This window comes from Argopecten irradians, unplaced genomic scaffold (assembly GCF_041381155.1).
Source record: "Argopecten irradians isolate NY unplaced genomic scaffold, Ai_NY scaffold_0217, whole genome shotgun sequence".
Classification (NCBI taxonomy): Eukaryota; Metazoa; Mollusca; class Bivalvia; order Pectinida; family Pectinidae; genus Argopecten; species Argopecten irradians.
In genome coordinates this window covers 1-67,836 of record NW_027187684.1, presented here as the reverse complement: position 1 = coordinate 67,836, position 67,836 = coordinate 1, and the positions used below count along the sequence as shown (strand labels likewise).

General features: G+C 35.8%; 1 long non-coding RNA gene and 1 pseudogene across 2 annotated transcripts; one reads left to right on the top strand and one right to left on the bottom strand.

Moving 5' to 3' along the window:
- Window positions 1–17,529: 17,529 nt before the first annotated feature.
- On the top strand, window positions 17,530–64,707 carry LOC138312128 (uncharacterized). 2 transcript variants are annotated; one of them, XR_011206864.1, is made up of 3 exons: window positions 17,530–18,838; window positions 20,420–20,640; window positions 64,588–64,707. It is a non-coding gene; the product is annotated as an uncharacterized lncRNA (long non-coding RNA). The 2 variants fall into 2 exon arrangements; XR_011206865.1 differs by lacking the exon at window positions 17,530–18,838 and adding an exon at window positions 20,104–20,227.
- LOC138312129 (uncharacterized) lies at window positions 39,845–41,329 on the bottom strand (annotated as a pseudogene).
- Window positions 64,708–67,836: the final 3,129 nt, after the last annotated feature.

The following is a 67,836-nucleotide window of genomic DNA, read 5'->3' as shown; positions in this document are numbered from 1 at the left end:
GTCTTTTACCAGAGCTTTATGACGTTTTACCAGGTGTGGTTTTTGTCAGCTGTTCAGGTGAGCTCCTCATCTCTAACAGCACGGTTGTTATCACGGGGTAATGGTCTGATGTATTTGTTGCCAGATTAGATCATTAATCACACCGGTACCTAGCAAAAGTGTATAGTTGGTATATCTCTTCGGTTTGACAAATGTAACAGAATGCCCCCTGTGTCTGTACCAGACATATCGAGCTTGGAAAGTACATCGGCTTTGTATTTCTCAAACCTTGTCCAAGATCGGCAATATCCTCGTTAAAGTCACCACCCAAAATTTTAATAATGAGTTGCATGATATTTTCAAACGATTCCATGTAAATGTTCCTGTCTCTGATAACTTTTCATGGTCACATGTTGAATCAATTCATGTCATATATGCAGAGACCCTAACAGTACTAGGTTTCCCCTTGGTAATTAGTTCAACTATTTGTATTATGTTACCTCCACCATCCAGATTCTTAACACCCTGATCAAACTCTCTACGCCACAGGATGGTCATATGTATATAGGAGTTACTGGGTCACTACTAATTCCCTGCACCTGTTACAGAATCACACACCTTCAATGAATAGATGTAAATCAAGCAGCAAACGCTGTTGTATAAGAAGAACTGAGATCAGGAAAGTGCCAAAGTAAGGCTGATGTCTGTATATATTTTTTTATAATTGTAGCTTCCAAATGTTAGTTCCTTTACAGACGAGTTTACTGAGTGATGCCATACTGTATACCATACTGCTAAATCAGACTGTTTCCTCGCTTTCCACTCGCGTGCTGAGAGAGACGACAGTTGCAAGCATTGTGTCGAAGTCTCTGATAGCCATTCTGAAGTGATTTTAGTTTCTGATCTCTTCAGATCTTCTTTTACCAGAGCTTTATGACGTTTTACCAGGTGTGGTTTTTGTCAGCTGTTCAGGTGAGCTCCTCATCTCTAACAGCACGGTTGTTATCACGGGGTAATGGTCTGATGTATTTGTTGCCAGATTAGATCATTAATCACACCGGTACCTAGCAAAAGTGTATAGTTGGTATATCTCCTCGGTTTGACAAATATAACAGAATGCCCCCTGTGTCTGTACCAGACATATCGAGCTTGGAAAGTACATCGGCTTTGTATTTCTCAAACCTTGTCCAAGATCGGCAATATCCTCCTTAAAGTCACCACCTAAAATTTTAATAATGAGTTGCATGATATTTTCCCACGATTCCATGTAAATGTTCCTGTCTCTGATAACTTTTCATGGTCACATGTTGAATCAATTCATGTCATATATGCAGAGACCCTAACAGTACTAGGTTTCCCCTTGGTAATTAGTTCAACTATTTGTATTATGTTACCTCCACCATCCAGATTCTTAACACCCTGATCAAACTCTCTACGCCACAGGATGGTCATATGTATATAGGCGTTACTGGGTCACTACTAATTCCCTGTACCTGTTACAGAATCACACACCTTCAATGAATAGATGTAAATCAAGCAGCCAACGCTGTTGTATAAGAAGAACTGAGATCAGAAAAGTGCCAAAGTAAGGCTGATGTCTGTATATATTTTTTTTATAATTGTAGCTTCCAAATGTTAGTTCCTTTATAGTGATGTCCCCTTTCCATATTACTGTAAACCCAACTTATTTTCATAGCGATTTAATTTTGATATTTATAATCGCCTATTTCTGCCGTCACTCATAATGGAATCCTTTTCGCGGTGATGTTTTATCTAATCGCCCGCAAAATACCCCAAATTTAATCGCAAAAATAAAAGTGTTTACAGTACCACCGAAATTACGTGACAACTTATCTCCTTGATCCCCCTGATGAGGTATAGATGTTTCGGAAGATGTTGGAGTTGGCCTCTTCATAAAAGAGACTGTCTGAGTACCATGTCTGACATGCACGAGTAGAAAATATACTATCCTAGATGTAGCTATTCTTATTTCTTGTTATTAATGTGTGTAATCTTCTGATGCTACACAAGGGGCCGCGGTGGCCGAGTGGTTAAGATGTCTCGACATATTACCACAAGCCTTCCACCTCTGGGTCGCGAGTTCGAATCCCATGTGGGGCAGTTGCCAGGTACTGACCGCTGTTCGGTGGTTTTTCTCCGGGTACTCCGGCTTTCCTCCACCAACAAACCTGACACGTCCTTAAATGACCCTGGCTGTTAATAGGACGTGAAAATAATAACAATAATCTGATGCTACATTGCTGGTACGCTGGTAACATTTCTCGATTTACGTCGTGGTAAAAAGCGATGGGATGATATTTCATTAGGATTGGTTATTGTCACCTAAACTCCTATTATAGGAGTAGTAGTCAGCTACTTCATTATGAATGATATAATAATGACTTGAGTATCACCCTAGTTTTTCTTGATTTGGGGCTGTTGCCTCCATACAAGCAACATGTCTGCGTAAAATGCCGTTGGATTTCTCCTTCTCTGTTGACTATATCTAGCAATCTCTTTCGTCTTCAAGTTGTTATCCCATGTTTTCAGTTTACCTTTCCACTGCTTAAGATCTTTCTCTTTTTTGCACATCTACATCGACGGAATTTGGAATTGTCTCCTCACCTTTATATGTAGGGAATTTGACTTCTTTAGCCCCTCTTTCTGTTGTTACTCGGTGGCTAAACATTTCAAACAAATTAAACAGTGATTCTGTATGTACACTGTTGGTTGCAGCGGCGTAGCTAGGTTTGGAAAGACCTGCATGCTTGGGGGTGCAGGGGGCGATAGCTGAGGGTCCAGGAGCGAAGCCCCGGTATGGGGTATAGGGGGCGAAGCCCCCAAGAAGCTGACGGGAAATTGTTACAGTGTAATAACTATTTTACCTCTTTGGTAACTATAAACGTATATATGAATGGTTAAATGGAGGTAATGGGCCTTTAAGGTTGATAACCATGCGAAAATAATATACAAAAATAGAATAGTGGTGATTTTACGTGTATGGTTTGTTTACGACAGCAAGTCAAAGACTACTGCCAAATTGGTGGAAATTGCGTAAGACCAGTCCTCCGGGCTGGAAGTGAAACAAAATGAAAAAAAAACCAACACATTTTCATTACAAAGGCGAAAAAACATGTTGTAAGTGCTATTTTTGAGATGTTTTGCTCTAGTTTAACATAATTATTTGATTTTAGAGTCGGTCATATCACGTGTATTTTTACGTCATTTATATTCTGCAGCGTTACGTGTATACAAATGTTGTATTTTTTTCCTGACTGTACAAAAATGTTAGTCAGATTAGTTTTTGCATGCTCGAGCATGCAAGCATGCACGGGCGCTACGCCACTGTTGGTGGCATAAATGAAGACGAGTCTCACAGAAAGGTTTTGAGTCATAACCCAAATCATCATCACGAACTAAACAACATCACATTAAATCTAGTCTATAACATATAAAATCAGTATATCGGTTAGCCTCTTGCATGACTGTCAAAACCGGGATATAAGTCAAAACTGGGATATCTGACTTGAAAACAAAATTGCATTAAATGATAGGACAAAGCTGAAGTTTTAGCGAGGTTCTTCAGAAGCGTCTTCACACAAGAGCCCCTGGTATTGTACCAGACTTTAACAAAAGGATAATAACCCACCATTTCCAGGAAGTCGAATGCACTGAAAACACTGTTGAAAACCTCTCATCGAAATTGGATGAGAATAAATCTCAAGGTCCGGATCTGATGCACTCTTACGGTGGCTGGGAGCGGACATGAAATAAATAAAATTATTGCGTTCGAACGAAATATTATTGCGTGGGAACGAAATACTATTGCGTTCGAACGAAATATTATTGCGTGGGAACGAAATACTATTGCGTGGGAACGAAATACTATTGCGTTCGAACGAAATATTATTGCGTGGGAACGAAATATTATTGCGTGGGAACGAAATACTATTGCGTTCGAACGAAATATTATTGCGTGGGAACGAAATATTATTGCGTTCGAACGAAATAATTATTGCGTGCGAACGAAATAATTATTGCGTGCGAACGAAATAATTATTGCGTTCAAACGAAATAACTATTGAACTCATTATCATACATGGATGATATGACAGTAATCATGCCACCGTAGTAATATGATTAAGATATGGCCTACAACTTATGAAACGGCACCTTATCTAAAAAAGATGTTTTCCTTATTTTTAACGATTTAAAGTCTTGTTTATTGTATTATACTTTATATATCTAATGAAATACACGTACCTATGATGGCGTACAGGGGACACTATACATGTCTATAATTGTATCTATCTTGTACGTACAGCATATATATATATAGTATCTTGTACATATGAACAACTTAGTATATAAACTTGTACATACAAGATACTACGTTGTGCGTGCGAATGTACTATATCATAATTTGTACGTACAAGATAATGTAATAATTTTTCGCATATCTTGTAAAAATTTACAAGTTACACAAATTTTACTTGTCAACAGTGCTAGCTAGCAATGTCTAATGTTACCCCATGCATACACGATGCATGTTTTCTATTTCTTGGCTGATGCATTTTGTGCGAATTTTAAGTGGGGAGAGATTCACATCGTATTTTAAGAGCTGTATTTTAAAGTTTTAGACCCTGTTTAAACTATAGTGATATTTTGTATGCCTATATATAGTCCAGTAAAGATAGGGTGTTACTCCAAAATAATTGCAACAAAATTTTTTCTTTGTTTTTCAAACTTGATAAGACTTTGTTTTATACAAGAAAAAAAGTCGCCACAAATAAAAAAAAAATAAAAAAAATGGGAAAGTGTTTTTCTTGACCCTCAACAAAATCGGAAAAAATAAGGGATATTTGTATAAATATAAACTTAAATGGTTATCATGAGATACTAGAAAGTTACTGTATGGCAAGAACATTATAAGGCCAGCACAGATTGCCAAAAACATTAGTTGAAATCAACACAGGGAAAAAGTATGCCAACATGAAAATTGCATAATTATGTCCTTGTAATAATCAAATATGCTTTTGTTTCATTGTTAAGATAAGAAATTGTAATTATCAACAATACCATTGATACTCATTTTGATGGAATCTTTTTAAATAAAACTTGTTGATTAAAGGCTTTAAAAGTAAAACATTTTACTTTCACTAGCTGAGATAACATGGTTGCTCAAAGCAGGTTTGTCGGCCCTTTTCAAGGCTATTTTGAAGTCCAAATTGAATAATATGTCTTTTTTTATTCAAGAATTATTCAGTTGATACCTTCTCAAGTGTTTAGATAGTTATTAACTCATTTTCTGTAGACTATTCTCACCTAAAAGAGACAACTATATCAAGATATCCCCAAATATAAAAGACGTGAGGTCGGTCAAATCCTTATTTAGTGCCAATTTGACTAAACTTCCCCAATTGGCTAAGTCCTTAAGTTGAAATATCAAAACTGTAAATACATATTTTGTGACTAATCAGATTGCAAAATCCTTTGACAGATATTACCACCAAAATGGAGCGTTCTTCATAAAGTGAGATTGAAGTTTCTTTTCGATCAAATATTTGAATAGGTCAGTTTTTCATTTTTCCATAATGAAACCGAATGAGGGTTAAAGAATTTTCAATGAGATAATGGAATAAAATAAAAGTTAAATTTCTATTTTATCGCTGAAAATCATCACAGTTCTGATTGATTTATTGGCAAAATTTTATGACAATCAAATAAAGCATGTTCCAAAAATAATTTTTTTTGTATTGCAGATTTATGGACTTGGAAATACATTTTGTATTTCAGTATTCAGCCAAATTTACACAATAGGGAGTTTTTAATACTAAATAATATGTGCCTATTTATACCGTTTTAAAAAGTGATCAAAATAACAAGTACAAAATATACAAAAAAAGATATCACATATTTGGAAGCAATTGCTTTTCTGTTTTCCGACATATTAGCTACCAAAATGGGTGCTTTGCCCAAAATCGAAATATAAAACACTTCAAATTGGCAAAATTTGTCAAATTGACAGGTTAATATTTAGTTTTTTCTTGCTAATGTATTATCGGACATGCATTAATATCAAAGAAAAGGTTATCTTTTATGTTTTAAGACTTAAAACATAAACTGATATTGTTCAGGGTAAGATTTTATAAATGTTTGCATCTAAAAATTGCAAAAATGGTAATGCTGGCTAAATTCAAAAGGTTTTGAGCCGTTTTCATCCTTCATTATTTCTTGGATTGACTGAAAATATTGTATCATTTCAACTTATTTGTACTAACTTAAAGTTTGTCTTACTATAAACCGGATTTCATATTTCGAGTGTTGCAAAAATAGCAGATATTGTACTTTAAAAGTGGTCAAAAGTGTGATTCCTTAATATTTTCTTATTTTTCGGGTGTTGAAAAAATGACTTTCCGAACATATGGTTTTTGGCGACTTTTTTTCATGTCCTCCAACCGAAAGAGCAGAAAAACTAATTCTGTTACAATTATTTGGAGGTTAGGCCTCTATTTTCGTATTTTTACTGGACTAATATTGCTTCTTAAGCAGACACAGATAGGGTAATTTGGCTCTTTGACGTACAGCATAAAGGAATTATATATCGCACACTGTGGTTGACAGTGTTTTTTTTAAGTTGGGCGTCGCTCTCTGTAATCTTCAAAGGAAATCTCTACAGGACTGTGACTGGTCCGTTGTTTTCTCTTAAACTGCCTCCAGTTTGATATAGTAACTTTGACCAGTGATGGTGTAAAAGGCTATCGAAGATCCTGTAGAATGTTGTGTTGCTTGTAAATTTTGGCAAAATATGCAAAGATGTACAATTAAGTTTAGAAAGTATGATTAGAGTGAGGGTACGTAATTTCGCACAGTACGTAATTTCGCACACCTGACGATTTTTCGCAATCTTCCTTTAAATGTCAGACAGATTTGCTCTGTTGTTTATGTTGTGACTAAAGGAGGCCTCTCACTGTGATTTTGTCATATTTAGTTAATTTTTTCAGGATAAGTTTGTTTTGAAAAAACGAAATCGGAACAATACGGCCCATCTCAGTAAAGAAATTTATAGAAAATAAACCACTTGACATAAAATAATTCTGGGTGATAAATAACTGATTCACGTACAAATATGTAGAGAAACTATCCTTTTTTAGAATATATCTAAACCCGTATGAAAATCCATCAAATATAAGCGGAAAACAGATATTTTCTGCGGACACCCTATGACTTTCTTGACCTCGTTTACATTGTTTACTATAGGGAGCGGTCATTTTTCATATCGAAAATGGCGGCGAAATGTCACTTTTTCATTTAGAAATATAATTGTGTTTTGATGTCATTTCAAGATTGGAACTGTACTTAATCTTTGTTTATGATGTTGTTGGTCCATGAAATGTTTGAAAATGATTATTTTCTCCAAAAACAAGAAAGTTTGAGGGGTGTGCGAAATTACGTCCCCCAAACCCGTTCAACTACAGGTTAACATCAAGTTAATAACAGCTCCCGTGCGCAGTGATACGTCTGCGCATATCCGGTTACATACTCGTGTGTTGTGAAGCACTTGTACATCTGCCGATGTAAGTTCAGCCTTTTTGGTTCGGAATGAAAGTATTTGAAATTCATTAAAATCAATGCCAAAAGTGTGCGAAATTACGTACCCCCACTCTAAGCAAAGAGAGTACGTACATGTAAACGTCTCCTTACTCGTGCAGTGAAAAGTCTTTATTACACTTGTCATTTTGTTGTTTACAACATAATTGTACTATCAAAGTGACGTACTAGGTTTTATTTATATATGTTAGGTGATTTCCAAAATCTTTTTATTTATATGTTAGGTGATTTCCAAAATCTTTATTTAGAGAGCCTAACCTATGTATAGTGTGTATACTTATACACTGTGTTCCATCAATTTATTATCGACTACAAGCGCCTGCTCTAATGGCAAAGAGACTGTTTAGATACTTGTGTATAGTATTCACTTCAAAGTGATTATGTGTTTCAACACTAGCATACGAATGAGTTATATTAATTTAGTTGCACTCTTCATAACATAACTGAATACTCTTTAACGTGATATAGTCCGGCTAATATTAACGCATATTTTTAGTATGAAATTAGACTGGATTCCCATTTTACCGACTTAATTATAGCGTTCTTTGCCGATAAATTTCTATGGAGAAAGGACATTACCGGATTATGGAGACTAATATTGTCATAACATCAATGTTAACCTAGTTAACATAACATGTTTTAATTGCTGTTTACAATTTCAACTATTTAAGAGACACACAGCTCCAGGTCACGGTTTCTTTTACGTTTCAATGTAAACAGTACATTTACGGTATCCTTGTGAAATAACCAGAATTTCACCATGATTTCCTGTTCAGACACACACACACACACAATGGCACATTTCCCCCACTTGCTAACACTGTTACGCTCATGCGAAAAGTAGATATTTGCTGCTAGATAGTTATTCATACTTATTCTCCAGAGTAAACAAAAAACTCAATGAGAATCTCAAAAACAATCTTTCACCATTTACTTTATCTTTGGAGACAGTGCTTATTTGATATCATGCCATCCCAAGTTGGGGATTCAAATAAAGTTATCTTTTTTTTATCTCATGTACAAACATATTAATTAAATGACCAAAGTTAAAATTTTTTATCAGAAAGGATAATCTCTCTGCTGATATAGCATTAAGCGTATTTAACATTGGACCAATATAAATTGGTAGTTTTGTAATACCTGTACAACTATATGTCTCTCTACATAATATAAATGATATAAAAAGTCAATTTGTTTTGCTTTTCTTTGGGCACGTGCACAATCAGTACTTCATTCCATTTGGGGGCAAAGTGCCATGCTTTTTTGTCGGGACGCCAATTATTTCAATATTTTTATCTTGAAGTAAAATAATAACCTAAGCTTTTCAATGGCGGTAAAAATGTAAAATAAGTAGCCTTTGTTTCTGAAGAAAATTACTTAAAATAACTTTTGTCAGCGGAGTAGCACCTTAAATCAGTTACTTAACAATAAGGATTCCAGAAAGTACCATGTGACTGATCACTTTTATTTCGCGTGTTTCCCATAACTACATAATAAGGTTTCTGCGTTGAGTTATTCTTCTATTTTAAATCAAATTAAATTTACACCTATAAGTTGTTGATGTGCCTTATATTCACATCTTATCTTTATTACCACTCCATTTGAAAAAGGATCTGACAACATTTGGGTCACAATAAAAGCAAATGCTGACTTCGCCAACTTTGAAGTCAAAATATGAAACTGATGTATATATATAACATAATATTAGCAGCAATATTGTAGCCCAAAAGACTTTTTGACAGATAGTCCCCGTATATTCGTTTTAACATAAGATAGTAGAAAATCACTTTATGTCAAGAACACTTTATAAAAAACTCTGATTGACAAAAACACCTGTTGGAACAAAAACATATGAAAAAGTATGACGACACACCATTGAACCATTGCATAAAATGGTATTTTAACATGTACTTTTTGGGGTTCAGGCAAATATATATATATGTGTAACACACACTCTCGGTGTCACGGTGTAGAGCTCTACGCCCCGTAGGCTGAAAAATCCGAATAATGTACATGTGTATTATCTATTTCCCTGAAATTTCGGGTGTTGAAAAACTAACTTTTTAACCTATATTTTGTGATATCTCTCTCTTCCGTGCGTTAAAGGGAACTTTCAATGCAAAAGGACAAAAAAAGGACAATCTGTGTATTTATTCTGTAGGCAAATGCAAGTCGATAAATGTGGACACTTGTATTGTACTTATTTCTATTCATATAATTAAGATACTTTCTATAGATAAGACCAATTAAAATGAAGGAGCTGCATATATGAACTTGAACCTGGTAAGTCAATGTGATCACATTGGTTACAATGCTCAATAGGGGCATCGATGTCATATGTTAAATTGTTATACGAGCCTACATGTATGTCAATATTTAAAGATGCACCAGGGCATGACAAATGTAATCAATTTTTCACAGCAAAAATCTAGGGACCCCTGGGGACGATCGTTAGAAACTTTTCTTCAGACTACAACAGGTACATTTACGTTTTTTGATGTACATAAAAAAAACCGTATAACGGTACACTGTGGTTGACTATGTGGCTTTGAAGTTGGGCGTCGCTCTCTCTGTAGTCTGCAAAGGAAATCTTTGCTGGTCTGTGATTGGTCAAATATTTTCAGCTGAGCTGCCTTCAATTTCACTATGAGATAGTCCAGGGGTGTAGGGATCGTAAGTGATCGGAACCCCTGGAGTATCGAGGATGCATGTATGTGAATTATTTAAATACTTACGGTCAAAAGTCCTTTCGTAAAGCATTTTCCCTATATATAGTCTATATTTGTACAAATTTCGCCGGAAGATGCAAAAGCTAGTGAAGGCAGAAAGACTTTATAATTAAAATCTATATAAGATATCTTATATCTATATAAGATATCTTATCAAATATATAAGATATCTTATAAAGTATATAATATTTCTTAGATATCTCAAATAAAAATTAAATAAGATATGTTATATATGTATATACGATATCTCGTATAGAGCAATGGAGGGTATTATTGTCGGGTTAAGCATCTCCGGGTCATAGAAAGTCATGTCACACATGCAGTTGACTTAAAAATGTCATTTGGTTGTCTATACCATTATCCGTGTTCATAATAGGTACGCTCGTTTTCAGTGTTAATCTTGATAATAAGGGAGAATTCATTATTTGCACTACCGCGCCTGACAGCCCCTACTCCAACAGGGGCTTTCAGTTACATTCCTGACTGTACCCGTCCACGTACGTACCGGAAGGCTGTAATCGTACCGGATGTATATATAGCCTGTTATCTATAAATGATTCGGTCCGTTCGAACGTCAGAATAACAACGCACATAATGTATTTGATTTATTATCCGTCTCTAATACGCCTGCATCGTCGATCCTGTTTTAAAATAGAGCTTCTAGAAAGGGGTTAGCTCTTGCAGAATGTAACAAAACGCCTAACACTTATTTTTTCATCTACTTTCACGCGAATCTGACATAAATGTACTAGTCTACATGTACGATGAAAAAAAAAATTAGATTCTTCTACTTGGTAGGTATAGATATTCATCATTGTCGGTATCAGTCGCAGGAAAACTACATACATATAATAATGTTATAAAATATACAAAAAACTATCCTGGCTGTATCCGTCACTTAAAACATAATAATACAACTGATATCCCTGACTGTACCCGTCACATATAGCATGTACAACATATATAACTTACATCCCTGACTGTACCCGTGTTATACAACAAATATCATTTACATCCCTGACTGTACCCGTACTATACATCATCGATAACTTACATCCCTGACTGTACCCGTACTATACAACATCGATAACTTACATCCCTGACTGTACCCGTGCTATACAACGTACATGATAACTTACATCCCTGACTGTACCCGTGCTATACAACGTACATGTATATAACTGATATGCCTGATCGTTAATCGTTTGATAGTACGGGTACAGTCAGGGATGTAAGTTATATACGTCTGATAGTACGGGCACAGTCAGGGATGTTAGTTTTATATGTTGTGTAGCACGGGTATAGTCGGGGATGTAAGTTATATACGTTTGATAGTACGAGTACAGTCATGGATGTAAATGATTTATATTGTATAGTACGGGTATATTCAGGGATGTAAGTTACATATGTTGAATAGTACGGGTATAGTCAGGGATTTAAGTTATATACGTTTGTTAGTACAGGTACAGACAGGGATGTAAGTTATATATGTGGTTTAATACGGGTACAGTCAAGGATGTAAGTTATGTTGGTTTTATAGTACGGGTACAGTCAGGGATGTAAGTCATGTACGTTGTATAGTACATATTTAGACGGAGATTTAATTTATATATGTTGTATAGCATGGGTACACTCAAGCATGCTAGTTAAATATGTTGTAAAGTGCGGGTACAATCAGGGATGTAAATAATAAATATGTATGTTTATAGCACCGGTACAGTCAGGGATGCAAGTTATTTATGATGTATAGTACATATTTAGACAGAGATTTTATTGATATGTGTTGTCAAGGATTTATAAGTATACGTCCTTGGTGTTGTGTAGTATTCTTTTCAATAACAACAGCGCGCCATTCGAATGCACCGAAATAGTCTAGTAACTGACATCCGGTACGACCGCGGCCGTCCCGGTACCAGCAGTGATACAGTCCCCTACTCGTCTGAACTGTCAAAGGTAAGTTTGATACTATGTTAAAAAGGTGTCCTTATAATGGTTAGTTATGACATCGACATTCGGTGTATCAATGTAATCATACGGACTACGCCTAAGTGACATCATGGTATATTCGTTTGAAATTATCTAAAATATGTTTATTGTCTCTGTAATTATTAATGTTTGTGCAAGAAAAGTATTAGGTATCTAATCCAAGAAAAAAAAATCATTTTTGTTCCAGGGCTCCCGTTAGAAATGCAAGTTAAAAATAGACGTAATATATATTCTACTTCTATTTTTAGATATGGATTTTTGTTTGTGATAAAATAGCCTATAGGCTGTATAATGCATGCATTTATTGTATATCTTAGCTAGCCAAGGGCTTCTGATTTACGTGTTGTGGAGTGTAACATTGATGTAAAATCAGAGGCCTTGGCTAGCGGAAGATAGAACTTGATGGACTTAAATTCAAATTTATTTTATCTCTCTTTTTCGTCATAAATGCATAGAGAAACTAGAGAACTAGAGACTGATGTGTGTTTGGCCACACCGTTCCGTAGCCCGTGATACTCTGGCCCGGGACACCAGACTTAGAAAATTATGGACAGATAGATGTATGGTTTAGGGCCCCTAAACAGACATCTATCTGTCATAATGTCTACGTCTGGTGTCAGGGCCAGAGTATATCTCGGGCCTAACCGTTCCGTTATGATGTAATTAATATGAATTATTATATTTTACATTCGAAATTATGCGGTTTGGAAACGGAAAGCATTTGACAAAAAGATCCGGATCCCGAAGAAGGGTAAATCATGGATTAATATACGAGATTACAATACACTGTACAGCGTATAACACTGTACAACGTACATTGTATATTTTCGCACACATTTAATTATTGTATGGTGACATCTTGCTATGAAGAAGCCGAAAAGGAAAAATTTTGTGTTTACTCCGTAATGCCGTAGTCCAGGGTTTGCAGAACACAGGTAAGACACATCTTTGACATGTAGTTGCAGTGTCCGTTTCGGGGGTACCGTCCACACAAGCATTCGTGTGTTACTGTTTTACTTGTTTGTACATGTACCTCAGAACAGTTAGATTTATTTGTGGTGACAAAGGTTTGCACAGCTAATAAATCACGCACAGTGTGGAAACAACTGTAGACAAGTTTTGGCTTTTATCTAATGGTGGTGATAATATAATAATGTTTTGTTGGTTTGTTTATATAAACACAATCATATGAAAACTTCGCACGAGTGGATAAAGATAATGAACCAATAACGATTTATTGTTCATTAGGAAAAAAGGTAATAGTGCTGTCAGATTTAGTAGAAATGCTAAATACATTAGTGTATAAATTAATAGTACTAATGGACGGAGATCTTTACACTGGTATTTAAGTTTAAGTTTTTTTTTTTTTTTTTTTTTCTTGTGTTTTGTAGGTGATAACATTAATTGTTTTCACTTTCAGATCACAAAACAGCGACCATGACCGGACCCGTAACTTCCCAACGTCAAAAGGTGAGTGTTGAAGTTTCAACTTGGTTGTTTCTGCGACGTACAACTGTACCTTAAATCTAAATAGTAAACGAATTTCGTCCTCTCTTAAGTACAACTTATTATTTGGGTATGATCACTGATCATATGATTAGGCCAATTATTTGAAAGAATAACTCAACGCCATCAATATAAAATTCATAACAAATAATTTCTGGTTCTCCATGATACGGGGAGTGTCACGATGTGTAATCACACTCTCATGGAGGCGAGTACAAATGTAACAATTGTTTAAACTGATATACGAAAACTCCCTGTTATTATTTATGATACTGTCCTTAAAAGTTAATAGTAACTCAGTAGATTTAGTTCTTGGTATAGGTTGTAAAGAAATTGACCAATGTGCATCAATTTCACTATTAACAAAAATATATTGTAATAGGCATACAAGATGACACTCAATCTCTTGTATATTAACAATTATTTACGGAAATTTATCAATGCCTCAATGTCTCTATCACAAGATTCACAAATCCAAAATATCTTGTAATACAATTAACACAAGGCTTATGTATTGTAATTATATATAACACATATGTATTACCAGAAATTTAACAAGTTAATCAATTTCAACTATTTCAAGATTAAATCTAAAATATCTTGCAATAGAAAATAAAAGAGGGATATTAGACACTTGTATTACAGGATATGCTTGGTGTGGACAAGTTCAAATTTGCTGATGACTTTTTTTTTGCTAATGTATTTCTATATACTAAAACGTACATTCCTAGATTTTACGGTAGGTGATTATTTGCATTTTTAGTTACTGTGAATTGACAGTTTACTAGTTTAGTTGTCTAATAAAGTATGAAATGTATCGCAAAATTGATAAAAATGTTTCTTCAAGAAAATGAGTAATTTATCACAAAATCAACCAATACTTTCTGTTCAGATAGCTGTACTATGGTTACCTCAAAAGTCCTAATGACTAACATTTTCTTAAACGTTGCAGTTCTTTTTTTCAAAAAAAAAAAACGTTGCTTTTTCTGAAGCTAGCATAAAAATAGGGGGTCATATAGATCAGTGTGCTTGTTGTTTTTTGTCCCGTTACAAAATTTGACATTTTTCAATATTTTTTGCTAACAATTCAAAATTACTTAAATCTCACGATCGAAAAAGTAAAAGTAAAAGACCAATAGTTTATAATTTCACACTTAAATGCTTAACATGTTCATACCGGTGAACCATAATAGATTTACAGCAAAACTGAACTTGATATAGCTAAAAATATCGTCGCACAGGCGATTTAAGTGAAAACGAGGAAGTAAAAAAGGGTAAAAGGAGAGTATCATTTTGGGCTGTTTTTAACGGCCCACTTCAGTGATCAGAGGAATATTTTCCCATGAAGATAACATTAGGGCAGATGCATATAGTATGCTATTCAGAACATCCTATTTTTTTCCGGGCTCATGGTAATTTCAGAGATCAAAGGCCTTTTACCTCTGAAATTACCATGAGCCCAGAAAAAATCTGAAAAATATTTTCTGATTAGCATACAATATGCAGCTGACCCTGAGGTACATTTTATGCAAAATAGTTTTGCTTATCACTGAGTGACCCAAAGTGATACTCCTGCATTCCACCTCCCTGAAAGTGTAAGAAATTCCACTGTTTTTAGATTTGTGTATAAAAAAGTCTATAAACAAATAGATTTTCTATATGGCTACATTTACATATTTGAAAATCACGAGACGTCAACGAGACTTCGAATCTCAACTAGAAACCGATCACACTATCCGTTTTATTCTGATTTTTTCCAAGTTAAATGAAGAATTTTTTGTGAGACAAGGTTGCTCGAGAAATGGCTAACGAAAATGTGGTCACGTTACTACCTGCACTCTTAAGTTTCAAAAAACGTAAAAACTGAATCCCGATTATAAATATTCAAATCACATACAAGATATATATACACAAGGATGCAAGATTGGTGTAGTTAAGGCAAGTATGAGTTTATGAACTAGTCTTCATAGTATAGTATAGTAGAGAAAAAAATTAAATTAAAAATCAAATTATAAAAAGCCGCTCAATTAGACATTTTACTGTCTATGTTGTATATTAGTTTTCGAATATAAAATCGGGGCACTACTTTTTCTTTTTGTGATTTAAATTATTCAACATACAAAATGTAACAAACACGCATAAAGCAATATATATCATATTTAATTTAATAGGTTATCAAGGTGAGAATTTTACATTCAATTTACAATTTAAGTAGAGATTTAATTTTCAATATCGCAAAAGGAGAAAAGTAGTGTCATTTGAAAGGGAAAACTAGTAGTACTGTGCAGAGTTTCAAGAAAATTGGGCTGTGGGCAATTTCTATGGGATTTTTAACATTAGCTTGAATATACCTTTGACTGACGCGGAGAAGTACATTTCTTTCCCTATATGCTGTTTGAACGTTATAGACAAGTTCCTGTTTGTGGGGGCATCTCTAGACAAAGATCATGTCAAAGTCTGCAGACGATAAAGAAAAAGGTTCAGAACACGGCATAGCACTTTGGTCACTCCTAAAAATCATATACCCTTACGACTCTGTCAATGACCCTGTAGGGTTTTAGGAAACCATGCAGTCTCCCTCCAAAGGAAGTATTCTGGAGTAGATTGACATGCGAAACAAAGTGCGATATAAATATATGAAAACACGCTGTTAAAGTATGGGAAAACATTTGATGCAAGCGATCTCGGATAATATTCTGATCTCTATGTGCTAATTGATGTACTTACCGACGTGTTTAGAATCGTTTGGGTACGGCTCATTTTTACACTGCTCTTGGATTAACTTTGCAAGCAATATTTTACATGATTATATGACAAATGGGAAATTACTGAACATTTCTCTTAGACATGGGAAGAATTGCAAATGTCTTTTGATATTTTGATTGTATGCGATGACTTTAAGACAGAAAGATGTCAACTTCCGCACTAGTCCTGCATGGCTATCCATGATTTTGTAAATTAAATTACCACAGGCATAACCATTACTGTATTTTATCAATATATAATCTTCAAACTTGTCTATTGTGTGTTTATACTTATCTTTATCTGTTAGGCGAAATTCCAAGTGTTTTTTTTAGTTATCTTTAATTATTTCATTATATTAAATAACTTTTGATTTCTGATATCGGAAATTCTAATTCTGATATCGGATATTCTAATTCTGATATCGGAAATTCTAATTCTGATATCGGATATTCTATTTCTCATATCGGAAATTGAAACAAATTTCAATATCAGAAATTGTATTTCCGATATCAGGAATTCAATTTCCGATATCGGAAAGTCAAGTTATTTTACCATGCAAATAACGCAGCTACCAGGGAGCAGTTATTACAGCAGAAAGAAGGAGAATTTCGGATATCGGAAATAGAATTCCTGTTATCTGAAATATAATTTCCCATATCAGAATTGGAATTTCTGATATGGAAAATTGTTTTCTAATTTATGATATCGGAATAAGAATTAGGATTTCCGATATCGAAATAAGAATTTCCGATATCGGAATTAGAATTCCCGATATCCGATATCAGAAATTTAATTCCGATATCGGAATTAATAGAATAAAAAGTACCTTGGCTTGCCATAAATAAGTCTCCTCCTGTGAGAGGACAGATGAGTATTTTGTTGTTATGCTTTTTATAAATAAACAATTACTTTGAAAAAAAAAGATCATAAAATATACTTTTTGCTGCATATTAACTTAAATAGCGAATCGTGAAGCTTACATAGACAGATGGATAGCCTAATATGAATGTTGTCTGAAGATGGTCAGGTAGTCGGATACTCGCAAAGCGATAACTACATTATTATGTTTTGTTTGTTTGTTTGCTTGATTTTTTTTATAGAAATTAGACAATAAGAGAGGAGTATAATGCTGCTGTTCGTGTCGTGGGTTCATCTAGGTGCAGACATTTCTGTCTTTCTGTCGGAAATTACAGAAGAAATTTCAATAAATAGTTATAAAAAAAAGAAAAAAAGAAAAAGGTTAGCATGTTGGCAATTTTGTGCTGTCACTGCAAGAAAGCTCTGATTGAATATCGAATTTCATTAGCAGACTCATTCCCCCTTATCCTTTGTTCTAAAAGCCTCTTGGTGATATTTTGGCTTCTTGAATATTTATTACCATTCACACTTGTTTTTTCCAGTAAGGCTTTTTATTTTAGCTAATCCAATTTTTAAGCATACATTTTTTATATACATGTATCCTATTATTGAACCTGACGCAATGGCTTTGGAAGTGAGTTTTAATAACGTAGTAATTTATTATAGGAATCATAACTCCACTTTATCTCTTAGTCAATCTAATGGCCACATCACAGAACATTGTGTTAAACGTAACATTACATCACTTTTAAATAATCGATTAATTTCTTACTAAAATACTCTTTGCTTTAATATTGTTACTTTTGATCGTTTCAGATGCTGCAGCAAGGAACAGTCGAACGTGTTATTCCTGTTGGATAGTCAACTTATATAAATGTTTTAAGGCGAATTAAGCTCACAAGAGGAAAATAATTAGTATGAATGGAAAATATTATATCTGTCAGCTGCTGCATTTGTTAAAATACCTTCCATAGCCAGATGACATGTATTGTCTTTTGTTTCAGTGCCTTCCTTTTTTTGACAGAGCTTGAATATGAAATGAAATGGCTGACTTACTTTGAAAAAAAAAAAAAAAAACAAAAAAAAACTGAAAATTTACATCATGGTATTGTTTTGTTCTGAAAGCAACTTATTTTTGGTTACCGATGCAACATCTACCAATAACGCTTCAGCACTGATATTTGGAGATAAGTTTTATCTATTGGGACTAAGAAGCGGTAGTTAATTCCAGCCTTATTTTCATGGAAGCTGACCAATTAATACACGTTTCAAGTGATCCTTCACGGACTAAACTATACTCTTATGTGTAGTGGTTAGTTACAGATTTGTAATCTGTCATAAAGCAAGGATTTCATGGAAAAAAATCATCTCTCTTCCAGAGTATCAAGAGCATTTTTCAAAATGGACAGAAGACCCAGAAGTTGGTAAGTAGCTAATGTACTTTAATATTAAAAAAATTACCTATATATCTAAATGGTATGGAGATATACCACAAAACTCTGGGTGCACTCTTAATAAAGAGGAGTATGGCGGGTATGTACTCGGATTGTATTATTTCACACCAAAAGTAAAACAAACTATTCATTTGGGTGTGAATTTTGGCCCTCTTCATAGTGGCCGGCCATGGTCTATATGTTTTATGTTGTGTTTAAATATAAGTGTCAGATTTGTATGGTTTGACATGGCATTAAGGTCTGGTATGAGTTTATTTCTAGTAATGAAGGGAACTTGGAAGTGGGGCGTAAGGGAAGCAGTGGGGGTTTACCTTCAAACATTAAAAAGACCAGTAACTGTTTTGGTTATATAAAGAGGACAGATAGAATGGTTTTAACAATTTACTATACCAAATGTTCGAAATACAACAATGATTTTGTAATTATTTCAGTGTTTAGAAAAAAAAAAAAACATTTTCCCTAAGTTTTACATCACCATTAAAATTTCACCACAGTCTTAATTTTCCCTTTTTTTGATTTATTAAAAATACAATATCCTCACTAGATACGACTACTGTAGTGCAATAGCTTAAACTGATACATCAATATGATTACCTTGCGATATCCCTTCGAATATTTAAAAGACATTTTTGGTTCCGATAGGTCAGGAAGACCTAATATCATCATGTATCGTACGTCGTCGTTGCGCCGTCCGTTTATCTTTTCATTCAAATGACTTATTCTTAATAACCCAAAGGCCTACGGTACCGACATTGGACCTGTAGCATGAAAGACTACTAAAATTTTTTAAATGAATGACCTTGACCTTCATTCAAGGTCACAAGGGCAAAAAAGGTAATAAGATATTATCCATTTAAACAGTGATATTTGCAATGCCTGAAATTCAACAATTTGGTGCAGATGGACAGAGCTCAGTTGATCAAAGTGTCATGGCTTAGATATTACTGTTGATTGTTATCAATTTACGAGTTAACAGTAATACTTTAGGTTAGTAATTTTGTATTCTCACTTTTTATCAACTTAGGTCTTTACATCTACAACAAACTAGTGATTTAGAGACATGCACAATATCGCTAGATTTAATATCGGATAACACCTAAAATTATTTTTAAAACTCTTTTGCTTAGTTTACATAGCATGTCTCAGGTGTATATCATTTTGGAATAATACCGGATTACAAAATATTATTCGCGAAAGAATATTAATGTAATGAATATGTGTATGTTTCAGTATTGCAAAAAAAAAAAAAAAAAAAACCGATCTTATAGGAACACAAATCCTTTAAATATGTCTAAGGAAAAGGGATTTGGAATGTGGCAGATCGACGTTTTAGCTGCGAAAATAAAGACTGAAGTCACGGTTAGTGTTTATAAAATTGAGTTTTCGTACGGAGGCAAATTAAGCTCAACATAGAAAATAATTTGTATGACTGATCAAATTGTTTTTATCTGTCAGGTGCTGCATTTGTTAAAATACTTTGGACATTGTTCTATGAATGAATATCACCTTCCGTGTAGCCAGATGACATGTACTGATTTTTCTTTGTTTCAGTGCCTAACCTATTTTCACAGAGCTTTCTAATCCTTCACGGAAGCTGACCAATTAATACACGTTTCAAACTGATCCTTCACGGACTACACTATGCTCTTGTGTGTAGTGGTTAATTACAGATTAGTAATCTGCCATAAAGCAAGGATTTCATGAAAAAAAAATCATCTCTCTTCCAGAGTAACAAGTGCATTTTTCAAAATGGACAGAAGACCCAGAAGTTGGTAAGTAGCTTATATCATTTAATATAAATACATTGTATATACATAAAAGATATACCACAAAACTTTGGATGTACTTTAAATAAAGAGGAGTGTGACGGGTATGTACTCAGATTGTATAGTTTCACACCAAAAGTAAAACAAACTTTTCATTTAGGTGTGAATTTGGGCCCTCTACATAGTGACCATGGATGATATGTTTTATGTTATGGTTAATGTACCTGAGGGCTCGATAGTCATAGTATGACATGGCAAAAACGTCAGGTCCCTTTCCAGTAAAAATATGCATACTTTTTGCATTGACATATATGTTATAACACAAAAATTATGGAATTAGGTGAATGGCAAGTGGTGCGATCCAAAAAGTACTTTTCAGGTAGGTTAGGTTCAGGATGACCTATTGTCATCATGTGTCGTCCATACGCCGTCTGTTATACATAAACTTTTTTCATTCCAACAACTCGTCAATAACTAAGAACCCTTGCAACCTGATGTGGTGCATGTAGCATGCCAGAATGAAGGGCTACCAAGTTTTGTTCAAATTAATGACCTTGACATTTATTTAAGGTCACCAAGATCAAAAAGGTAATATTTCTTAAATGACATCTTGTCAATAACTAAGGGTCCTAGAAACCTGATATTAGCCTGTATACAGCTGGGATGAAGGGCTATCAAACTTTAAATGATTTAATTTGGTCATTTAAGGTCACAGGCTTCAAATGGGCTTAACTATTTAAACAACTTCTTTTCAATAATAATAACCCTAGAGACCTGATATTGCGCCTGTAACAGGCTAGGATGATGGACTACCACGTTTGGTTAAATTAATGACCTTGACCTTTATTCAAGGTCATCTGGATCAAATAGGCAAAATTACTTAAAAAGACCCCTAGAGACTTGATATTAGGCCTGTATAATGCTGGGAAGAAGGTCTTCCAAGTTTGTTCAAATGAATAACATTGACCTTCATTTATGTCACATTGTTTCAATATGCGATAAATCCTTAAACGACATCTCTTGTCAATAACTAAGAGTCATAGAGACCTGATATTAGGCCTGTATATTGCTGGGATAAAGGGCTATCAAGTTTGTGCTTATGCTGACATTAATGCAATGTCACAGGGGTCAAATAGACTACAATTTAACCGACGTACTATATATATTGTATTAATAGCCCTTTTGGCCTCTTGTTTCAAATTTATTTTAATGTTATCATACCAATGCAGAAGAATTAAGAAACAATGATCAAGAATACATTCTATATTTAAATTTTATCAACATTGGACCAAACAGAACATTGACCTCCCACATACACGTATTTCAAAAAGCTTTTTAAGGGTCTCTGACCTGACTTTTCATGTCATACCATCTAATCCCTAGCTACAGTTTATGTATCTATCAATCTAATTAAAATTAGACGTTATTTCTCCACTACGATGTTCTACGTTACGCTCCAATACAAGATCTAACAATGCCTCGTTTAGGGTCACCTCAGCATGACTTCTAGCTTAGAATCGGAACATTTCAGGAATACTCTTAGCCGTTTATACTTCCGAATGAATGAATCAATCATACCGAAGATTCCGTAGGCGAGACGCTGATTGGCTAACCACAGGGATCATGCTCAGGACTCCGAACAGGGTGTTGTTAGATCTTGTTTTGGAGTGTAACGCAGATCATCGTAGTGGAGCAGAATTACAATTCTAATTTTAATTAGATTGTGTATCTTTATACAAAAATAAAACGTTTGACCACCAGGGCGACTAATTTGACACCCTCCGAACTTCCCTTGTTATTCTGAATTACACAACTTATACGCTATAAATATAGTGTGTGTACGTGGTGTAAGAAATTATATTTTAATAAATTGCGTTGAAAGTGTGACCGCTATGAACCTTTTGAGTGCGCCGTGGTAGCCAATCGGAGGCGATATACCAAACGCCAAGGTCATCTTAGTTCATCGGCAATACACTTTCCTTTTTGAACGACTCCCGTTTAGATACCAAATGATCCAGGACTTGTATAAAGGACTCTCATTTGGAACACATCATCCGATTTGGAACCCTAATAATAAATTCAGTCGAAGAGTCTGATGTATGAAGCGGATAAATTAGATTGAATAGCCTGGCATATTTTTTCTACTCTCAAGTAGTTCCAAAACTAAGTATTTCTTAGAGCAAAAGCGCAACCTAGCGGAGAGAATTGATACAAAAGAAGATATAGTTCAGTCTATCGAATAAAGTGTATAACGGTGATGTTTTTGTTTAAATTAATTATTGAACAACTAAAAACGCTGAATTTAATTAAAAAAGGTCAAATTGATCACTTGTGTTAATTTTTGCTGTTAAAGCTGCATCATCAAATGAACAACCGTTCAACAGTCAATTGAAAACCTACTAGAGAACATTTAAATATATCGGGCTCAAACATAAAAATCATTACCTTAGGCTTTCCGGACCATCATTACCGGGTAGCAGGTGAGCGATTTATGCTTATTAAATTAAGCCAATTAAAATGCTCGTTACATGTACATACATATTAAATTGTATTTCTTAGCAGGTTATATCTTGTGCTTTCGTGCATGGTCATGAAATACATGCATTTTTTGACACCAAATTCAGTTTTATTTTCGACTATACTCTCTGCGATGCATACAATATCACATATTGACATAAGAGTATTCATAGCCATGTTTAGTTATTTTACCTTTATTTATTGTTGATACTCATGTTTTATATATGCATCAAGGATAGCGTATTCTAAATCGGAACAATATACCTCCATCTTTCTCCAGAGTTATGAACCTTTGCTACAAAACGATCAACCGACTTGTTTCAGCCATGAATAGGTGCAGTGAGTTATATTAATAGGCCCCACCTTATTAGATTACTTTCAACAAACACAATACTGGTACAAAATGATGGTATGGTTAATGGTAATGAAAGACCCATTGTGTTCGCTTCGGGCACGCTCGCGCCCAGTTAGAAAAACATCGCTCAATTAGAGAAAGAGGCTCTAACCCACATCTTTGGAGTAAAACAGTTTCACAAGTATCACATCACACTAGCAACTGATTATAAGCCGTTCACGATCATTATGGGACCAAAGACTGGAGTACCATCTTTGGCAGCAGCCCGTATGCAGCGCTGGTTCTTGATCTTGTCGGCATAGCAAAACGACATAGAATGCCGCAAGGCCATATAACACGGTAACGCCGACGCGTTCTCGAGGTTACCGCTTCGAGGAAAAGTAAAGCCAGAAAGCGGCTGACAACTTCAAATTTTCAGAAATTGATAAGCTTTCGGTGTTATTCGAGGATATTGGCCAAGCGACACGGAATGATCCGGTTCTTTCACACGTGTTGGACTACACAGTAATAAAAGAATGGCCCAAACACGTCAACGATGAGGAGCTTAAACCCTATTTCCTGAGGAAAGAGCAGTTATATTCCGAACAAGGATGTGTACTGTGGGGCCTTCGTATTATCATACCCATTCCATACAGAGAACGATTACTTAACTCAGATCTTCATGATCAACACATATGCATGTGCCGAAAAAAAAACTGGTTCGAAACTACTTATGGTGGGTAGGAATCAATAAAGAAATCGAACAAGTTAGTTCGTGTGGAGTGTGTCAATCAGTTCTTAATCAACCGGTGTCCGCGCCTCTCCATCCTTAGAGTTGGTCTACCCGCGTATGGTAGAGACTCCATATTGATTTCGCAAAACGACAAACACTATTTCTTCGTCCTTATTGACAGTCGTTTTAAGTGGTTGGAATGCGTAAATACGGCAACCACGATATTGCCAAAGACTATTGGAGTTATACGTTCTATGATCGCTTCATATGGTCTCCCCGAAGAGATCGTGTCAGACAATAGACTACAGTTTGTGTCGGAAGAGTTTTTGGAGAAAGATGGGGTAAAACCCATCTTAGAACATCCTTAACATCCGTCTTCAAACGGAGCCGCAGAGAGAATTCGCAAAAACCATCATGACAAAGGACCCGTTTGCGTTAGGATATTTTCGCGTAACCAATCGGTTCGTGTTAGTAACCAATCGGTTCGTGTTAGGAAAAGTGGATCGTCGGATCCGTGGTATAACAACTTGGACCCTTGACGTACTTGATTAGTGTAGGTAGAACTTTGAAGTACTTTAATGTAGATCACATACTGGCAATTTGAGAGCAATCTGTTCGAACAACCAATCGAACGTTTCCAGGGAACAACCTGTCATGAGTGAACCAGATTTTCCAGTAACAACTTAAAATCCAACTAGTTCTGTAGAGGTTCTGTGTTCAGTTTCCATGAGTTGTGATTTGTTAGTTAACGGTCCGAGGTTTAAACTTTCTAATTTTACCACTTTTTATTAAGTTGCAGCACTGGAAGTATTTTAATTATAAAAGTGAAAAAATCTGTTTAACGTGTACACGTAAAAATAGGTTCGAAAGATGCCGAATCATTCCGAACTCTTCCGAACATCGTCGCGATAATCTCGAAGTAACACGAGGGTTGTGAAACCAAGAGAAATATCAACAATTTTTCGTTCACGTGGTCGACCTCAGCAGACTGGATCTACAAAGAAATTAATGCTCGCACATTGCAACTTTTGATACACACAATGTAGAATTGCGGCAATGTGTGAATAAGATGTTTCAAATACTCGCTCTGTGGACATAAGGCATGATTTGCTCATATAAGCCAGAAGGAAAACGTAAACAAACACATGTGCGCTTACGCTAGTTACCTGGATCAACACGTGCAGGACGTGTGGACGTCAGTCACGTGATACGATTCGGAATTCCGACAAAACCCGAAAGTACTGAATATGGCGGAGATTGAAGGCGTTTTATTCAAAGCCAGGAATATATGATCCCTAGATTTCGGCTATTTTACAGACTGACATATGGTTTTGGGGAGCTCAATCATCAAGTTACATGTCCACATTCAAATATCAAATGTTAAAACGACATATCCTTACAGTGAAAATTACAAGAAATACAACTTTAAACAAACTGACATCGGCCAAGTAACAACAAATAATATGGCGGATCGCGGGCATATTCATAATGGAATGAAACCTGTTTTCCCAAAACATTCAGTAATTTGACCGATCTGCTAATGTTATACCTGTGTAAAACTGAAAACAATTTGCAGTTTTAAGATGAAGGCCATTGAGTGGAAAGTATTCAGAGAAGGGGACTTCCGGCAAGGTAAAAGACTTCCAAAGCTAACTGAAAAGTATGGTTCAATATGTTTTAAATATGTGGATGGGGACATGAGAGCTAAAAATGTCACCGAATCAGAGGACAGTGCTGATGGCATAAACACGCAGGAAGACTTGATAGTACAAGAAGTAGCTAAACACAATAACTGTATTATGATATTGGAATTTCCTGTTTACTCAATTGTCAGATGGAACGGACACAAAGACCATAAAGATTCTACAGTTTTTCATGACCAGAAAATGGCATTGCATAAACATCAAGTTCTATCCCTGAATCATCAATAACTGTCTTCATAGCCATAGTCATCCATTAATTTTTTTGACTTATACAAGAACTGTAAGACTAGACAATTTAACAACCTTATAGCCACAACCTCTACATAGACAGTGTACATTCGCTATACCTCAGAAAATTGCATTTGTAGGTTCCAATTGGATAAATATTGAGGTTAATGATTTTTTCGAAGCGATTAAATAAATATCGGCTGGTGGCCACTTGGAATTTTAACAATGATTGAAATTGGCTATTTCTTATGAAATGCTTAAGGATATCCCATGTTTATGTCCACCTTTGCCCCTATTTGTACATACTAGTAAGGGTATGGAAATCAGACATCCATATTGGATTTTGACAAAACTGGTTATGTCACTTTAGGGTAGTGTCGTCATGCTATCCATGGTGCAAATGCCTTCATGAGATAATCATAGAAAAGGTGATCCGTCTTTCCTTTAATGATATAGACGTTCCATGGTGGACGTCATGATCCTTCTAAGATCTTCTAAGAAATTGTCATTTTGCATAAGGGCGTTTAGCATTTTGCATCAAGCATGCTGTACCCGCAAGATATTATAATGGTTTGTTTTAATCATATATATATATATATATATATATGTATACATGCATGTTTATTGCATGAGGGGGAGATACCGTTTTTGTTGTTATCTTAAATGACACATTCAAATTTCACATTGTTTAGAAACGATTTTGTCGATATATACACATTTATGTTTCAGTAATGTATCGGTAGGTCTTCATACTTTTTATCTCTGAGAATTCGATTATTTGGACATAGTAAAATACACGCACCGTACGTTCATTTTGCAGATTCGTACCACTTGCACTTAATTGATACGACACCGTCTCATAGAACGTGTTAGGGTTTTCCCAATATAGCGACGCCTATATGAAAGATACGCTTTGAATTCAAAACTGGTTATTTTCTATCTTGATAGCATTATGAATATAAAAAACAACACCTAAGCACGTTCAAAATGCATTTGAAAACCCAGTTAATCATATTTTAACGAATATGTATTTTTATGTTCTGTTTTCATCAGAAAGAAAATTTCAATGTCAAATGAAATACATCATGTCAACCATCTTGGAACCAGGTGGTGAGTTTCAAGAAAAAATAATGAAAAGGAACGAAACGAACCACTTGTACCAGTTTCGGTTCGGTCTGGTATAATGCGTTACAGCAGAACAATTTGTACGAAAACCGCAAATGGTAACGCTCGGGTATAAGTTCGCTGTTTATGAAGTCATGTTACCGTTATAGCCGCTTATTTACGCGGGGGTCATAAATTTGTCTCGGTTTTAACCTTCAAAAGAAAAACATCAAATTTGAACGGTTTCTAGCACACCTGGTTCGACGTTTCCGTCTTCGTCACGTCCAGCTCAAATCGACTTCTTCAAAGCTGCTGGGTCGGAATTGAACAAAATTGAAATGGTAGCACCTTATGGTGATACTGACTAAACATCGGGGGTCTGAGTGGCAGAGTCAAAAGTTGTTCCTTTGGTTATTTCCGTATAAACGTACTTCTTATATTTACAAGGTGGTGACATACTTATGGGGTGGGGATTCAAAGTTGTAAAAATGATAAGACTGACCTACTGGAGGCTTGTACAAATGGTGTGGCTGACTCCTGGTGGTGGGGCCAAAAAGATCATTTTGGTTATTTCCAAAATGATGATTTCTTCGAAACTAAGCATTTGATAACACTCTTATTGTATATGTAGCTTCTAAATGGAGTTGTGATTCAAAATTGTACAAAAGTTGGGATTGCCCCACCGGAGACCTGAGAGGCGGGACCAATAGTGTCGATTTGGCTATTTCCATATAAACGTCATCTTCTCTGAAACTGAGCATTGGAAAACACTTATATTGCAAAAGTAGCATCCTTATTGGATTGGCATTCAAAATTGTACAAAAGCTGCTGTTGACCCTTGAGGTCCTGTGGGCGGGACCAAAAGGGTAAATTTAGTTAATTTCATATAAATGACTTCTTCTATGAAATGAAGCATTATATACTCATATTGCATTGGTTTCACCTTTATGGGGTGGTAATTTAAAATTTTACAAGTGGTGGGACTGATCTCAGGGGGCCAGAGGGGCGGGGCCAAAAGTTTAAGTTTGGCTATTGCCTTATTTACGACTTCTTCTCTGAAACTAAGAATGGGATAACACTCATATTGCAGTAGTATCATCCGTATGTGGCTTGCATTCAAAATTGTACAAATGGTGTGGCTGACCCCTGATGGTGGGGCCAAAAAGATCATTTTGGTTATTTCCAAAATGATGATTTCTTCGAAACTAAGCATTTGATAACACTCTTATTGTATATTTAGCTTCTCAATGGGGTTGGGATTCAAAATTGTACAAAAGTTAAGGTTGCCCCACCGGAAACCTGAGGGGCGGGATCAATAGTGTCAATTTGGCTATTTCCATAATATGACTGAAGGCAAGGCCTTAAAGGGCGCAGCCAGATGTTTTAATATGAATCATGCACGGCATAGGAAGAGCGAAGCTCTGCTTGATTATTTTATTTTCTATTTCATGTAGAAGACATAATTTAGAAATAAAAGGACGCACTTTAAACTATAGAAGTATCTGATATTATAATTGTCTAGCATAAACTCAAAGAAATGAACTCAAAGATTCGGATTTCTCTGTGTCAATTCAAGGCCAGGAGTGCCGCGTATGCGAATCCTATGATTTCGCGCCATTTGTTGACGTTATGTGACGTCATGATTCCTTGTGCTCATCTTCGCCTTGGTGGATATTTTGACTGCATTCTTTAGCTTTTAATTTTCAAAGTGTTATTATCATTATTTAAAAAAATAATAAAAAAAAATAATGTTAAATTACCCCTGTTATGCATTTGCATTAGTTAAATATATATTTACTGGGGAGAGCAGTACCGGAGCAAGGCACAACCTCCACAAAATGGCGGCCGCAAACTGAAGCTGTCAGTGTGTTGGATTGGATTTTGAAGATAATGTTTTTCTTATATTTTTGTGTATCCGTTACATTAGAAGTGCTTTGCACTTCGTGCCCTTTGGGAACGAAGGGCTGCGCCCTTATAAACGTCATCTTCTCTGAAACTGAGCATTGGAAAATACTTATATTGCAAAAGTAGCATCCTTATTGGGTTGACATTCAAAATTGTACAAAGGCTGTTGTTGACCCTCGAGGTCCTGTGGGCGGGGCCAAAAAGGTAAATTTAGTTAATTCCATATAAATGACTTCTTCTGTGAAATGAAGCATTAGATACTCATATTGCATTGGTTTCACCTTTATTTAAAATTTTACAAGTGGTGGGACTGATCTCAGGGGGCCACAGGGGTGGGGCTAAAAGTTTTAGTTTGGCTAAATTCCTTATGACTTATTCTCTGAAACTAAGAATGGGATAACACTCATATTGCAGTAGTAACATCCGTATGTGGCTTGCATTCAAAATTGTACAAATGGTGTGGCTGACCCATGGGGGTGGGACCAAAAAAATCAATTTGGTTATTTCCAAAATGATGATTTCTTCGAAACTAAGCATTTGATAACACCCGTATTGTATTTGTAGCTTCTTAATGGTGTTGGGACTAAAAATAGTACAAAAGTTTGGGTTGTCCCACCGGAGACCTGAGGGGCGGGACCAATAGTGTCGATTTGGCTATTTCTATATAAACGTCATCTTCTCTGAAACAAAGCATTGGAAAACACTTATATTGCAAAAGTAGCATCCTTATTGGATTGGCATTCAAAATTGTACAAAGGCTGCTGTTGACCCCCGAGGACACTCATATTGCAATGGTATCATCTTCATGGGGTGGTGATTCAAACTTGTACAAATATGGCAGTTTGGCTTTTTTCATATAACGACTTCTTCTCTGAAACTTAGCATTGAGTAAACACTCACATTTATTGAAAACATCATTATATGGTGTGGATTCAAAATTAAGCAAAGCGTGTGGTTACTTTGGCTTATTCTAAGATTTTTTGTGATAATTACTAAAAAAAACCCCAAAAACAGGTGGGCCTCATGTAAATTTTCGCTATCTGACTTTCAGGGTATATATGGTTCGTCCATTTTTTAATAATTCGTGTATCAAATTTCACGATCAAAGTATTATTCTGCTTAATCGCGAAAATAACTGTCTATACGGTATCATGTACATGTCAAACTATCTCAAGTAATGCAGTAAATGCCTACTTTCAGTTTGAGGAGGATAGAGAGGTGAAGCATTTGACTTTACGTATTCGCCAAACAAGTAGGTATAAGTAGCTTTAATAGACATTGATCACTGTATACAATATTTAAAGATGCTCCACTACTGATAAATGGTATTTTTTCACTATCAAAAACAGGAGGAGATGATTTAGTATTTTTTCAGTTACAAAAGTTACTTACTTTACACCATTACCACCATTGAAAAGTTTGAGCTTCTAGTTTTACTTCAAGTTAAAATTAAAAAAAAATCTAATTGCATCCCGAAAAAATGCCGAGGCACTATATCCAATATGGAATGAAGTACTGATTGTGCATGCACCAAAGGCAAAATAAATCATTTATATTATTTTTTGTCTTAATTAGACATATATATGCACGATTAAACAAAACTTGTTGTTCAAGTTATCATTTATGCTCTGTCGGCGATGGAGCATCTTTAACTTTATAATCAATAATTAATGTTTAATTAATATATAATATATGTTGTAATTAGGATATCGCGGGTAGATATTTCCTTAGTAACAGTACCGGGATAAAGATGCCGACAGGAGGATGCTATTTTTGGTCATCTGGTGGCTATCACAAACAGTACACCTATTGTAAATGCCTACTGTCCGTCATTGCGCAGGTTCAACTTCTTCTCAATAACAAGAAAAGCACAGATTTCTAATATTGTAATGCATTATGCTGAAAACTTTAAACACTTTTTTACACTGACTTGTGTTAACATAATAGCTTTTAAACATAGAATCCAGAAAAATCTCGAAAATGACATGTTTGCTGAGAATGAAAATTGAATTGCAAATAAGAGTGAACCCATAAATACTGTACTATACTATAATGACCCGTATTCCAGTCGAGAGGAAAGGACATATTTACTTATCCCTAGTGAATGGTAGAAAACACTAAAACATGTTCCAAGCATATCAGAACTCATGTTAACATCAAAATCATTGGCCTCTTGATTAAGTATCTTATGTCTATATACCAGATCTATTATAACAAAGATGAAAGCAGAATACTCGTTTGCCCCATTTTCACGAAACATTAGCTTTATGAAACTCGTTTTCATTTCTGATGCATTAGTTTTGTAGAATATATTGTAGAACATAGATAGAGTTTGGAAACTCCTTCTTTTGCTTTGTTGATAGGATGGTAAGTATGTAAGGTATTATGCAATGGTTTGTTCAAAGTTGTTTGGTCTAAACTCTGAGAGACAAAATCGCTCAATAAAGGTTCATATACATGTAACAGTACTCGCGAAATCTATAATTTCTTGCATGACTTTTTCTTCAGTTTGGAAAGTATGGTTCACGTAACATCTGCGATGTCGGTACATGGCAGATTTGCCCACATGGGATTCGAACTCGCACATACATTCGGAGATACTCACCATATTACCAAAAGTGTCTTTCATCTTTTAGTTGTCGTAAGGCGTTGTCTCTCGGAATTTGAAAGTTAAGAGGGAAATAAAAACAAAAAACCCTCACATATTGACGAATTATTCGCATCTTTTAAAGAATACAAAACAAAACCATAGTTATAGATATATAGTGCCCGCCCTAATAAACTATAACTATGTTAGAAGGATTTTTAAAATGAAATTATTTTCCTCAATATTCTAGGAAACATGGAAACAGTACTGAAACAATGAGAAGTCTTCAATAAAACCTTGGTGGACAGTGTTTTACAATTAACATGAATAAACATTGAAAGTGTTTTGCGAGATGTGAAGATGTATGTTTCCACAACACTATGCCAGACGATACGATGCTCTGAGAAAAGAATTTGAGAAATAAATATAGCACATTTTGGAGTGGAATGTGTGAAGGAACGTGTGTTGTTTTCATTTTAATCGGTTACACACAGTGAATACCGACGATATATAACAAACCCCAAAAATAAAATTACGAGAGAACAAGTTACTGCCATATGACAACATTTAACTAACTATATCGTCATTTGAATGCCGCAACGTTCAGATAATACCACAACTTGTTGTAATAATTGAGTCGTAAACAAGAAATGACAGGACGCAGAAAGTCGGTTAAGATGCGTGTCGATAAAGTTGATATTGTCTATTGATATAACAATTTATTGTAATATTTCATTCGTAAAATAAAATGTTTGAGATATAGAACTCATCGGGAATGTTATATCGATTTGGATATCGACTTATTGTAGTAAATGTGGTAACGCTGAAAAAAAATTATGCCCATAAACTGTAATGTGTTGTTTCTCACACTTTGGTTACGTAGCCGTGTATAGGAAACATATCCATGCGCGCGCGTATGTGTGTGTGTCCATCTAACGTTAGTAATCAGACATGATGCAATACGCATCAATTCTACATACTTTCAAATCACGGGAATAGTTGTACCTATAATACAAAACTATGGCAAGCCAATTTAACATTTATTGAAAGGGAAAGGCTTATCCCGTATATAAACATTTATATAAGATATGTCATAAACAATAAGATATCTTATATAAATAAAATATATGCAGTCGATATACAAATACGATATCTTCTATAGAATATTTTGTTTATATGTTATATAACACATCTGATATAGTATATAGCGGGTCACGTGGGGTACCGACGTCCAATGAGATTGGAGGAAAAACCAAGAAAATTAATAAAGGACATGTTACATCTTCCACTGAATTTTGCCCACGAACCAAATTTTACTAAACCCAGGTGGATTTTGTAATACTATGACAGAGAACCTTTAAGATACCTTTAAAGAATTTCAAAAGCCCCAGGGGCCTGTGCTAGGGATGATTTAATGTTGCCATCCCGTAGTGCACACCAGAGTTCCGTTTTAGATCCAAAACTATATCAAATTAATGTTCAATTTCGAAAACCGATATCACGTTCTCAAAAGTATACATTTCCGCAGATTTTGACTCAACGAATGCAACTTAAAAATTTGAAATATTTTTTTACCGGTCTTGAAAAAAAATAGCCAAATTTGGAGGTCTATATTTAGCAATATCAAAATTTCGCCAAAAGGGTACACCCACTTCCAGTTCTTGTACACCAAAAATATTTAGTAACTTTTTAGGACATAATGTTAGAAAACTATATTAAAAATTTCAAAAAAAATCCATGATCGGTAAAGTTGTCATCTAAAAGACTGTGGTAGTTTTTTCAAGAAAAATCATATATCCTTATATGGCTCGTGTAATGATAAATTAAAGGGTGCAAACTATTATATTTCTATTAAAATGATATAATTTCATTAATGGAATGATTTTCTGATTATATTTACCACTGAAATGTTATTATTTAGCGCATTAAGAAAAAACATTTAATCTTAAACCCCAAAAGATAGGGTACTTCTATAGAAGATTTGTAGCTGAACAGAGTTTTAACTGAAGTAGTTTACCTACTTCCGGTTCTTGTACACAAAAGTATTAAGCAACTCTTTAGAACATTATGTAAGAAACCTTTGTTCAAAATTAAAAAAAAATATGACCGGTAAAGTTGTTTACTGAATGGTAAATTAGCGTGGGATAGTTTTTCAAGAAAAATCATATATCCTTATATTGCTCATATAATGACAAATCAAAGGGTGTAAAGAATTTCTATTGACATTAATAGAATGAATTCTTGATAATTGTGGGCAGTGAAATGTTATTATTTAGTGCATTTACGAAAAAAAAGTAATTTAAAACCCCAAACGGTGGAGTTCTACTATAGAAGATTTTAAGCCAAACAGAAATGCTAATAAACTATGGTCAAAATAATAGGGAAAATCATCAAAGGAAAAGCTGTATATTTTTGAAAGCTTCTACGAATATTCTTCCCATAACAAAATCATGTTTTAGTATATTATTGAAATTAGAAACAAGAATCACCAAAAGTATAGGAAATGATAAATCCAGGAGCTAAAGAAGAAAAGTTAATGCTTCTGCATTAAAGTTACCAATTTTATGTCAACCGTTAGATGTCACATGACATTTTATCAAGCATTGAACTTCTTTCATTCGGCATTCATAGCCAACATGAATGGCAACTGGAGAGAGGCAAATTCCATAAACGCGCTAGCGCTTCATGTTGAATTAATCTCTGTCCAGTTGGCATTTATATTGGCTATTAATGCCAACTGAAAGACGTTAAATGCTTTAAAATTGTAACCATATCTAGATATATATTATTCCAATTTGGTTATAATTTTATGATGAAACCCCAAGGGGTTTTGCATCTATAATGAATAAATAATTCGTTATCGTCATGGATGGAACAGCCATTTGAACAGCCGTTTTCCGTGATCGCTGGCACGCAATTGCATGTGACGCCTCAATGATAATGATATCATAGTAAACACTTGAAGTTCATAGACTATATGAATGTAAACTGCGCTTGGTAAGGTGGGACTGCAGTGAAAATGTAAATACAGAACCATAAATTACTTCTTGTGACATGATAAGAATATTTCACCCTATCAGATCATAATGACCACAAAAGAACTTTCTCAAAGTTATTCTATTAAGTTGTATATTCTTTCTGGAGCAAAATGAATGTTAAATTCATTTCTGAATTTTAAATGTTGACGCATGTTTTCGGTGATTTTAAATCACAATATGCAGTAAGTGTTTTAGCATTTGTCAGATGGGCATACACAGATATGCCAGTAATATTGCCGTTAAGGGGGATTTTGAATCATATGAAATTTTGCTAGATTTAATAACACATTCATTCAAATTTTGGTTAAGATTTATAAATAATGAAGTTGATAAAAAACTCTTTTGTTTTTAAAAGTTACGAAGAAAACTTTAAATTGTTGAGAGTAAATCCAAATGTTCGGAACTGGGGTCATTATATGAGTAAAATATTAAATACTTTAGAGAGTTGCAATCAATTGGGAAAATGCTGTAAAAACAAATAGTGGAAAATTAAGATTATACAAACTTTTCAAAACCAACTTCGGACTAGAAAATTTTTTAATAAGCCAAAACTATAATGATAGGAAGAATTTTAATTTTTCTAAATTAAGAATAAGTGCACATTCTTAAAATATAGAGTCTGGACATCATAAAAGACCAATTATACCTAAAGAATTAAGATATTGCAATTTTTGTAATAATAATTGAAGATGAAAAACATTTTATTCAAACATGTACGCAATACGATTCTTTTCGTAGGACATTTTTGATTCAATTGATTACATAAACATACCAAAATGTAGTAAAGAAGAACTGTTTATTTTTATAATGTCATACAAGAATGGCCATACTGAAATTTGTAAAAATTTTGTAAATTTTGTGAATTCTGCATACAACTTGAGATTCCCCATCACTTGAGTTGCATCATTATCAAGTTAAATTTTTATCTAAAGTTCATTATTAATATAATATGTATTATTTCATGATTATATTACATTATTCTATGTATAATGTATTTGTATTTTAACTAAATTATATATTATCTTATTATAATACTACTTATTATGTTACCATTGTGTTACCTTGATTCGTTTTACCTATATAACATTGTATGTAGGGTTTTCGTATTCGTATTCGTATTTTCGATGGGCATAATAGCACAGTTAATACAGAATGAATGCCACATGGGCACGCTTTCCTGAGGTCCTTTTGTCAGCAGGACATATGCAATAGAAGGTCGTCACGGGGTTATCAATTGCATCATTATTAAAACTGGATCCAGACATTATACTTAGTTTGAGACTTATGGCGAGAGTAAATTTGACCTAAGTTGATTTTGTTTGCATGTTGGTATACCCATATCTGATAATCTCATAATCATCATTGTTTGTCTGGGGATCTGTAATGTAACCAGGTGCAAGTTTCAGCTGATAGGTTCTACAAGCCACAGTTTCTAGGTGATCTAAATCTAGCTTTTGATTTCTAGGTGATCCAAATCTAGCTTTGGAAAAGAAATTTCTGAAGCTTCAAGCTTCTGCTATTCGCTCTTTGCTTTTCGCGATATTTTGTATAATCTGCAACACGCTTGACCAATTCATTGTCACCATTTGACAATGATGTCTACATCTTCAACTTAGTAATGCATACATGAATCCTTTACCAATGTCAGATTTTTTCTATAATTTTGACCAAAGTTTATTTGTTATCTGTTCTAAAACATTATTATTGCTTTTCTGGTGTACAAGAAGAACCGGAAGTAAGTAAACTACTTCCGCTAAAAATTTGTTTCTTAAATTCACTAAATAATAACATTTCAATGCCCAAAATTATCAAGAATTAATTCTATTAATGAAAACATATGTCAATAGAAAGTAGCACATTACAACAAACATATTTGTGTTATCAACAGTTATCAACAGTGTATAACGACATGAATAAAAAAAAACAACTTTTACCAGGACGGGGGGCAAACATGTCATTTTGCCCCCCCCCCCCCCCCCCCCCCATTTTCGCCGAGTGAAATGTTCCAAAAATGCACATTTGAAAGAAGGGTCCTCATGCACATTTTTGTACTTAATTTTAGAAAATTTTCCGCTGCGCGACGCGTTTCCTAAAACGTTCAAGCACGTAATTAATGTTCAAACCTTTAATAATGAAAATTCAATACACATGAACTAGACTAAAAATGTCCATCAAGGGATTATACTATTTAACAAAAATGCTTCTTAAAAGATTAATTTGTGTATATATGTCTTCAATTCATTATTACTTTGAGTTACACAACAATGTGCCGATGGTGTGAATCCGGTATTTTCAGATCGAGCAGGGTTGTATAATGATACGACGAACTCGCAATTATCATTTCTAAATGCAGGTAACTATAAATCGAAAAATTACCGTGTTAAGAACGCTTTGAAATCAGCAAAATACATTGTAAAACTCATCTCAGCCATTCCAAATCGTAATATTTTTTCGCGGGGGGAGATCCCCGGAACCCCCAAACAACAAAATCTCGCACCTTCGGAGCTCGCAGATTCATCAAAATACATCGTAAAACTCATCTCAGCCATTCTAAATCTTAAACCCCCGGACCCCCCAACACCAAACACCAAAATCCTCAAATTCCATCGTAAAACTCATCTTAGTCGTTCTTTATCATAATATTTCCCAGGGGATACCCTTTATTTGCGTATTCATTAATGTCCTGTTAGCGACACCACTGTTTATAGAAATGTACAAGGATTATATGTAATGATATATGAAAAAGTATATCAATTACCTCCTGTGGGTACGGGGCGCCCGAGGGGGGGGGGGTTACGAAATATTGATGACCTATGCCCCCCCCCCCATTACGTTTCATCTTCCTACGCCACTGAAGGGCATTAGTCCGATTCTCTCTACTTCTACAATTGTAAAAGTACAGAGAATCGGCTAGACTAATACCCTTGGCTAGCGAAGTTGCAAAAGATAGAAACCAAAAGAAAATTTTAAAAATTGTATTAAAGTAGACAGTGTTGGTACATCAGAAAAGCACAAATGTCCTTGTCTCTGAATTTATGATTTGTTACTGTTATTATGGATTTCAACCTAGAATAAGTAATGTCCTTTCCATTTTCTTACAAGCCATGTACAACAAGAACAGCAATCTATTTAATCATGTGTAAGATACATTGAAGTGCCTGAAATTTAACACCAACGATGTACATACCACGGTAACTATCATGCAAAATGTATCTACGGAATTAAGAATTAAAATTCCCGTATGTGTTGTTAAGAGTGTGTGACAAATGACTAGGCCTACCTGTCTATATTCTTATCAGTATAGAACCATTTTTGAAACAGATTATGATTATCGTTGCGTCGTCCTAATCTCTCTCTTTGAGACTTACATGTGGTGATCAAACAGATATTAAGCAAAACCCAACATGGAACATTGGCAAATTTTATTGGTCCGGGAAGGACCCAACAAGTATACAAAAAATATGACATAAAATGACTAGAGTTTATAGAAAATAATAGTACAAAAAATAATCTCCACACACAAACAAAATTACAAATATACTGGTAAGAATGTAACATGTATTGTACATTTGAGACAATTATTTTAGCATTAATATTGCAGTGAGCTAATTACTGACCATCTAGTAATACTACTGAGCTATGACAGAGAGCAAGCATGTTGAAATGCTGTAGAAAGCAAATGACCCTACCCAAGTATTGAAAAAATGCAAAAACCATGGGAGGGTGTGGCGGGAGCAAAATTTAGAGCAAAAAAGGCACCTGGCCTGCAGCGCGCGTAGTCATAGCAAAACTAACTTACAGGATTAGAGAGTGCCAACCAAGGGCGGTAACTCGTAACAAATAAGACCCGAGGACGGCAACTCACAGTAGCACATTACAGAGGTGGCAGTGTACAGTAGATTTGAAAAATTCAGCAAAATTAAGTGCAGGCTTTAATTATGTACACATAGCTTTTTAACCTTAAATAACATCTATATAAAAGTATATATATTTTTAATCTACACAACATTTGCAATAGTTATGCAGAGTTCATTTTTGGACAGGTCCGCTTTTTGTGGTTTTGTGAGCCTGTAAAAACCATGGTAACCAAATTTGTTTTTTTGAAAAAATGCTAAAAATTGGGATTTTCAACCCAAAATTACACGCCCTCTAGGAGAATTTTTTTTCTTGAACACAGTTTAAAACCAAGCATCACTGCCGTGATAGCGGAACTGAGCCTATTTCGACATAGGTATATCATTAAACTTTTGAGCAATCTTACCTCGTACCCCAGCTATCAATTTCTGCTGCTACAGTATTGAGTTTTTCCCTCTTAGACGCACATTCGTATACCCTCTAAACCATTAATCTCGAACCCATTTTGGGGAATTTCTTTATGCAAATGTGAAGCCTGCATATAATTCTCTAGATTGAATTCACCAATTTTAGGACATATACATTTTTTAAATTTTTTATGCATATGATAAAACAGGGGCTTTCTGCTTAATAAAAATCTCACCCATGGCAATTCGGTCTTACTGTACACTGCTACCAGATCTCAAAATTCACTTTATCCTAAAATAATAAATGAAATCTTGAAATTTCGCTTGGCCGTTTGAAACGTGAAATAGACAGCTGGTTCCCTTCCCTTAGTTCTCTACTCTCCGCCAGGCTGCGCTCAGTGAAGCGTACGCAAGGGAGGTAACTGAGGTGGGAACCAGTCTAAAACGTGAAACGGCAACTCGCAGTAGCACATAACAGATCTCAAAATTCACTTTATCCTAAAATAATAATTTGAGACTTACATGTGGTGATCAAACAGATATTAAGCAAAACCCAACATGGAACATTGGAAAATTTTATTGGTCCGGGAAGGACCCAACAAGTACACAAAAAACATGACATAAAAAGACTAGAGTTTATAGAAAATAATAGTACAAAAAATAATAATCATAGCCCGGAGGAAAAAAAATATATATTAAATGATATTATATATGAAATGGTGTTGTATGGAGGTAAGATGGAGCTACTTAACTCTTTAGCTCTCTATATACATGTAATCGCTAAATGTTTAGCATAGCCTTACCATAACGATGAACCAAACTTTTGCATTATGGCTAATTTTCTCTCGAAACCAGGTTCAATGTAGCGATTGACAGCATCACTAGCCCAAAATCCAATAGATTTAATGTCATCAACAGCAACACCCAGTTTGCTGAGCCAAGTGGCACCCCCTCTTCTGAAAGAATGGCCTTTAATGCAGTGATTTTGAATGCCCGCATTAGAAAGTGCAGCTGAAAGTTTTTGCCGAAAAACTGAATAAGAAAGGCAATGGCCATTTGATAACAGAAAAGAGGGCCGAGAGGGTCAGCATGATTGGTAGCTGCTACTAATAAAGCATGTAAATCTGTTACAGGACACAATTCATGATTAACCCGAGGTAAGCAAACTGTGACAGTATGTTCACGAAATTGAACTGTTTTTGTGCGACGCAGGGCTAACAAATAACCCCACGAACAAGGAATGACATCTGACCGACACAAATCCTATGTTCTATCATGGGATGTGCAGGTTATATTAATGGGCCGTAATAGGCCATAGAATGCTACTAGACATGCACACCAAAAACACAAGTCATCAGTCACAGATAAATTAAGGGTAGCCCTTCTGCTTAGAAGAACTGAGGGAGATATAGCATCTACTGGGGTCTGTGCAACACCTAAATCACGTTTTACAGCGCGAAGCAAATGCTGTAGTTGAACATTGTTTGGTATTGGGTCTGGCAGCCGCTCAAATCGATGTAGTTGAGTCAATACATTCAGATACCTACGAACCGAGCCATATGTAAACTGTCTTACACGCGCCAAGCATGTCACATACTGTTGTACAGTCTCAGCACCTACTGGGACAGACTCCTTATTGACTTTGGCACAAAAGTCTATGTAGCAGTTTAGTTGTGCCTTGTATGTCGACATAGTACTGCTAGCCCACGCCTTCTCTTTTAATGTCATTGTCTCTCCTTCTAAGAAATCCACCAAATCTGTAACACATGAAGAGAGGTGACATATGTCTTAGTAGATTCATAATATTGAATGTCTCACATTGGAGGGATGGGGCCACATTATATAATTCACTTAATTTTACTGGCTCATGTAAACGAGAGGCAGCACCTGCAATCACATTATTCCTGCCAGGCAAATATTTTGCAGTAAACTGACAATTGAGAGACGCTGTGATCCAGAACATCTGTCGACAAATAGTCATAGCAACCGGGTTGCGAGAGGTACCCTTATTTAACCATGCTATATCACTCTTGTTATCACTATATATAATCACACGTTTGTTCCTTAATAAGGAACCCCATCGATACACTGCCAACAGCATGCTAAGAAATTCCTTAACATTAATATGTTCCATATAATACATTGGTAGGTCGAGAGACCAGTTGACATGGAAATAGTCTCCCAGGAAATAACCTCTACCTCCTTCAGTACAGGCATCAGTTTGAAGGGAGATAACTGGTGAATTCTGGATGATGCTAGTACATTTACCATTAAAATGCTCCATGAAAGTATCCCACCAGTAGAGATCTTGGAGAAACTCATTGTCTAACAACACGCGATGTTTATAACTCTGTTTATATCTTTGAGTGTAATGAGGCGTCGTAGGAATGATCTACCACCACACACAACTTGTGATGCCCAATTCAGCTTCCCAATAAGCACTTCTAACTGTTTTTTGCTTGCTCTTTTTTTAAGTGTAAAGTTGGTTATCAGCGCCTTAAACGCCATCAATTTCTCCTTTGGGAGTGAAAAAGTCATGTTTACCGTGTTAATGCCAAGAAAGATCAAAACTTGGGATGGACTCTCCAGTTTTGAGTAGTTTATCGCGAAACCTAGTTGTCTAAGCACTGCAAGTAATGTCAACAAAGCTGTGTAACATGTGTCATAAGTCTCTCCCAACACTAGGAAATCATCCAAATAGGACAAAATTGTATAACCGTAACGATGATACATGATCCTGCAGACAGCACTACTAAGAGTCTTAAAGATTTTTGGGCTCTTTTTTGCCCCAAATGGAAGTCTGGTATCGTATAAGTAAGTAGGAGTTGTGTCTCCTGAAAATGTCCACTGCAAGCCTGTTGCTGAATAGTTCGAGGGATGAACCCCAACTGAGCGACACGCGGAGCTAAGGTCAACCTTGCAATATACAATAAAGGTTCCGGATATTTTATCTAGCTCCGTGACTAATATTGTAATCTCCATGCTTGTGTAACACTCCAGTGAGGGAGGAAATAAAAGGGGTTGGACTGGAAGCCATCTTGAGTGATGAATACATGACATGGTGTCAGAAGTGAAAATCCACGTTCATCCAGTGTCTGCGCACGAGCTGCGTGAAGTTACAGGTATAATTAAGAACTGAAAGATTTATTTGTCACGAACGACAACAATTTGAATGACAAGATGGCACATAGTGGCGTGAAACACTTGCCGGAATTCGACCCCGCTGACCCAAACACGTGTGCTCCAGAATGGGAACTGTACAAACGAGATTTCCTTGTGTATTTAGATGCAATAGGACTAGATGAAAAACCAGGAAAGAGAAAAGTTGGCATTTTATTGTCAAGTATGGGTCGTGAGGCGATCAGAATTTATGATTCGTTCGTATGGGCCGGAGCAATTGAGGCAGACGAAACAAACAATATTGCCGCCGTACCAGCCGAGGATAGACACAAGTTACAGGACGTGTTCTCGAAGTTTGACCAGCATTTTGGCGTTCATTATTACCGTAACATTAAACGACAAGAATTCTTGAATACAAAACGTGGTAACATGACAATAATGGATTTCATTGCCGAACTTAAACGTAAGGCAGAGCGCTGTGAGTACGGAGATCAGAAAGAGAGTTTAATCTGCGATATGGTAATAAACGGTGTCCAAGACAGCAAATGTTCAGAGAAATTGATGGAAATACCAGTCAGAGAGCTCACATTGGACAAAGTGGTACAGACGTGCCGACAGGTTGAATTGACAGCGGCTCATTTGAAGTCTTTGGAAGGAGAAAAGGTCAACATTGCTAAGACTACAGGCAATAAAAACAGTGGACCAAAACACAGACATTCAAAACGTGAGTACATGGGGAACTATCCTTATTGTGATAAATGTTGTAAACATCATGGATACAAAAACTGTCCAGCGTATGGTCAGGTCTGCCACACTTGTGGAATTAGAGGCCATTTTAGGAAATCACCTGTGTGTCAAGGGCGTCAAACAGGTCACCATCGCCGTGAAAATAATTATCATGACAGAGGTAGAAGTCAGGTGAGACGTGGAGAAAAAAACAGATGTCGAAGGTCAGGGTACGCACCACCAGAAAGGCGAAATGTACACTATACTAAAGAATACAATACTCGAGATAATGACATTGATAACGACGACGAACTGTACGAAATGTTTGACCAGTGCACTATGAGGGACGTATTCACGACAAAACCAAATGAACAAGTTGATGATAATGACTAGGTCGTTGAACTAAAGGTAAACAACTGCAAACTGTCTTTAGAAATCGACAGTGGAGCAAGGTGCAATGTATTATCGAGAAGCACAGCGGAAATGTACGCGTCAACGAAAGACATCAAGCCAAGTACCGTTATTATAAACGGAGTGAGCGGGAACCCTATGAAAGCATATGGGCAAATCACACTTCCATGTTATTACAAAGGAACAAAGAGAAATCTGACATTTCAAGTAATCGACACACCCTGGAATTAACTTGTTGGGTAGACAAGACTCTATCAACTTGGGCCCCCATAACAAGAATAAATACTGCCAAACTAGAAAAACATCTCATATTTTGAAACGCTATGAAGATGTACTGTGTGATGAGATTGGGTGTATTCCTGGATAATACAAAATCAAGATAGACTCGAATATACATCAAGTGGTTCATGCGCCAAGGCCAGTACCAGCACCGATTCGCAATCAACTCAAGAAGGAACTGGACACGCTGGTAAAAGGTGGGTATAATTAAACCAGTTACAAAACCTACAGAATGGGTGAACAGCATGGTTTGTGTCAGGAAGAAAAATGGCCGAGTACGGATTTGCATTGATCCGTCAGATTTGAACAATGCAATTCTCAGAGAACATTTTCCAATGAACAGTATTGATGACATCATTACCAGGCTACATGGTAGCAAATACTTCTCTACTCTAGATGCCAACATGGATTATTATCAAATCAAGCTTGCCGAGGAGAGAGTTCATACCTAACTACATTCAATACACCATTTGGAAGATACCGATACCTGCGCATGCCCATGGGAACAAAGTGTTCTAGTGAAGTATTTCAGAGAGAAATGATTCATCATTTTGGTAGTCTAGGAGGTACAGAAATTGTTGTGGATGATATTCTAGTGCATGGAAAAACTCTAGAAGAACATAATGAACGGTTAGAGGCTGTTGTAGACAAAGCCCGAGCAATAAACTTGAAACTGAACAAATCCAAATGTACCATTGCGAAACCGGAAGTGAACTATGTTGGTCATAAACTCACTGGGGAAGCCATCTTGAGTTATGAATACATGACAAACCTTAGCAAGAAACATGCCACGTTTGATATGTTTTGAAGCTTCTCTCAAATCCATGTATGTACAACTACAATCACTAGAAATACAGTCATTTAGTGACCGACCAGCTGGACTACTAGCGTCATGTACTAACCGAATTTTACCATTTGATTTTGGTAAAGCACCAAGAGCACTGATTATCGTTGGCTTTTCCTGACTAATCTTGTAATGGCCATTAGCAAGTTCATAATTAATTTGTTCCTCTACCTTATGCAAATGCATTGAACACGATTTATATTTTTTTTTTATTTCCGCGGCCTCCTTTGGTTCCATGTCTATAATGTTAAACGTTCATCACGCCACTTAAAATGAACTCTCGATCTGGGTCATCAGTTGGTAGAAGTTTTTCCCATGCTTCATATTTCATGGACCCAGACCCTGTGGTCAGGAGCCCATCTACAACTGTTTTGGAAGCGAGTCTGGATGTGCGACACTAGCACTGTGTTCAAGAAAGCATGATGAGCACACATGAGCCAGTTTACATTGAGGAAAATCACATACACCAGCATTGTATTTACGACAAATATCTCTACCTTGTGGTGTAAAGGGACCTTTGACCTTGCGTCGAGGGTATAGGTGAGAGCGCGAGGATGACATACTGGATAGGGTAGCTGAGCCATTTAACATTTGGACTGTCACATTGTTACTCTTTGGAATTCGCTGAAAATCAGTTAACTGTGGTTGGGGGGTTCCCCACGGGAAGTTCAGGTCGTGCTGTAACTCGCGATATTCTTTGTCATATAACAAAACACTTCTCGGACATATTTACTGAAATATCGGTTGATGTTTTGGTGTATTCTAGATACTGACTGATCAACACACTGTCAGAGCGGTCTTCTTTCATTATATCTTGTAATATACGGCTATTGTCATAGTTCCATTGTTCCACAGTGATTTTATGATAGTCCCGATCGAGTTTCTTTAGGCTTGTTACACCCGATTCAGACACAGTCAGTATTTCATCCTTTTCAAACTGAGATAATGGATCATCCCATAAATACTGATGGACAAAACGAGGTCTTTTCCTACCTGATGTCACTGATGGGGTTTCAGACTGTGGACCACGTGGTTTTGGTGTGACGTCATGACGTGGTTGGCACTGGACGAGGTGTCGAAGTTTGTCCTTTTCTTTCTCGATACTTTTAAGAAGCTCCATCCGCTTGGACTCCATTTGGAGGCTTTTTAGAGTTCTTTCTAAATCTTTGAGCTCCCCTTCATCCCCCGTAGGCTGCAAATTTACAGGGGTCGTACATCGAGACGTAGCTGTGTCATGGGGGGTTGATACACGTGGTCCTGAAGCGTCTCCATGCTGCCATAGTTCAGTCTGTTCGTGACGATCATCGGATGGACTTAGCATTTCAGTTAGTACAAAGTCCTTTAAAGCAGATGGTACCTTTCTGTGTCGTTTCTTTGACTGCTGGTCCATTATATTTCAAGCAAAATTTAGAGCAAAAAAGGCCGCGATGGCCTGCAGCGTGCGTAGACATAGCAAAACTAACTTACAGGATTTTGGTGAATGCCACAAAAAAACTGAATTTAAATAATTGAAATATCACTTAAGTCATTACGTGGTCTTCCAGGGGTTCTGTAACGCAGGTACTGTCGTGAAAACACTTGTACAATTTTTACAGTAAAATGTATAAACTGTATTCAGTATAACTCAGTATACTAAACGCAACCACGCCCCATTTATAAAGTAAAATCTCAAAAATCTATAAATATTGATTTTTCTTACTTTTATAAAAATTTTCTTGCTGGGTATCAATTTGGATACACACAATCAGAGACTTATATAGCTAAGTCTCTGACATAACTGACAAAACTAGAAATTTCGACACATGCTATTATATATATCGTTCTAACAGTAAAAATAAGCACTGTTATATCAAAAACAAATTAGAAGAAACATGAAACACACCTAGCAACTATAATATCATATAAGGGAAGGTATCAATTTTGGTACAATGACTAACACAAAGGAATGATCTCGGACAAGTTCGAAAAATCAGCTTGATTCGACGGTATTTTACGAAGTTATTGCCCATTGCACTAATCATTATAGTATTGGACCTTGTGAACGCGATAACTTTAGTAAATTAAATCCGAGGTTAAAGGGCCACTACCTTTCCGAAACGGCTTTTAATTTTTGAAATAGGAATGTAAAACGAGATCAATAATTTTGTAGAGTCGCAGAAGTTATTAACTATGCGTTTACTAGCACACTTATCATCACCTTCAGAACTGTTTAATTAGAATAAATAAATTGTTAATTTTCATAACGCGGGTCGTTTTATGTTTCCCGCCGTCGTGCTAAATGCCGCGCGGTAGTTGACTATCACTGCACCAGACGGCAAAACAGCCAAATGAATCTCCACTGTTATCGTACATTAGACAGGAAATCTTACATATGTTTGGTGTTATAACCTCATCTTAAGCCATCGATACATATTTTCTTTTGTTATTAATGTTTTTAAGAAACCTTTAAATTTTGCTCCGGAAAGGTAGTGGGCCTTTAAAGGAAGGTTTCGCCCAACCAAATAAATATTTTTTTGTGAAATGCGATAAGCGGAAGAAAAGATGAAAAAACATATTAAAATATCTCAATTTAATTTCTTTATGTGTTTGAGATTGAACAAATGTGTCTTGAATACAAAATTGAAGGAAATCCTTGATTTATTACGGTGTCCGTCAGACAAAATAATATGGAAATGAAGCTGCGATGGATCGTGTTGTCGAAGTTTGGCGCATGCGCATTGTCACGCACTAAATGTAAAAAAAAATGGCTGAACGAAAGTGTGTGCGATGAAAAAAATATATCTGAATCGGCAACAAAGTGGAGGAAATTATAATGGATTCGGTAGCACCCTAGGATATCTATAGGAAATTAAATTCAGAAATGGCATGTAGCAATAAAAGAAACAGAAGCCACATCTCAAGCGGAACTTGCCGGGATCTGTTGGGACTCGTGTAACGGCATTGCACGTGTGCCAGCGCACAAACAGCCGCAGACTAACTACATGTATATTTGGTGTACAAAGTTAGCGAGCGTATGTAAGTAACATGAAGTGTTTTAGATTATATTGTGAGAAACTCTTATTCTTAAAGCTTCGAGAAGCAAACTTAAAATTAAAATCTAGAAAATGTAAACTATTTCAGACCGAGGTTACGTTTTTGGGGCACAAAGTTTGTAGTGAAGGAATCAGGTGTGATCCAGAGAAAACGAAATCCATAGAGCAATGGCCTAGACCTGAGAATAGAACGGAAGTCCGTAGCTTTCTAGGATTGATAGGGTATTATAGGCGTTTTGTTAAGAACTTTTCAGAAATAGCTTCCCCTCTTACAAAAACTAACGAGGAAAAATATCAAGTTTGTCTGGGGAGAGGATTGTGAAAAATCATTCCAGGAGTTAAAGCAGTGTTTTATCTCTGCACCTATATTATCTTTTCCACAAAATGAGGGTATGTTTGTCTTAGATACGGACGCTAGTGCTAATGGTATAGGGGCTGTATTGTCACAAATACAAGCTAATGGGGAAGAGAGAGTTCTCGCCTATGCTAGTTATACATTAAATAGGGCACAACAGAATTACTGTACCACAAAAAGGGAACTCTTGGCAGTAGTGGTATTCCTCAAATTCTTTAGACAAAGGACAAACCATGCCCCTTTAATATGGTTGAAAAAACTTTAAAGATCCTGAAGGAATGTTAGCAAGGTGGTTAAGTGTTATAGAAACATATGATGTGATTATCCAGTACAGGCCAGGTACAAAACATAGGAACGCGGACGCTATGTCCCGAATACCTAGGAAAAAGTGTAAGAATGAGAATTGTCCAGACTGTAGTGTAGGTGATGATAATTCAGACATGGGTGGGGGTACTGGTAACAATGCAAGCGACTGTGACCAGCCGCTAGAATTGAATCTTCCTAAAATGACCCCAGTTAGCGGTGACGAGTCTAAAATGTCTGTAAACCCAGTAACCGTAGGTGTTGAGTTAGATTCTAACGAGGATAATCAGGGGGATAGAGAAGAGGATGAGGATATTGTTGCTAATTGGTTGCCTATATGGACCAAAGATGAACTGCTGGGGATGCAGGAGAAAGATTTGGGAATAGGGCCAATTTTAAGACAATTACGGGATTCCTCTACAAAACCTCTAAAATCTCAGATAGTTGACCTTGATTCAGACTCTAAAAGGTTATGGTTACAGTGGGATCAGTTGGAACTAGAAAATGGTCTGTTGTATCGTAAGAAACCAGATAATCAGGGTAAAATCATTCTACAGTTAGTTACCCCCAAAGTAATCAGAGATACCATATTTGAGCACTTACATATCAATAGAACTGCAGGACATTTTGGGAGAGATAGGACTATTCAAGCTATCAAAAGTAGATTTTACTGGCCCAGTATGACAGAAAGCATAACAAGATGGTGTAAAACTTGTGATATTTGTGCTAGGTGTAAACCAGGTCCAGGGCTGGGTAAATCTCCCTTAAAACAGTTCAAAGCTCGTGCCCCAATGGAATGTGTAGCCATAGATATAATGGGTCCTTTACCTATGACTAGTAGGGGAAATGAGTATATCTTAGTACTTGGAGATTACTATACAAAATGGAAAGAAGCTTTCCCGTTAACAAATCATACTGCGCTCACCGTAGCTGATAAGTTAGTCTCTGAAGTATTTAGCAGATTTGGGTGTCCAACACAACTTCATTCAGACCAAGGTCGGGAGTTCGAGTCCGAATTGTTCAAAGAAGTATGTAGACTACTAGGTATAAACAAAACTAGAACCACACCCTACCGACCCCAATCTGATGGACTAGTAGAGAGATTCAACAGGACACTGAAACAAATGTTGTCAATATATGTAGATAAGGACAGGTCTGATTGGGATGATCAATTACCATACTTAATGATGGCCTATAGAGCCACTGAGCATAAAAGTACAAAATGCAGTCCCAATCTAATGATGCTAGGTAGGGAAATACACTGTCCCATAGACCTAATGGTAGGAAATCCACCAGGTGTAAATAACAGCTGTCCAGTAGAGTATGTAGAATGGCTTAAAGATAGTATGCAGAAAAACTTTCTATTTGCCAATCAACAATTAAACATGGCCGCTAAGTCACAGAAGCAATATCATGACAATCATTTGCGGGAAAGAGACTATGAGGCAGGTATGTGGGTATGGCGATGGTATCTTCCCAAGGTCAATCAAAAGCTAGGATTAGGGTGGACGGGACCATATCTAGTTGTAGAGGTAATAAGTCCGCTCACCTGCAAAATACAAAGGGATAGCATGTCAAAACCAATTAGTGTTCATGTTGATCACTTAAAACCCTATGTAGGTAGTAATCCACCAGAAAACTGGTTACCGAAAACCCAAGGGTCTGATGTAACAGATACCGATTCTACTGAAGACACGTCTTCAGATGTAGACAGTCTAGATAGAGCCTTCCGGTGGAACCGGAAACACTTAGGACCAGGAGGGGACGGATAATTAAACCTCCGACGAAATATTCTCCTTAGTATGATTACTTGAGAATAACTTAGGTAGATACCAGGTAAACTGTATACTGTACGTTGGACACATGTTATTTTTTTTTTTTGTAATATAAAATATGCTAGGTAACAGTTAGAAGAAGTGGAACTTGTAGATAACATATTAGTTAGTGTATTGTTTTTTTCTATTTTATTATTTTTTTTATATAGTTTGCTTCATTTTTTTATAGATCAAGTATAGCATACTAATAGAGTAGTGTAAGGTAGATAACCTACCTGAGTTTTACTGGGGAGTAGCACTGGGAAGGGCTAAGGTTATACTTCACAGGAAACACTTGTTTATTATGTTATCAATGTATACATGTGAGCAATTAGGGGGAGTATCTATTCATAATAAGGTTTTGTTTATATTAGAGCTAGACAATGGGTGGTATACACTGATGACAGCACTAGGGTGGGAAAATTAGGTTCCACAAACAGATCACAGGGAAGGTGACTTCCTAAGGATACAACGGAGTTAGTGTAACCCAAACAAACCAATATGAAAGTGCCAGTCATCAAAGAAGCTGCACAGAGTATCAGGTGTCGTATCCAGGGGTGGAGGACCAACTGCTGAGGGGATGGGGACCTAACTGTCTCTATTTACCCCACTACCATTTTCACTGATGTCCCAGGAGCCATTAACTTTCCTGCTGAACACAACAACATGGAACAAGACATGGACATTAATGTGGACCTCGAGGAACTGTACCAGTTTCAGGAGGTCAACATCAGAGAAATGTTCCCAAGGACGGGGATGGTTTGTGCAGTTCCGGGGTGCGGACCACAGAAATATAAAAAGCTAGGGAGGTACCTGGACCATTGGAAAAAGATCCACAAGCCTTCCATTAAATTGTATAAATGCAAAACATGCAACAAGAAGTTCACCTCTGGATGGATGGCCAGGAGACATGGTGACATCCATACTCCTAAAGGGAACATAATCGTATCCAGCGTCCGTAACAGGAACTTCCGAGATCCCGGAGACATACTTCCTCCTCGATGTGCATCATCAAAGGAAAGGGAACTATCCAGGACCATGGAGAAAAAGATTGCCCAGGAACAGCGGAGGATCCTTGAGCCGGAGACCAGACCAGAACACGATATGGAGGAACTCGCATGGATTTTCGGTTAAACCAGTGAACATTTTAAAAGTGACTGTGATAAACTTAAGCGTTATGCTGTGCTATTTTTTTAAAGTTTCATTTCGTTATTCTATTCTTGAGGACCATACGTTGATGTGGATTTTAAAAACCTGAACTGTGACTTTTAACGTTTGGATATTATTACTTTGTGAAAATTCCATGAAATTCTGGATTTATTTCTATTTCAGGAAAAGACATTGACATTTGATTTTATTCCATTGATATGTGTTTTACTTTCAGCTAAATTTCATGAATTCTTTACTTATTTTTACATGTATAATTTTATATATGTTCCAGTGGGAAGTGTCTCTTATGGGCTAGATGGGTTCCTAATAAGATTTTAGTTTAAAAAATTAATGAGAGAGGGTACTTCGTGTTACGGGGGTATGTCACTAATACTTAGTGGGTTCTAGGGATTACAATATTAATATACCAAGGAGATATTATTTGGGTCCAAGTTGAAGTTATTGTGTTTGGTTCATAGATATTAATACCTTAGTATGTTGTGTCATGATTTTGTTGTCCATACTTACCATATATGGTGGTTATTTACATTAATGGAAACCAGTTGTTGTTTACGAGTTGTTTACCTGATTATACTTATATACAGATAAGTTTGAATACAAGGCATATCTAGATTTAAAGGGTATTTGGATAATCTGACGTTATAGTATATCTATAATTGTTATATTAGAACATTAGTGTTTTGTGTTGAAGGAATATTCTTCTAATAATGGATAGTTGGTAAGCAATTAATCTTGTTTATCGTTATACATTGATACTTGTGTGTTTGATTCTATTTCGGACTGAAGTTAAACTAAACATGGAGGTCAGTACTGCCTGCTCCATAGATGTTCAACCGTCCCATCGTAGTAGAAATACTTTCCACATTATACTTTAGTGTTAGTAGTTTCAACCTTGTACATATTTATGTTATGTTGTTGCTTTTATTTTTGTTTGTTTAATTAGGATATATGACTTATCAAAGTCTGACTTTCGTATTCATAGACTAAGAGGCGAAATTATAAGTAATGTTCCCATTCCATAGGTAGTGTCCCCATAGTAAGGTTATAGTCTTGGTGACAAAGGTATATTTTTGTTAAAAATGATACTTTGATCTTAAGGGGGGAGGAATGTGAGAATATAGGTCATTAGCCTTATCTATTTAAGGTTCATTATATGTTAACTAAGTCCATAATCGCTGTGTATCCCTTTACTCATACCAATCCGTTTAATGTGACACCTGTGGGATGGGGCTATACACACATATCGCGTATACTTCCGGTTGTGTGTTGGCTGCTGTCATATGTATCCTTGTGCAGTCTAGGGTAACTTGGTGTTTACCTTCGAGACGACAGGATATTGGTGAGTTGCCGGAAGACGTTCCGCGCTCACTGCGCATATGCCATGGATCTGGCCAATCGGAATGGGTGTGCGACGTCGCAAATAGGACCAGGGGGCTGGGTTATAAAAAGGGCTGCACAGCGAAAATGGCTGACTTGCATGGCCGGATAACCGGCCAACACCCAGGGAGAGATACCTTTCTCATCTCAGGAGCTGGTAACAGCTACCACACAGTGCTGACAACAGCACACGTACATTAGTACGTAAACGTTAGGGCACGTGGGGGTGTGTACACGTTAGTTAGGGAGTGGGGCTGTTGCTAGTGTTTACCGGGAGGTGAGGGTGTAGTGTATAAGTTTATAGGTATAGGAGGGGGTAGATGTACCGTTATCGATAGGTCCTATATAATCCTATAGGGGTGTCCGTTATACTGAAACCGTTTATCTTGGTGTATTACTTTTACTTACTTTGTTACACAATATGTATCACTGTTTAATTGATCTAGTTAATTAATATGAATAAATCTCCATTTAACTTCATGTAAGTGTTTGTTGACATGTAATTAAATTGCTCCGCCACATCCTTATGAACTTGGGATTGAGCTGTCTGTAAGCAGCTCAGCGTGAGTGCGTGTCTCTACTATCGGGATTCGTCTGCTGACCGGTGTCGTGGGGATTGTAAATCAAAACTATACGATCACAACATTTGGGAACTGACGTCCCCTCGACGCTGGTCCCGGGAGTCGGGACGCGCTATAACAATATGATATGTATAAACAGTCCCTCGCACTTCGATTTGTTGTTGTTGTTTTTTTAACTAAACATGCCGTGGCAAGACTGTCACTTCTGTCTGACATTTTGTTGCACGCTTCCGTATGTTGCTGCGGCCTCGTTTTGGAAAAAAATACGTCATGTTCTATGTAAAGCTTGACTTCGCTCTATTTTTAGAGGAGTATTTTCCTGGTCAAGCTAGGCAACTGACCACCCATATTATTCGCTGTATGCATTGAAAATGATCTGAAGATTATATCTATGTATAGACCTATCCACATCAATCCGCCATATTGAAATTTTAGAGTTATCCTCCCCTTGATCGGAGTAAAGACACTTCCGGTTTTCATTACGTACACTGTAATATAGTAACCGCTAAACTACCTTTGAAACGAATTTTCCCGATTTGTAACACGTTTCTTTGCTGTGTTGCTGCTACTATTATTTGAATTACATATTTCCATGTATGTAGGTGTTTTTTTTATCGTAAATATTGGACAGTTTCCCAACATTTTCGTTCATTTTTTGGGTGACCGCCTTATATCCCTACGGCCCAATAGTCCGAAGGCCCGTCAGTCCGAAGGCCCATTAGTCCTAAGGCCCGTTAGTCCGAAGGCCCAATAGTCCGAAGGCCCGATAGTCCGAAAACAGATAATACAATTGGGATTTATATGCGAATAGTACTTGAAATGAAACAAACGTTTATTACAGTTTTCGATGCAAAAGATTTGTTGTAAACTTGCTAAGGTATACTTACATGTATGTGACTATAGAATTGATACGGAAAATGATATGAAACAACGAAATGTAGCGTATTTTCAAAAAGAGCATAATCTTGAAATACATAAACGTATCTGATATTAAAGAGTTATATTTTGTATATGTACAATGTGATCCTGTTTAATATTTCCCCGAAAAATATCATTATGCGGACCATTTCCATCATTATGGGTAGAATAAACAATTCAAAGAATGTGGAAGCAAAAATAAGTCCTTAAATACATGTATATATTGTACAAAATAACGACGTTTACAGGTATAATAAAAGTCATTTTTGGATAAGATTTGATTATATACATCATTTATTCATGAAGCAATGTTAATCCTAATGCAATACAGTGTACAAAAGGCTAACAATCGGACATTTTAAAGCTTGCATGTTTGTAAGATAATCCATAGAATGTATGCTTGTGAGATATCCTATAAAATGTAAGATGTTATTTTATTATTTTTTTTATCTATTTTTTTTTTATTTTGATGTAATTTTGACCTGGCATTGCTCATGAAGAAATGACAACTTGCTGTCCATAGAAATTGTCAGATCATCAGTGCCGAAAAATGTTTTCGTCAAAATACGTTAACTATAACAACTCTCTAACTTGCAATATTTACTAATTTTCGGACTAACGGGCCTTCGGACTATTGGGCCTTCGGAATAACGGGCCTTCGGACTATTGGGCCGTAGGGATATAAGGGTGTCACCATTTTTTGAGTGGGCGTGGCCGCTATTGAAAAGTTTCAATGGAGGGTTCATTCAACTTTGTAAGTCCGATCTTACGTCTTCCATCTTCCCCGAGAATGTATTAAAGCATGGTGAAAATAGCATGTGGTAATATATCCACTTATCACGATAATGTATGCGTTTATTCCGACATTTCTCACTAAAACCATCATATATGTACCATAAACATAAACTGTATACAGGTATTTGTATACATCTTACATATATATATATAGGTGTATGTTTGTGTGTGTACAGATCGAAGTTTTTAAAAGAACTGGGTACATTCACTGGCATGTCACGCCTAAATTCCAAACTAGAAAATCAAGGTGTCCGTCTGCAGAGTGAGACTGTTTTTGACCTACCTTTGAAAGTAATTTACAAGTACATTATACATGATCCAAATTGGTGATGGAAACCACTATATGTAGTTCACGCACCGTTTTTTACCTCTCATATGTGGTGTCTATTATAATGTAGGACTCTTGTCATTTGAAATAGAAATACAATGTATGTATTCAAACATGTGAACAGTTTTGTGCCTTAGTTTGTGGTTGCTGTATTTTGGATTAGACACAGAAAGAATATACATGTAGATGATTGATTTTTTCCATATAAACAGCACCCTTCCATCCCAAAGTTTAAAATACAATAATGACATTTGTGCATACATAGATTTTTTGCATATGTTGTAATATCTGCCATGTGTTCTTTCTGCACCCTAGGCTCTGGAAATAAAACTGTTGCATTCAACTCACCATCACTCAATGTATTGTTAATGCTTATCCTACTTGTAATAGTTTGAGAATAAATTATTTATGTGAAGCCAAATCTTACATGGATTGACTTGTACCTTGAAAGGTTTGCTTTCTTCTGAAAGACTTTGTAAATGATGATAGTCAATTCATTCTAATCAGATTTTTTAATGCCAATCATGATATGTAGGCCTACCTTTATGTAGATAGATATAGTTCAATATTTCTATTCAAAATGAAATGCACACTCTTTACACATACTTCATAGCAATATGTTGGCGATTTATTAGATACATATATGTATCCTGAAAGTGGACATAGTTTCAAATAAAAAATAAACAAACTTGAAATGATCAACTCCTAAAATTGGTAAGCAGGTGACAACAATAGGTACATGTATTTCTTGCTGTCTAAATGAAGTGGAAGCTGAATGAATGTACATGTATGTGCTTAGTTTTTTGTGTGTGTGTATATTTATGTGATTTGTACTCCACAGCCTTCATGGAGAAGTTAAACCTGTTACCTCCTCCATTTTTGTGTTAATATTTTTTAAAGTGAAAAGTAGGTTGTCAACAATCAAACAAATTATTCATAGATTGATGATTTCTATATAGTACAAATAATGCAAGTACACCCACCAAACCATGTAGTGATACAAATGCACTATGATAATGTATGACACTGCAGTTACTTATGTAAAAATGCATAAAGTCTTTTTAGAATGCAGTAACTATTTTAGAAATACATCTATACATTAATCTCATTTTAGCCAGTATGGTACCTTCAAACTTCAGAACATAGAATCAGGGATCCTATATATATATATATGTACAATAGTACATGTACATGTGTGTATATCGAAACTGGAAAGAAAACCTGGCTTATCTACATGTATTGTACAGAAGTAATATATATATATACACATGTAAATCAATACAATAATTGTAAATGTCTTGTGAAGTTACAGAAGCTAGCATACTACCCAAAACAAAAAAGAAAACAATATATTCAAATCTTGGTATTTCCAACTATATGTGTAAATCTATTTCCAAGATGACAAATATCTTGTACACAGTCTTCATAAGCCTCATTGAATTTTCCCTTTATGGGAAATGGCCATGACAATAACCCATAGGGAAACTGTAAAACAATTTTACACTATGTAGTTGATATATATTAAGTTACATCATAGATAATGGTAATTGTAGGTAGGTTTGAAGACATATTTATTTATTTATTTTTGTAAATGGAATATGGATGGTGGGACATAAAAAAAATCTGAAAATTGATTCTTTTAGGCCCTCTTTTTGACAGGAATACATAAAAATATTCAGGTTCATATGATCTTTTCTACTCAGTTTCCCTACCAATGCTTCCAGAATTGGTTATTATTGAGGTTAGTTTCAAGCAAGGATTTTTAAGTGTCTGTGTCCTTGGTTTAAAGATTTTATAGCTCTCAAATCACTGTGACCTAGCTTTAGGCAAGTATAACAGCCAAATATGCATTTTTAATCGTCACTACAAGTATTGTATTGATTCCGTTTCATTCCGGTAGTATAAAAATATTTATACATTAATTACTTTTTTATAACATTAGATAACAAGAGGACATAAATTGTACAAATGGTTAGATATACATGTAGTTCAACAGAGACAATAGAGACAATAAACATTTATCAGGTAGTTGCAGAAAAACATGTATACTGTGTAACTTTGGAAAAGATCAATCATATCCGTTACTATCTTCATGTAAATCTATGTCACCAGAAGTGGGCAAGTCCATATTAAAAAAAAAGATCACTGCATTGTTGCTATTGACAAAGTATATTATTTTAATTTTCTAGAATTACAATTCAAGAATATAGGAGAAATATGTAGTCCAGCAGGATTTTCATTATTCATTTTAGCTTTAAATATACCTAGCAATGGTGCTAAACTTATATCAGGATCAAGTGTGTTCCAAATTCGCATGACATCAGGAAAGAAGCTATTGCCAAAGTTGACCTAAACGGGGAAGAACCTACACTGTATGTTACCTATGTTATGTACAGGTTATGATAGTAGAAATGTGTACATTCATACAAGTACATAATTATATATAGATAACAAGATGTTGTTAACATAGTATTACTTTATTCAGTCAAAATACATTAACTGACATAAGTTTGACGTTCTGTCAATAATAATTAAACATAAGCATAGTGTTTTGATGTAAATAAATAGAATTCTATGAAGATGGTGTTGGTATGTGTGCCGTAGTCGAAGCAGATACATATAGATCTACATAAATGTACATGTACATGTGTATTATGAAGACACAGTATTTACATATTAAAAATAAATTGATCTATTTCGCTTAAAACGGCAACTTTTAAGTGCTAGAATATTAAACTAAAAACGTTTACAAACAAAAAAGATATGTAGACGTTACATTGGGTCACACTTAATAACGACAACAAACGACAACAAACGACAAGAAACGACAACAAACGACAACACGTTAAATATAAGGAAAAGTTAGTGACAACACAAGATATGTCATTCAGTACATTAAAATGAATATTTCTACCAAGTTTTATGAAGATTGGAGCAAAAATGAAGGAATTAGAGCGATTTTAATATTCTGAAATCGGCCGCTGGTCAACGATAAATCGAGTGACAAGAGGTTTGCCGTGACGGTATACCGACAACACGTTGTAACATCGAAAATGTTTTAAAAACCTAACGACAACAGAAGATATTTTATTTGTCATACTATATTGCATATATGTACAAAATTTCATTAAGATTGGAAAAAAAATGAAGACTTTATACCTGTTTTAATGTTACGAGATCGGCGACTGGTCAGGTTTACTACCGACAACAGATCGACGACTCACACACGCCTGTACACGCGTGTGTACGAGTGCATAGGGTCTCGATACTGTTTGTCTAAGCCATTGTTGTGTAAACATCATTATAGTCGGTGTAGAACTCTAGGCCATACTCCATACACGAACACTTTTGAAGATAATTGTAAAAAATTTCTTACATGTGGTTGAATCCAGATTTTTTTCTTAACATTCCACAAATAGATGCTTTTATTAATAATTTCATGATTTGTTTACTTGTCAGCCCTGTGTTTCAGCAGATTTGAGTACCCAAAATGGAACACCTCCTAAATAATTAAAGTTTGATTAATAAATGTCCAGGCATGAAAAAAAATGTTTGAATTCATTTAAAGAAAGTTCAAACATATTTTAGTTTATTCAGGGCACATGTCTTTCAAAAATATTCCATTCAGCATTTATTTTCTCATTTTAAAATATATGGTGTTTTTAGGGGTGTCGCACGACGTCGTTTCCCGGAGTTTTTCAAAATTTCATTATTTTTAAACACAGATAATAAGCAACTGGAAAGAAAATTGTCACAAAATAGTCAGCACCTTAGTTTTTGTTCAGGACTGTTATTGTTAGTTTAGATTGCAAACTGAAAATTCTGTATCACATATTTTAAAAGTGTTTCATTTTGGGTAGCGTTCCAAATTGGGTAGCTTACAAATATTGCGTTTATTTAACACTTTTTATTACTGAACTTACACATTTTATTTATTGAATGATTTTTACTGACACATACATACGTGTAATTCATTTGAAAAGTATTAGAAGGTCAACGAATTTTAACTGTTACAACATCTTGAATCTCGTCTTGCGGGCACACAAGATATTTCGCAAACATATCGTAAAATGTCCAACTGATAATTTCGCAAACTTATCGTTTAAAGTCTAACTGTTTAAGAGAAACACAATCCTTAAATATCTTGAACCCCGTCCTGCGGGCACACAAGATTTCGCTAAGACATTTTTTCTGTTTAGACGGACCGTGCGATTCTGTTCATTTCCACGTACACGTTTTCGTGTATCCGGTTTTTTCGCGATGGCTGATGTTTTTGTAATAGTTAGCATTCCATGAGTGGAAGATATAAGTTCCTTTTTCTGCTTCACAAGTTTCAAAAACTTGTGCACGTTCCGTTGTCGTTGTCTTTGTCTTTGGCAGTGTTCTCCAAAATACTGAACTTATTTTTAAATGTTGCGCATGCGGAGCTAATTCGTACTCTCCTATTCCGTGACGCGATCTGCGCACGTGGTTGTACTTCGTGTTTTGTATGTGCTCTAATCGTTTTTCGAAATTTTACAGTCACCAACAAGCTTTATGATGTCATTCATTGATTCGCAATGTTGTTTTTCCATCGTACTCGGGGCCGTCAAACCACCCTGCGCCGGATAGTTGGTAAAGTTTTTTCAGACCAATATGTACCCATACGTTCACCATACATATTGTCGATTTTGCTTGATTTTGCTTGATACTGAAATCAAATTCTTTGATAGTATCCAAATTGATCAGTCCATCCTCGCCAAAGATAGACGACATTATCGGCGCTTTTTCTTTGTCGTTCATTCATGCTCCCGAAAATATACGCAAATATTTTATACAAAAATGTACAATAAAAAAAAAAAACATATAATAATGTATTTCTTAAGATAACATATGGGAAGTATATATACACACCATATGTTTACATAACAATAAATACAATCGCGAACTGTAATCACTCTGATAATATACACACGTGTGTGCTTCTTCTATGTATACTGTATGCAAGCAGTCGTAGACGTTTCAATGACCATTACTCATTCAAATCTTCATCAATAGTCATTACAATTGACATGAATTACTTTCTTTAGATATAGGTTACATATATTATTATTTGCGGTAACATTACTGCGTAATTTCGTAAAATAATTTGTGTTGTCGGTCGGATCTAGATCTCTACATGTAAGCTTGGCTTACACACATGTATACACTGCGTCTCTTCATATTTGAAATCGTCATTACTCCGGTATTTTTACTCCAATCTTAATGAATTTTTGTACAGAGATGCATTATGGTATGACAAACAACATATCTTATGTTGTCGTTAGGTTTTTCTAATTTTTTAATGCTATGATGTGTTGTCGGTAATACTGAACATACACACTCGCGATATAAATCTGACCAGTTGCCGATCTCGTAACATTAAAACAGGTATAAAGTCTTCATTTTTATTCCAATCTTAATGAAATTTTATACATAGATGCATTATAGTATGACAAATAACACATCTTCTGTTGTCGTTAGGTTTTTAAAACATTCTCGATGTTACAACGTGTTGTCGGTATACCGTCACGGCAAACCTCTTGTCACTCGATTCATCGTTGACCAGCGGCCGATTTCAGAATATTAAAATCGCTCTAATTCCTTCATTTTTGCACCAATCTTCATAAAACTTGGTAGAAATATTCATTTTAATGTACTGAATAACATATCTTGTGTTGTCACTAACTTTTCCTTGTATTTAACGTGTGTCGTTGTTGTCGTTTGTTGTCGTTATTAAGTGTGACCGGTTACATTTGTACCTGTCAAATTACAGTCAACAGTAATACAGGGTGTATATGTTAAGTACTATCTACAAAATGTACGCGTATCATTCATATACCGCCATTATCACGTTACCGGCGACTTTGAGTCGGTAGTTTTTGCACTAAATTTAACTTGACAGTTAACAATATTCTTTCATGTGGTTTAAGCAACAGTTCAATATCCAAACGTAACTCACATACACCTCTAACGTTTCGTAATTAACGTGATTTACGCGAAAGATCGTCTGCCGTTTACTACCATACAATGCTCTGTCCATGTAAACCGGAAGTTGCTTTACTCCGGGCGCCACTATCGCTTACAAAGGGCGATAACTAAAAAAAAGTTAGATAAATTTCAATTTCGTAGTCTTTATATTTCATTGGGCGAAACCTACCTTTAATGAAACTTTGTATGTAGACTAACATTGGAAAGGTCTCGAACGAATTCGAAAATCATCTGGATTCGACGATAATTTCCGTATAAAATTTATTTTAGCATACTCAAGTAAGAACCATAACTCTATGAACCCTAGTCGTCAATCGGATTCCCCTCGGAGAAATTTCCGGTAATCTTCGGAAATATATATTCACGGAAATTACTCCGAGGGGAATCCGATTGCCCTAGTCGTTTCTGGGTACGCGTGATGAATGAATGAAGAGTTTTACGTGTCGTAACGCCATATATAACGTTTCCGGGTACGCGTTGTAGCGTTCTTGCCTTAGGAACAAACAGCAACTTGTTTAACTGCACTGTGTATTGACCACGTGTAATAACTACTTCCGGTTCACTACATCCGGTTCAGGGAGTACTCATTATTTGCATTGGGGAGTAATCATTAACCAGTCTGTATTAACGTTACACGCTTGATGCGCATGTCCTATATATCTAGGTCACTTTGCGCATGCGTAGCAAGGCACATTTGATATCTTGACCTCCTCTTTTATTCAGTGACCGTGCACCGTGGCGCAAGGAATTAAATGTAGTTCCTAGACCTAGTCAATATTAGTCATGCGGTAAGAAATTAGGAACACACCAATTATGATATTGATATGCTTTAGCAACTTATCAAATTTATTCTAAATATGTTTTAGACATGAATTATAATGTTTCTCTAACTATCCGATTTGGGGATGAGGCGGGCCTTATTTCGTCATTTGTGCTATCTTTAGGTCGTGGGGAAAACCCATGGGCAACGTAGGTCACATACCACAGTATGCGATACAGATTGATAGGCCTAATAACTCTCCTGAACAAAAAAAAAAAAAAAAAAAAAACAGCTTGTAACTCTGACAATGTTATATATTGATAAGTTCTTTCATGGTTTTTTTTATTATTTTTTTTTACAATTTTATATATCTAAACGTGCATGAAAACAAAAATCAGGACATATCATTTGAACAATAATTGTTGTTGAATCATATATAGCTATAATGTATATAATGTGTTTCATGAACACAAAGTCAAACTTACTTAGTAACTTTTTAATTGGTTACGGATGAAAAATACTAGATCTAATTAACTTGTTTTTACTTACTTCAAACATATTTTATTGACCAAAAGGATCTGGCACTTAGTTATGACAACTTATGAAGCCATCCCCTTACAAAGTTAAATAGACATCTATCATCTTTTGAACAATAATATTGGTGTTTAATCGTGTTAATTATATATATATATATATAGTACAGTAAAGATAGGGTGTTGCCCCAAAATAATTGCACCATAATTTTTTCTTTGTTTTTCATACAGATCTTACTTTGTTTTATACAAGAAAAAAGTTGCCATAAATAAAAATTTGGGAAAGCGTTTTTCTCGACCCCCAAAAAATCAGAAAAATAGAGATATTTGCATAGTTTGCTAACTTTGAAGCCAAATATGAACTGACATGGTTATCATGAGATACTAGAAAATTACTGTTTGGCAAGAACGTCATAAGGACAGCACAGATGGCCAAAAACAAGTAGAAATCAACACAGGGAAAAAGTATTACAACATGAAAATTGCATAATTATGTCCTTGTAACAGCCAAATATGCTTTTGTTGGATTGTTAAGATAAAATATTGTTCAGTATTGCCAACTCACCCGATTTCCCCGGGTTGACCCGTTTTTTAAACATTTTAGAATGCCTCACCCGATTGACCCGGCGGGTCATCAAATAACCCGATTTTCAGCACTGGGACCAAAGTGTCAAAAAGCTCACAAAAAGTACGTCAGATATAGCCATTAGCGTAATTTTAACTACATCTCAGGGCTTAAGGCTCATATCAGGCCCTTGTATAATGCAGGTAGCCATGTTTGTGTTTACACAAACTTTAATAAAGGTGTGAAATTGTAGCAATTAATCTATTCAGTCATGCATCACAATGTCTATGATCGTTTTTAGCCTGAGCCAGCTAGGAAAATTAGACTGGACCAATTAATACTGTTCAAAATCAGAAATAATCTCTTCAAAATTCTTCAAAAGCACAAACACTTGTGATTTCAGACAAAGATTTATTCACACGAATAAAACATAGTCAACGTGAACGGTATCCTGTTGTAGTAGCTATAGGCAGGCAAGCCAATCATAATGGCCGCCATTTTGTTTAGTCAAAGATAATAATGAAACCAGACATGTGTAGAACAAAAAATCTGGATTTTATCAAATATTATTTAAAAGATTTTTTGATACAATATTTTTATTAATTATCAGATATTAATTATGTTATTACAAAAAAAAATCATCATAAATATTATCAAGGATTTATAAGTGAGAAGGATTCGTGTGACTGTCTCTTTACATTACTAAACACCACGCGAGACGCCTATGAACCGGGAATAAAAACCGTTTTTCTCAACAAATACTTGTCTTATCGAGTCAAACGAAACACCATTGTAAAGTTTATTAAATTTCATGACGTATATTACTTGCTTTAAAGACAGAATATTTAGAGGATATGTCTTAAATTTTCGTTAAAAAAGATCGACAGCTCATGAAATGACGGCCCCGCTTCAGAAAGTAAGACGGTAACCATCGCACCCGCAAGCTACATCAAAGGCTGCGCCGGCGGATATCAAAGGAAAATCAGTCGTCGCCCAACGTCACGGTCAGTGCACAAACACAAAAGCGCCTGCCTTGGACTTCCTCAAAACCCAGTGTGACTTATCCTTCTCATGTACGTCCTTGATATTATTGAATAACAAAATGAAAATAATAAATATATGCATATTTAAGGCTTTTTAAAAGTGTTAAAAATTACACTAAAATGTTGTTTCGCATATGACCCTTGTTTTGACCCTTTCACCCGTTTTTTCAAGGGTGATCACCCGATTTGACCTCATCAGAGGTTGGCAATACTGATTGTTATCATCAACAATACCATTGATATTCATTTTGGTGGAATCTTTTTAAATAGAGCTTGTTGATTAAAGGCTTTTAAAGTAAAAATGTTACTTCCTGAGATAACATGGTTGCTCAAAATTGGTCTTTTGGCCTTTTCCAAGGATATTTTGAAGTCCAAATTGAATAAATGTCTTTTTTATTCTAGAATTATTCAGTATTGGTAAGTATACCGTCTCAAGTATTTAGATAGTTATTAATTCAGATTCTATGTAGGCTATTCTCACCTAAAAGAGACAACTATATCAAGTCGATCAAATCCTCATTTATCTTGAAAATTCTGGACTATGCATTGTGACGTTTTAAGACAATTCTATAATTTCAGCAATGGCGATTTCCTTAGGTTCCATGAGTTCCTCGTCCATTCCTATACAGCAGACACCCCCAGGGAATCCGGTCTTTGTCAAGCTTGACCTAAAATACAAGTGTCTAAAGTGCAGGTATGATACTGTAATAGGGAGGGTTTCCCAAGAGACCCGGAGGGGCGATCCGACTGTAGCTCCCGTTATATGTTTAAGTCCCAAATAGTGATCGTATAGTATTTTTAGGTCACCTGAGACGCAGTCTCAAGTGACCTATTCTAATCGCCTTTTGTCCGTCGTCGTGCGTCGTGCATCGTCCGTCGTGCGTCGTATGTCCGTAAACAATTTACATTTTAGACTTCTTCTCCAAAACTGCTGAAGCAATTTCAATGAAATTTTGCACAAACCTTCTAAGGCATAAGCCCAATCAAAATTGTGAATTATATGGTCTCCACCCCCCAGGGGGCTGTGGGAGGGGCCAAAAGGTGTAAAATTGAGTAAAATTTCAAAAATCTTCTTCTCTACTCTCAGATGTGGTAAAATCAAATACTCTTCATAGATAGAAAGGTCTTAATGTCCTTTACAAAAATTGTGAATTATATGACCCTGGGGTCTCTAGTTTTCCCCTGGGGAGGAGGTTAAGTTTACTATAGTTTTTATTGGGAAAACACATTTTTGAGCATTATTTGGTCATTTGTAATAGGAAATGATCGAGTCAAATGTTGTCAGAATTATCAGTATGAGATGGCCATTTAATCCTATTAACAAATTTTCTATGACTGACCCCCAGGGGCCTTAGGGGCGGGGTCAAAAGGGGTCAAATAGGCTAAAACTTCAAAAATCTTCTTCTGAAATTCTGGAAATGGTAGAATAAAATACTTCTCATAAATAGAAAGGTCTTAAGGTCCTTTACAAAAATTGTGAATTATATGACCCTGGGGTCTCACGTTTCCCCCTGGGGAGGGGGTCAAGTTTACAATAGTTTATATAGGGAAAACACATTTATGAGCATTTCTTGCTCAATTTTCATTAGAAACGAGTCAAACTTGGTTAGAACTATTAGCCTGAGATAGCATTTTATCATCATATCGATATTGGTCCAGGCCATTTTATCATCATATCCATATTGATCCAGGCCGACCCCCTGGGGGCAGAGTGGCGGGGCCAAATAAGGTCAAATAGGCTAAAACTTCAAAAATATTCTTCTAAAATTCTGGAAATGGTAGAATCAAATACATTTTATAGATGAAAAGGTCTAAAAGTTTATTTTATAAAAATTGTAAATTATATGACCCTGGGGTCTCATGTTTCCCCTTGGGGAGGGGGTCAAGTTTACTATAGTTTAAATAGGAAAAACACATTACTGTAATAGCATTTTTTGCTCATTTTTCATAGGAAATGAGTCAAACTTGGTCAGAATTATTAGCCTGAGATAGCATTTTAATATCATATCCATATTGGTCCTGGCCGACCCCCCCTGGGGGCAGAGGGGCGGGGGTAAAAAAGGGTCAAATAGGCTAAAACTTCAAAAATCTTCTAAAATTCTGGAAATAGTAGAATCAAATAATTATAGATGGAAAGGTCTTAAGGTGTTTTATACAAATTGTGAAATATATGACCTTGGGGTCTCACATTACCCCCTGGGGAGGGGTCAAGTTTACTTTAGTTTATATAGAAAAAAACATATTTGTGAACATTCTTTGCCCAATTTTCATAGGAAATTAGTCAAACTTTATTAGAAGTATTAGCCTAATTAAGATATAGCATTTTAACATCCATATCCGTCCTCGATGACCCCCTGGGGGACCAGAGGGGCAGGACCAAACAGGGTCAAAATGATTAAATTTCAAAAAATACCTCTAAGTTCACAGGTTTGATGGAAGCAAATACTCTTCATAGTCTAAAAAGTCAAATTTATAAATCACTGACCAACTTCAAGGCCCAACATAGAATGTTTATATGTCTTTAATTTGTTTCATTATTTGTTTCATTATATATTCTAACTCAGGTGACCGTTAAGGCCCATGGGCCTCTTGTTAGTATACAACATAGTCCACAGTCGTCACAAATCCTCTCCGGATCCTGTTTCCTCCACAGGTTACAGGCCTGTATAACAACAGGTTCGATCTCTAGGATGTAGTGGAAGCACAGATACTAATCCAATAACTCAACTAGGTAAATACAGGTACCAATAACTATTTATTAGATAAAGACAAGTAATACCGAATTGATAAAGAATATATTTACAATATTATAGTGCATGATGTAGACAACTTACAGTAAGAGAAATAAGCATACAGTCATCGTATATGTAGTGAAACAACAAGACCACGTGTTCCCACACACAGTACAACAACACCTAATGGGAGACAACCGACCTACCAAATGTTCCCAACTCTAAGAGACATAACTAACTGTGTAAATAGGTTTCCTATGGATGTCTAAGTCCTGAACCCCTGACGATCCCCTACTACACTGTGTGAGCTAGGTTTCCAATGGATGTCTAAGCCCTAAGCACCTGACAATCCCCTAGTACTCACAAACCCTTGTTAGCCATAACTCTAAGTATAAACCCAAATGGTAGTTCAGAGACCCCGCAAGTGTTGCACTGTTGACAGTTCACGATCGTGGCTCTGCTCCCTAACCCATCTCCCTAGTCAAGACCAAAGCTTCCTTAGAAGCAGCCCCTTTTATAAGGACACATCAACCCAGTACCCTAAAGTTGCCACTGATTGGTCTAAGTCTGGACAGAACACCATATTTAGATGAAACCGTTGCTACAACAACCCACCTACACACTAAATATAACTTCAGCTTAAATACAGACAAGGCTCAGCTGACTGATAAACACCTCCCACGTGTACCACACGTGTACACCCTGTACACCGGCCAGCGGTCAGCGGTCAGCATCGTCAGCATCAGCATCGGGGTGATCATGAGGACAACTAGGTTAATGAATGTGACTGCTAAACAGCAAACACACCCTAGATAAGACCTGTTCTCACGATATTCCCCTGAATTTGGGTCAAAGATACATAAACAGATCACTGAAGTGAAGACTTAGAAGAGTGCAATAACAAATATACATACTGTACAAATAAATGCAACAATGATATAAACCCGTTCTATCACAATACCAAAATCAACAGATGGAAATGTTTGAATACAAAAATATTATGAAGAGTGATTTGTAGTAAGGTCTTTATTATACAGTAAATATACAATATCATTTTGTTGCCTAGCACTACTGGTTTGACACTGCACAATCACCA